This window comes from Gossypium hirsutum, chromosome D01 (assembly GCF_007990345.1).
Source record: "Gossypium hirsutum isolate 1008001.06 chromosome D01, Gossypium_hirsutum_v2.1, whole genome shotgun sequence".
Lineage (NCBI taxonomy): Eukaryota > Viridiplantae > Streptophyta > Magnoliopsida > Malvales > Malvaceae > Gossypium > Gossypium hirsutum.
In genome coordinates this window covers 52,257,457-52,329,545 of record NC_053437.1, presented here as the reverse complement: position 1 = coordinate 52,329,545, position 72,089 = coordinate 52,257,457, and the positions used below count along the sequence as shown (strand labels likewise).

The 72,089-nt window shown below is 35.0% G+C and overlaps 4 protein-coding genes, 1 long non-coding RNA gene and 1 pseudogene across 15 annotated transcripts in view; 2 read left to right on the top strand and 4 right to left on the bottom strand.

Annotated features, from left to right (window-relative positions):
* Positions 1-19,460: 19,460 nt before the first annotated feature.
* Positions 19,461-24,057, top strand: LOC107922033 (protein-tyrosine-phosphatase MKP1). Of its 2 annotated transcripts, XM_041087393.1 has the most exons (3): positions 19,568-20,810; positions 20,922-22,480; positions 23,544-24,057. In XM_041087393.1, the coding sequence occupies exons 1-3, from the start codon at positions 19,961-19,963 to the stop codon at positions 23,613-23,615; spliced, it is 2,481 nt and encodes an 826-aa protein (XP_040943327.1). In that variant the 5' UTR covers positions 19,568-19,960; the 3' UTR covers positions 23,616-24,057. The 2 variants fall into 2 exon arrangements, with proteins under 2 accessions (XP_016707346.1, XP_040943327.1); XM_016851857.2 differs by having other exon boundaries at positions 19,461-22,480.
* Positions 24,058-24,275: 218 nt separating this feature from the next.
* LOC107922034 (coilin) lies at positions 24,276-29,858 on the bottom strand. Of its 2 annotated transcripts, none has more exons than XM_016851858.2 (13): positions 29,357-29,858; positions 29,199-29,263; positions 28,831-29,112; positions 28,505-28,726; positions 28,249-28,318; positions 27,817-27,894; positions 27,184-27,352; positions 27,014-27,054; positions 26,320-26,514; positions 26,160-26,231; positions 25,923-26,072; positions 25,094-25,268; positions 24,276-24,642 (listed from the first exon to the last, which is right to left on the bottom strand). In XM_016851858.2, the coding sequence occupies exons 1-13, from the start codon at positions 29,543-29,545 to the stop codon at positions 24,455-24,457; spliced, it is 1,896 nt and encodes a 631-aa protein (XP_016707347.1). In that variant the 5' UTR covers positions 29,546-29,858; the 3' UTR covers positions 24,276-24,454. The 2 variants fall into 2 exon arrangements, with proteins under 2 accessions (XP_016707347.1, XP_016707349.1); XM_016851860.2 differs by having other exon boundaries at positions 27,014-27,051; positions 29,357-29,782.
* Positions 29,859-33,787: 3,929 nt separating this feature from the next.
* Positions 33,788-37,899, bottom strand: LOC107920968 (protein ARABIDILLO 2). 6 transcript variants are annotated; one of them, XM_041087388.1, is made up of 7 exons: positions 37,108-37,899; positions 36,977-37,030; positions 36,245-36,297; positions 36,108-36,148; positions 34,270-34,772; positions 34,139-34,186; positions 33,788-34,053 (listed from the first exon to the last, which is right to left on the bottom strand). In XM_041087388.1, exons 5-7 carry the CDS (start codon positions 34,750-34,752, stop codon positions 33,898-33,900), a joined length of 687 nt encoding a protein of 228 aa, XP_040943322.1. In that variant the 5' UTR covers positions 34,753-34,772; positions 36,108-36,148; positions 36,245-36,297; positions 36,977-37,030; positions 37,108-37,899; the 3' UTR covers positions 33,788-33,897. The 6 variants fall into 6 exon arrangements, 4 of the variants coding, with proteins under 4 accessions (XP_040943322.1, XP_040943323.1, XP_040943324.1 ...); XM_041087389.1 differs by having other exon boundaries at positions 37,208-37,899; XR_005909511.1 differs by having other exon boundaries at positions 34,359-36,148.
* Positions 37,900-49,226: 11,327 nt separating this feature from the next.
* LOC107921577 (tropomyosin-2-like) lies at positions 49,227-49,760 on the bottom strand. The gene has a single exon (XM_016851412.1). The coding sequence runs from the start codon at positions 49,758-49,760 to the stop codon at positions 49,227-49,229; it is 534 nt and encodes a 177-aa protein (XP_016706901.1).
* Positions 49,761-52,345: 2,585 nt separating this feature from the next.
* LOC121213596 (uncharacterized) lies at positions 52,346-56,029 on the top strand (annotated as a pseudogene).
* Positions 56,030-66,127: 10,098 nt separating this feature from the next.
* Positions 66,128-72,089, bottom strand: part of LOC107920896 (uncharacterized) — an 11,807-nt gene continuing 5,845 nt past the window's right edge. For 2 of the 4 annotated variants that reach the window (XR_005909510.1, XR_005909508.1), the window contains 2 exons: positions 67,425-72,089; positions 66,128-66,472 (listed from right to left, as the gene is read on the bottom strand). The exon at positions 67,425-72,089 is cut by the window's right edge and continues 1,596 nt beyond it. This is a non-coding gene — a long non-coding RNA (uncharacterized lncRNA). The remainder of the gene's footprint in view (positions 66,473-67,424) is intronic. The other 2 variants (XR_005909507.1, XR_005909509.1) reach the window with 2 other exon arrangements.

Here is a 72,089-nt window from a genome sequence, read left to right as displayed (position 1 = left end):
TGAGACTGGTATGCCCTGAATGTTAACTTGGTCATCTTCCTAAAATTGCCACGGCATACAAGGTGGCAAACTGTCCAACCTTTTGCCCCGGTAAACCTTCTGTCCTTTATTTCTTTCTCAACATCCTGCACCTGTTAAACCACCAGACACAACCTTTCCACATGCAATTAAAAGTATCTAACATATACAAATAGTCCAAGCTCCTAATGTAAATGATAAAAATACTAATAAAATGTCCTAAAATGCCACTAAATGTACCTGAGTACAAGCAATTAGCTAAGTCTAAAGGAATGAAATATAAATCTTTTCAAGAGTTATCAGTTATCACTAATCCAATATGGAAAAAGGCTATAAATGAATAAATAAGACGTGGGAACTGGTTAATCCTCCTGAAGGGCAGAAAATGGTTGGCTGCAAAGGTGTTTACTATTAAGTATAAGGCTAGTGTTTCAATTGAAAAGCTCAAAGCTAGATTAGTAGCGCAAGGATTCACTCGGACATATAAAGTGGATTATCAAGAAAAATTTGCTCTAGTTGCTGAATTGAACATGATCAGGATCCTTCTATCATGTGTAGAAAATCTTGATTGGAACTTACAATAGTTTGATGTAAAGAATATCTTCTTACATAGAGGCATGGAAGAAGAAATGTATATGAAAGTTCCTTTAGTATTCGAGGATAAAGGCTCTCAAGGAAAGGTATGTAGACTGAAAAGGGACCTATATGGACTAAAGAAATCTCCTAGAGCCTAGATTGATAGATTTAGTATGGACATGGTGTCGTTTGGCTATCCATAAAGTAATGCTAATTATACCCTCTTTATAAAAAATCGTAATTATAAGATTACTCTCCTTATAGTTTATGTTGATGACATAATTATGATGGGAGATGACAGGGAAGAAATGACCCAACTTAAGAAACAATTGGCTCAGGAGAAAGTTATAATATTTCCCCATAATAGAAGTGTCTAGATCGAAAAAGAGAATCTTTATTTCTCAAACAAAGTATGTCTTAGATATTCTAACAGAGACTGACATGTTAGGTTGCAAACCAACAGAATTACCTATTGAGAGTAATCACAATTTACAAGCAGGGATTGGTGAAATGGTTTATAATGGGAGATATCAAAGACTCGTTAGAGATTGATTTATCTCATTCATACTTGACTTGATATAGCCTATGCAGTTAGTTTGGTAAGCCAGTTTGTGCATGACACTTGCGAACCCCATATGCAAGCAGTATTGTAAATTTTGTGCTATTCGAAGTCTGCAACGGAAAAAGGTATTCTTCTCTCCAAAAATAATCATCTCAAGATAAAAGTATTTACAAATGCATATTGGGCTGGCTCTCTTAATGACAGAAGGTCTACAACGAGTTATTGTACTCTTGTAGGAGGAAACTTTGTCACTATTGTACTCTTGTAGGAGGAAACTTTGTCACTTGAAGGAGCAACAAACAAAGTGTTATAGCTCGATCAAGTGCAGAGGCTGAATATAGGGCCATGGCTCAAGCTGTTTATGAGCTTTTATGGCTGCAAAAAGTATTGGAAGAGCTAAAGTTGTTGAACGAAAATGGATCAACCTTGTACTGTGACAACAAAGTGACCATCAGCATAGCTCAAATTCCAATGTAGCACTATAGAACCAAGCAAATCGAATAGATTATCATTTTATCAAGAAAAAAGAAGCCAGTGGTGCCTTAAGTCTATCTTATCTAGCATCTGAAATATAGTTGGCTAATATTTTTACTAAAGGGCTCAACTATAAGACTTATCATAATCTTCTTTGCAAGTTGGGTATGCGAGACATCTATGCACCAACTTGAGGGGGAGTGTTGAGAATCTTTAATTATTTGATAGCATTGAATAACATATCTTTAGATATTACGGTTGATTGTTATAGATATTAATTAGAGATTTTCTTTCCTTAATTGAATCAATGCTTCATGTATATATAGTTGTACATATTTCTAAGAAATACATACTTTTGAGAGAGCTTTTCTTCAATACATTAGAGTATTTATCTCTAATTTCATCAATTATTGGTAAAGTTAGATTAAATTTCAATGGTTGAGATTGTAGAGAGTCAAGTTAGAAAATCATAGAATATTAGTTTTTGTGTTTAGATTATTTGTTATTCATGTTAGAATTGAAGTGGGTGATGTTCGAACAAAGCTTGGATTATTAAGGACCTATATGTAAGATATGAGATTTATGAGATTTATTAGTATATATGATATTTTGAAGTTCTTAGAGGATAATTATGAAGTTGGATTTCAAGTTCAATCGGGAAATTTTAAATATACATAAATTTTGGATATTAGGATTATAAGGGACTAAAGTGAAAAGTGTGAAAAATATGTTTTAGATATAAGTTGTATGTTTATTGCTAAGAAACTAATATCATTTTATATCGAATTTTTTGTAAATAGCTAATGACGAGGTCGAAACGTCGAGGAGAAAGGTGATAGGGGACGATGGATAGCAAAATCGATTTGTGTTAGCATAATTCAACTTCATTACATAAAATAATTAAATATTTTGACTTGTAAAGACATTGGTGTCAATTTTTGTCATGATCATTTTTTATACTTGTCAAGTAAGCATTTAAATGGTAAAGGTTGGATTAAATGTATAAAGTAACAAATGGCATATATAGCATGGTTATGTCATTGCATCAAGTGGATAATAGCAAGAGTTGAATATTTATGCTTTGTTGAAATTGAATGTGATATAGTTGGTAAATAAATGTGGGATATACCATGATAAATTGAAATGGTAATGTTTAGTGAAAGATGACAAACAAATGAGTAACCCATATTGATAAAGGAAAAATATGTTGGTGAGTGGGGATAAAAATAAACTTATGAGAAATTAACGAAGGCTTCAAGGCGTGTATCAATGCCACTTTCTTTAAGGTTCTATTCACCCCCCACCTATATTGTGGTGTGCAAAAAAGTTACAGAAAAATGAGCCTCAAGTGTAACGCCCCAAAATTTCTAATTTCATTATTGTAAAAATATGACAAAATATCTATTTGCTTTACTGGTTATGTGTTCTGGGTGTGTTTGGGAGGTCCCAAGTTCGAGCCTTCGCTTGGGCAAATTTTGGTAGTTTGAATGAATTAGGCCCTACTCTTGTTTAGTAGGCTTTTATTTTATTGTTGGGTAAATTATATTAGAATGGGCTTTCTGGTCTGGTGGTTAAATGATGTGTTATTATGGTGGAGGCCTTGTGTTCGAACCCCTATGCAGGCAAGGGTATTATTTTTTTTGCTCAGATTTCAAGATAGAGCTATGTAATAGGGGGATTCTGAGTAGTGGATGTGTAGTGGGAATTAGAGGAGAAGATTAAGGGATTTTGGGGGTTATCGGGATTTTATTTTATTTTTTTTCCCTAACCGAATTTTGACTCTCTTTTTCAAAAAATTGTGGCCATCTATTCTTCTCCCTTTCCTCTTACCGAAATTCTCTAAGTTTTTCCATCTTTCTCTTCTTTTTCTTCTTCTTGATTTTTCTTTAATCTATTTATTTTCCTTCGTTTTCGCACATGGTTAGTGCTCTCTTAGTTTCGGTAAGTGTTTCTCTTCGTTTCTGCCATGAATCTCTTAACGACTGAAGTGGTAATATTTTTTCTCTACAATTTGGGCGTAGGGGGAGGCTCAGACTGGTGAATTCAGTGTTCTCGTCTTAACAATAGTTAAACGGAGGGTTACCGTTGGTGGTAAGTTGGGTTTCTATTCATTCTTGGTCGTCAATTCGCTTGTAAATTCATTAAATTGATGTTGAGTGTCTTGATTCTAGGATTTAGAGTGCCTGGGGACTGTTTTAGCATCAAACAAAACCAGGTGTATACCCAAAAAGAAAAAAAATAAGGGATTTGGTGAAAAGTCGAAATTGCTTGCTGTTTGGACAACAGTAGTAGGCTAACTTTGAAAAATCGTGAGGGAAAATATAAGTAAATAGTGAAAACATATATGAATAATTAACTGGCACGGGTTGCATTAAAAATGGATCACATGGGCATGTTTTCACTATTTGAGCCCATTTTGGTCGAGTGGGCCACATGGGCATGTGAGCCCATTTTTCTGAAAAGTTCTGTAAGATTGCACGGGTCGCCCAAGTTGACTGTGGACCTATTATAGGGTTGGTAAGCTTTACTTAGACCCCTATATGTATGATCTATCTATCTAATTTCTATACCAAGCATGACTTATGATATCTGAATGTATGTACTATTAATTGCATAATGGGATGACATATTTTTTATGTTGTATTGCATCGGGTGGATTGATGATATTTGGAGAAAGTGTCTGAAAGGCTATTAAACCTGTTATCTGGCAGCTTAGCTGCAACCTTCTAATTATGTGTCGTATTTCAGTACAGCATAGTGCGTAGGGATAAGTGGGTTGATTTAATCCCCACATGGTGTGTAGGGTTGGATGGAGATGGTGTGTAGAGGCTTGTGGGTAGGATTTTGATTTACTATATCTGCATTATGTATCTGATACAGACAAAGGCCCTAATGTATTTCTGAGACTGTATCTGAATGGGCTAAGGCCCAAACTAATTCTGTGATGGGCACGGGCCCCAGACTGTATCTAACTGATTTCTGTTGATTACTGTATGCATGTTTTCTGTGGGGATTACACACTGAGTTTGTGAAAACTCACCCTTTCTCTGTTTAATCTATACAGGAAATCCCCAAACTTAACAGGTTGGTGCAACGGAGGACTCGGAGGTCGCCACATGTAAATTTTAGACTGTTTTCTATTAATGCCTAGAATTTATTACTTATTTGGGGTTTTTTATGTATCTTCTGGACTATGGACTGGTTGGCTTTAAATTTGGGAATTTATACTTTTTTATGGATTTTTTTAAAACTGCAACTCCATAAAACACGATTTTTTTCTAAAAACTAAGGTTTTTCATAAATAAAAACGATTTTCCCTAAATTAATTGGTTACAAAAGCTTCCGCTAGGAGACAAGTTTTAAAGCAAATCAACTAGTTTTTTTTCGAATTAAATAAAAGCTAACTTAGTGTAACGGTTTTTAAACTCGACAATCTAGTCTTCAAATCCATTTCCATGTGACATCGCCAGATTCGACCATAACGTCTAGCCCTAGTTTAGGGTGTTATATTTAGTGGTATCAGAGTCAGGTTACAAAACTCGGCTGTGGATTATGGGTTTTATAAAAATTGGGCTTTCAAAAAATTGATTGATTTCTAAATGATTTGAAATGTTTTTACTGAGTAAGTGGTACACCGAGTCTCCAGCACCGATCCTATAAGTATTCTGAACTGTGATTTATTTTAAACTGAAACTGTTATGGATAGTATATTCTAAAACTACTATAGGTAGTAAACTGTACTGAAAACACTTTAGTTAGTGTATACTAAAAATTGTAGAGAAACTGGAAACTGTACTGAGACTGTGATTTACGAAAACAAACTCTGAATAACCGATACAATTTTACATAAAACATTTGTTAATAAACACTAGAACTATAACTGATTCATAAAACTTATAATACGAGATATATCTAATTAGATATGAGCGCACGAGGTATCCGTGGACAGGGTACTAGAGGCCAAGGTAAAGGCCGTAGAGGAGCTCGAGCTGAGATCTCTTCATTGGCTAGCCTGCCAAATTTGGATACGAGTGAGATGCCAGTGTCGCACGCTACTGAGACTGGGTCTCCAGATTGCATGGCTGGGATGATGCATTGTCTCAGGCTATGCTAAGGATTTCAGAGAGGGTCGCTAGGCCCAATACTGGATTTAGGGGTCGAGGGTCGGTTACAGAACGGCTCTAGTCCAATGGAGATGAGCTCTTCAAGGGTGTCACTAGGGTCACCCCTAATGTGGCTGAATGTTGGATTGAGGCCACGGAGAGGATTATGGATGATCTAGATTGCACCCCTAAGTAGAAATTAAAAGGTGCAGTCTTGCTGTTACGGGACAAGGCTTATCAGTGGTGGCTGACCGTTAAGGAGGGCACTCAGCCTAAACGTCTAACCTAGGAGTTCTTTAAGATCGACTTCTAGGGGAAATATGTCAGAGCTAGTTATGTGGATGCATGTAGGGGGAGTTTCTGAATCTTCACAGGGGGATCGATCAGTGGTCGAGTGTGAGGCTGAGTTTCTAAAACTAAGCCGCTATACGCGAGGTATGGTGGTAGCTAAATATGAGCGATGTGTCCGTTTTGAGGATGGGCTCAGAGATAATTTGAGAGTTTTGATAGCCCCGCAGAGGGAGTGAGATCTTTCTGCCTTGGTCGAGAAGGCAAAAATCACCGAGGAGGATATAGAGGTAGTCAGGATCAGAGAACGTCGAAACTACTTATCTAATGTGATCTCTGCACTGGTGGTGGAGAAGTTGGTTCGTAAGGGATGTGAGGCATTCTTGGCCTATGTAAGTGTTTCAGATTTTGGGGACTCTATAGTTAAGGATATCAGAACAGTATAAAATGCTTAGGACGTCTTTCCTGAAGAGTTGTCGGGTTTACCTTCGAATCGTGAAGTGGAGTTTGGGATAGAGCTCCTTCCTGGTACAGCTCTAGTGTCTATCGCCCCCTACCGAATGGCATCGAGGGAGCTTACGGAGCTTAAGGCTCAAATTTAGGAGTTATTGGATCGTGGGTTCATCTGCCCTAGTGTGTACCCGTGAGGAGCACCGGTACTGTTTGTTAAGAAAAAGGATGGATCCATGAGGATGTGTATCGACTACTGACAACTAAATAAGTTGAATATTAAGAACAAGTATCCACTTTCGAGTACTGATTATTTGTTTGACCAGTTCCGAGGGGCGTTTGTGTTCTCCAAAATTGACTTGCGTTCTGGGTATCATCAGTTGAGGGTTAAGGAGGCTGATGTGCATAACACGGCATTTAGGACTTGTTATGGTCACTACAGCTTCTTAGTGGTGCCATTTGGACTGACTAATGCACCGGTAGCTTTCATGGATCTGATGAACCAAGTGTTTCAGCCCTACCTAGATCGATTTGTAGTGGTGTTCATCGATGACATATTGGTTTATTCGAGAACTTAGGATGAGCATGACGAGCACCTTAGGATTGTTCTTCAGATTTTGAGGGAAAAGCAGCTCTATGCTAAGTTCAACAAGTGCGAGTTCTGGTTACATGAAGTAACATTTTTGGGTCATGTGGTGTCTGCTAAGGGGATTTGAGTCGATCCTCAAAAAATTGAGGTTGTATTGGACCAAAAGCAGCCTAAGAATGTGTCTGAGATCTGCAGCTTTATGGGGCTGACAAGTTATTACCGATAGTTTGTGAAAGGATTTTCACTGATCGCAGCACCCATCACTAAGCTGTTACGTAAATGTCCGTTTGACTGGACTAAAGCGCAGCAAGAGAGCTTTGAGAAGCTTAAGACTGTACTGACTGAGGCTCCTATTTTGGTACAGCCTAAACTTGGAAAGGAGTTCACAGTTTATAGTAATGCATCACGTGTCAGTTTGGGATGTGTGTTGATGCAGAATGGTAAGGTGGTTGCATATGCGTCTCGTCAGCTTAAGACACATGAGGCGAACTATCCAACGCACGATTTGGAGTTGGTCATCGTAGTCTTTGCATTGAAAATCTGGAGGCATTATCTGTATGGTGAGAAGTGTATTATCTACACTGATCATAAGAGCCTCAAGTATATCCTCACTCAGAATGAGTTAAATCTTCGGCAGCGTAGATGGGTTGAGCTGCTTAAGGATTATGATTGTACCATTGAGTACCATCCTGACAAGGCCAATATGGTGGCCGATGCGTTGAGTCGTAGGGCTATAACCAATCTGAGAGTGATGTTCGCTTGACTTAGCCTACTCGACGATGGAAGTCTGTTGGCAAAACTTCAGGTTAAACCAACATGGATTGAATAGATTCAAGGTCAATAGTTGGGGATAAATCTCTCAAGTTGCGTTTTCATCAGGTTGAGAATGGTGGCACTACTGATTTTGGGATAAACAGTGATGGGGTACTTTTTTTCCGCGATCGGATTTGTGTACTGAATGATGAGGATTTAAGGCAGTCGATTCTAAGAGAGGTACATGGTAGTCCCTATACTATGCATCCCGGTAGGAACAAGATGTACCGAGATCTTCGGGAATTGTACTGGTGGCCAGGGTTGAAGCATGAGGTTACCGACTTTGTTGTTCGTTGTTTGACTTGTCAGTAGGTTAAGGCTAAGCATCAGTTACCTTTAGGTTTGCTGCAGCTAGTTAAGATACTGTTATGGAAATGGGAGCGAGTAACCATAGACTTCATTAGTGGGTTGCCTCTAACACCCACTAAGAAGGATTCTGTCTGGGTCATTATGGATTGATTGACCAAATCTGTTCACTTCATCCGGGTAAGGACAGACTTGGTTAGTGAGACTGCATGGGGTACCTGTCTCGATCATTTTCGATCAGGATCCTCGTTTCACGTCTTGGTTCTGGAAGAAGCTTCATGAGGCTCTGGGTTTAAGATTAGACTTCAGTACTGTTTTTTATCCTTAGAAAAATGGTTAGTCGAAAAGGGTGATTCAAATACTAGAAGACATGTTCAGGAGTTGTGTTAATGATTTCTGAGGCAGTTGGGAGGAGTACTTGCCGTTAGCGGAGTTTGCCTACAATAATAGCTTCCAGTCTAAATGGCACCTTACGAGGCATTGTACGGTCGTAAGTGTCGCACTCATTTATGTTGGACAGAGTTGGGCGAGCGACGTGTTCTGGGTCCTGAGCTGGTCTCTAAGATAGAGGATAAGGTTAGATTGATTCGGGATCGTTCGAAAGCGACTTCTGATAGGCAGAAAACGCATGCGGATTTGAAGATGTGTGAGATCGAGTATTCTGTGAGGGACTTTTTTTTAGGGTCTCGCCATGGAAAAAGGTTTTGAGGTTCGGTCGCAAAGGCAAGCTGAGCCCTCAATTTATTAGACCTTACCGCATTCTGTAATGTGTGGGCCTGTCGCTTATCAGTTGGAGTTACCTTTGGAGTTGGACTGCATTCATGATGTTTTTCACGTCTTGATGTTAAGGCACTACCGCTCTGATCCCACGTATGTTGTTCTGCTAAGGAGATTCAGGTTAGACCATACTTGACCTTCGAGGAGGAGTCGGTTCAGATTCTGGAGCTTGAGTAAAGGCCCTTCAGAAAAAGTCTATTTCCTTAGTGAAGGTTTTATGGCATAATCATAGCACTAAGGAGGCCATGTGGGAGCCTGAGGATACGATACGTCAGCAATATCCTTATCTGTTCTGATTAGGTAAAATTTCGAGGATGAAATTTTCTTTTAGGGGGTAGAGTTGTAACACCCCAAAATTTCTAATTTCACTATTGGGAAAATATGATACAAAATATATGTCTGCTTTAGTGGTTATGTGTTCTGGGTGTGTTTGGGAGGTCCCAAGATCGAGCCTTCGCTTGAGCAAATTTTGGTATTTTGAATGAATTAGACCTTACTCTTGTTTAGTAGGCTTTTATTTGATTGTTGGGTAAATTATATCAGAATGGGCCTGTTGGTCTGGTGGTTAAATGGTGTGTTATTATGGTGGTCTTGTGTTCAAATCCCTGTGCAGGCAAGGGTATTACTTTTTGTGCTCATATTTCGGGATAGAGTTGTGTAATAAGGGGATTCTGAGTAGTGGATGTGCAGTGGGAATTAGGGGAGAAGATTAAAGGATTTTGGGGCTTATTGGGATTTTATTTTATATTTTTTCCTATAATCAAATTTTGACTCTTTTTTCCAAAAAAAATTTGCCATCTATTCTTCTCCCTCTCCTCTTATCAAAATTCTATGAGTTTTTCCATCTTTCTCTTCTTTTTCTTCTTCTTGATTTTTCCCTAATCCATTTATTTCCCTTCGTTTTAGCACGCGGTTAGTGCTCGCTTAGTTTCGGTAAATGTTTCTCTTTGTTTCTATCATGAATCTATTAACAATAGAAGTGGTAATACTTTTTCTCTGCGATTTGGGCATAGGGGGAGGCTTGGACTGGTGAATTCAGTGTTCTCGTCTTAACAATAGTTAAATAGAGGGTTATTATTGGTGTTAAGTTGGGTTTCTATTCATTCTTGGTTGTCAATTCGCTTGTAAATCCGTTAAATTGATGTTTAGTGTCTTGGTTATAGGATTTGGAGTGCTCGGAAACTGCTTTAGCATCAAACAAAACCAGGTATGTACCCAAAGCACAAAAAAAGAGGGATTCGACGAAAAGCAAAAATTACTTGCTATTTGGACAGTAGCAGACAAGGTCAAATTGAATTCAGGTTCCCCTGTTCTGACTTTGGAAAATCATCAAAAATTGGAGAAACATAATTAGGGGTTAAAATTTACATATTTAAATTATCAAAACTTTGTACTAAGAGATAATTAATTTTTAGCAAAGAAAGGACGAAGCTGTCAGACAGCACAACAAGGGTAAGTTTGAAAATTTTACTGTACTCATTGGCTAAACCAAAAATTGTAAAAATTTTATGGTAGAAAGGTATTTGAGTCTAGTTTCAAATAAATTTAGCGGATCTTAATTTGGAATCCTGTACCTCAAGATATAAATAATTTAGCAACAGTGACTCAGGTAGACAGCTTTGAAGGAACATATAAGTAAATAGTGAAAACATATATGAATAAATAACTAGCACGAGTTACATTAAAAATGGATCACGTGGCCAAGGCCAATTTGGGCCGGTGGGCCACATGGGTTTGTAAGCCCATTTCTATAAAAAGTTTTGTAAGGTTGCACGGATCGCCCAAGTCGACTGTGGACCTAGTGTAGGGTCGGTAAGCTTTACTTACACTCTTATATGTGTGATCTGTCTGTCTGATTTCTATATCAAGCATGACTTAAGATATCTGAATGTATGTACTATTAATTGCATAATGGCATGACATAAGTTTTATGTTGCATCGCATCGAGGTGGGTTGATGATATTTGGAGGAAGTGTCTGAAAGGCTATTAAGCCTGTTATCTGGCAGCTCAACTGCAACCTTCTGACTATGTGCCGCATTTTGGTACAGCATGGTGTGAAGGGATGGATGGGTTGGTTTAATCCACACATGGTGTGTAGGGTTGGAAGAAGATGGTCTGTAGAGGCTGGTGGCTAGGATTCTGATTTACTGTATCTACATTCTGTATCTGATATGGGCCAGGGCCCTAATATATTTCTGAAACTGTACTTGAATGCGCTAAGGCCCAAACTGATTCTGTAATGGGCACGGGCCCCAGACTGTATCTAGCTCAATTCTGTTGATTATCTGTAAGCATGTTTTCTGTGGGGATTACACACTGAGTTTGCGAAAACTCACCCTTTCTCTGTTTAATCTGTACAGGTAATCCCCAAACTTGACGGGTCGGTGCAGCGAAGGACTCAATGGTGGCCACACATAAATTTTAGACTGTTTTCCATTAATACCTAGAATTTATTACTTATTTTGGGTTTTTGATGTATCTTCTGGACTATGGACTGGTTGGCTTTAAATTTGGGACTTTATACTATTTTTATCGATTTTTTTAAAAACTGCAACTCTACAAAACACGGTTTTTTTCTAAAAACTAAGGCTTTTCGTAAATAGAAATAATTTTTCCTAAATTAATTGGTTACAAAAGCTTCCGCTAAGAGACAAGTTTTAAAGCAAATCAAATAGTTTTTTTTGAATTAAATAAAAGTTGACTTCTGTAACGGTTTTTAAAATTGACAATCTTATCTTCAAATCCCTTTCCATGTGACATCGCCAGATTCGGCTATAACGTCTAGGTTGGGTTTGGGGTGTTATATCAAGGATATAATGAAGCCTAATGATTGTCTATGTTTTGCATTAACGGAAACAATCCATTAAGCATTGAATGAAGCATAACAAGAATATCCATGTTTATAAAGAATTTCTAGAGTAATTCTTTATAGAACAATCTAGAAATATAAAAAATGGTAGGAGATTAGAAAGTAATTTTTTTCTATATTTTTTGGTTGTCATCTAAATGAAACTTCACTCCTATTTATAAGAGGCCTTATGTCTCTTCATAAAGACATAACAACTCAAATGGGTAGTCATATCTTTATCAATAAACATAATTATTCAATAGATATCTACTTGAATAATTATGACTATTTATTAATAACCAAGTGACATAACTTTTGATTACTTGAAGCTTTTCATTTGTAACTATTGGAACACTATATATATTTTGAAAATATTTCAACAATCTCCCCTCATTTTCAAAATATTCTAGATTTTGATAATCTTGGAAATCAATTGCATAAATGAAGGTGTCTTATGATTGAACCTTCACTTAGTGAAAACATGTTAAATTTAAATGGAATTGCATGGTAAGCTATGATTTGAACCAAATATTCCATTTGATTAACCGAACACATTCTGCACAATGATTTCAACACCAATCAATGTACAGTATACAAAGACATTATTAAGACCATGTGTCTGTAACATCTTTTCATGAGTGTTTTCAGAGCCAAGCTCTTGAGCTCCTAGAAGCGACCTTACTTCCACTCACATAGGTAGATCCAATTGAGAGCGCTTCCATAATTATAACACTCTAACACATATTGATGATGTACTTTTTCTCATTGAACTTAAGACTTGACATTATACTAAGCGTTCAGTTGAGTTTCCATAACGGGTGACTCAAATATAATAGGCTTGTATCTCATCCCAAAATTTCAACTTTCCAACATAGCTATGGTAGTTAACTATACTACAAGGTGAAACTTTATATTTATTTATGTCTTGAAAATTCACAAGACCAACATCCCCACCATGTTCAATTATCGATTCTTTTAGAAAAAAATATTATCAAGGATATCATTTCTACTATAGTCAAATTACATGATCACTTTATCTTTTTTATCATTACAATTTCATATTTGGATACTTTATTTATTCCTTGGTGTCCAAGAAATTAATTTCACAAACACCAAATATATGAAACCATACATCATATCTTTTCCCTTGGTGAAACTAGACAACATATTTGTTATTTGTCGTAATTTCTTTTCAAAGTCAATACTTGACTTTAAAACCTTTGGTTTTTTTTTGTATTTATAGTCAAATACAATAGACTATATACATACAAAGGTTGTAACACCCCGCCCGACATAGTCCCAGTTGGTGTTTTGTGTGGGCTGGTTGTTGGCTAAAGTATAAGCTAAGGAAGGCTGATTTATGCCCTATCGTCAGGTTAAGTTAGTGTTGATTGTTGTGCTATGATTGGTGCATTGTTTGACTACTTCGATAAGTTTGTAAAGATGTGGTAGAATTTTCGTCTCTTGGCCAAGTGTAGGTTACTGATCTATATATCTTGGCATGGTTGATGTGGAGAACTCGCCAATGAGCAGATTCTCCTGGTGAGTTTTGTGTTGGTAGACCCTTCTGTTAGTATTCGCCAAGTGGTCTGTTTTATTTGGTATGTAAAGTCCACTAGTGGCAAATTGTTGCACCCGATAGTTTTCTTTGTAAGTACGATGGGTGAGGTCGCAACTGTAGAACAGTTTACCGTACTTGCTTGTGAGATATGAGTATATTGTTTAGTTTTAGTAGGTTCCTTGTTAAGACCTAGTTGGATTTGAACTAAAGTATTGTAAATGATAGCTAGATGTGTTTAGGTAGTTAAATGAGTTGTTTAGTTGGTTGCTTATGAGTACAAGCAAAGTGTACCACTCTAATTAGTGGTAGCAGTGGTGTTTGGTAGAAAGGGTTGTCTATAGATTGATATGTCGGCCACCAGGGGGTGCAAAATCAGCTCTAACTGTTGGCCACATGTAGGTTTATTGTGAGAATCATGTGGAATATAAATAATTGTGTAATTGATGCAGTAGGGGGTTCTTCTTTCTTTCTTCTAATTTGTTTTATTTCTTATACCCCGATAAGAGGGAATAACCTCATTGAAGAAAAACCAACGAGCGTCTGAATAATAAGTAGAGGTCGTGGAGTGTAGTGAAATACTTGTGGTGTAACCAACTTCTTTGAGATTTTGAGTGAGTATCTAATTTGTTTGAATCTTTTGTGAGTCTCCTTCATGTCCATATATACTGATAGTTTATAGTTTATCATAGTTAAAGGTTATGAGTACAAGTAAAACTATTCTCTGAACCGTGGTAAGTTGGTCCACTAGTAGGGCATGTTAGTTGCTAACCAGACAAGCGAATAAGGTAGGCCACAAATAGGGCATGTTAGTTGCTAACCAAATTGGCATATGTGTTGGGTTACTGGTAGAGCATGTTAGTTGCTAACCAACCTGGCGTTATGGGTGATGCCATATGTATGGCATGTTAGTTGTTAACCAAGGCAAAGAGACCTAATCTCATGGGAAAACATGCATATGTACGAAATAGTGTGGACTAAGAGATCCATTATGATGTTTTAAAATTGGATCCAAGGTTAGCACAAGGAAAGATGTGGAAAAGGGTAAGAAAATATGAATCTAGATTTGTTGCATGTAATGCATGTTACGTATATTCGAAGTAAGTTAGAAGACCACAAAATAGAAAGGTTAATTATGTACTTGTATTGCATGATAAGTATTAATTATTAATCCTATTTATTGTGTTTTTGGTGAAATGTATATGTTAGTTGTAGTGCTTAGCGTATATTCTCCAAAGGAGAGTCATGCTCTGTAGGCATATAGATTCTAATCAACAAGTATGTCTGGGATGATAGAGTAAGTGAACGTAGATTTTGGGAAGTATCTGTTCTATTGATGTTAACGAAACTGTTCTCTGGGAAAGTAGTTGCATATTGTATTCTACAAATGGTAGAGTCCGCCAGGGGATACTATCCGCCAGGTATATGTATCCGACGTTGCCGTATGTAAGAGGGTAGAAGCCCAACTGTCTCTATGGGAAGTCTGTTAACTTATTGTTATTTATATATGTATATATATGTCCAATCATTTCTGCTCATGGAATTTTCTTGGAAAGGGTTGAGCATTTTCTAAGTTCTTTTGAGCTTACTCCCTTTCATTCCATTTTTCAGGCAGCACTTCGGCGTAAAGGGCTTGTAGAAAGGACTCAGCCAGATAAAACAACCTCTGTTGTGAGCCTCGGCTATGTTTGTTATGTAACATGCATATGATTATATCGAGGTGGTGTGATATATCAATCTTGTATTTTCAAACGATGCACATGTTTCTTATTATGAATATATTTTACAAAATGTATGGTGCACTCTAAAAGGCCTATTTGGCGTATCGTTTTAAAGTGCCCTACTTTGTTGATTATGCTTCAATAGCTTCAACTATTTTTATTATGGTAAATTGCCAAATGTTTTCCTATGTTTTGCTAAAATTATAAAAATAATAAATCAAGTTTAAGCCTGCTTGCTGTATAACGCCTCAGTCCACCAGATAGGGGTTGAGGTTTTACAAGGGTGTAACATATAGTCATATTAAAGGACCATCAATTGTCCAATCAAATGACTATAAAATCACACATTTATTTACCCTCCATCATGGACATTATCAATTATTTTTTAACTATGATAAAATTCATGTCCATTACGTATATGGGTCAACTAACATTCATATTACTATCTCATACTCATGAGAGCTTTGATTCATGGCTTCCAAGATAAATTTTAAAATTTACCACATCTCAAAATTTTATAGAACCATGAGATTATAGATCATATCCAAGCCATATAAAAAAATACATAATCATAAATATGCACAATAAGATCTCAACTTCAAATATATGATTATCATGTTATATATTGTCATTAGACGATCTCATACCAGAGTAGTGATCTTATTATATAAGTCAATGCTTTCTACTATTTTACATTTACTAGAAAAATTAACTATGCATATGCATATGACTTATTTCATTTCTAGTCAAAACCACTTCTAATCCAAATTTTATAACATAAAAAAAATATGCAATCGTATATAAAAACCCATTTAGCTTAAGGTTTTAACAAAAACAACCACCAAAATTATTTATATTCTATAATCATCTACAAAGTTTCATTTTTAGCAATGAAACAATGTCTCATCAATATCGTCCAAATGCTAGTTACAAATATCATGATTTAAATAAACAAATAAATTCATATCTCAAATAATTAGGAACACTAAAATGAGTTGATCACTTGCCTGTTTTATTGGATATAAATTCAATTGTTAGTTGGATGATTTTTAGTTTTAAATAATTTTATGTTAGTTTAATTAATCCATTTTAATTTGGTTTTTCGTAATATGATTTTAAATTAGTACTATTTAGCCCTATTAGTGTAGAGAGTTAATTTAGGTTTAATTCAACCTCCCTTAGGTATGATCTTCGGAATGCTTCCCGGAGTGTTTCATTATAACATTCTTAACAATATTATAATTTGACACATATACTTATAGACATCGTTGTTTAATTAGATATTTATTTGCTGCAGTATTTCTAGTCCAGACGTTCGCGTGTTTGGCAGCGATCAAAGTGATAGAATCGAAAAATTGAGGATATAACACCCTATACTCGACCCGACTTATCGAATTTGAATTTAGGATGTTACCAGACTTAAGAAATTAACAAAAATTTTTAAATTGGCAAATATTTTACTGAATATGTTGCTTTCTTATTTATTTTTATTCTAAGTCAGAGATTCTAAGGGTAAATGTTTGTTTGATTACAACTGATTCTTAATGATAGTATAAGACCATATCACTTAAAACTTTATTAAAACAGACTCAATGTGGTGTCTAATTCTATTTTCCATTTGAAAAAATATTTTCAAAAGTGTCCCTCTATATGCCTTATATTGCTCTACAGTCATCCACCTTGACGTATCCCTGGCTTGGCCTCTCCAAGCGAGCTGATTCAACTCAATAACCAACATTACAAATAAACACCCATAAGTTCAATGGAACCTAGTGAATCTCAATTAGTTTACCTTTAAACGATGATGTTGGATTTCTCAACTTGAGAGTTCTGAAATTCCTTTCAGATTTTTTTAGGATACATTTCTGATTCTTGACGGATAACTATATGCATGCCTCTACAATTGAACACCTTACAGACGATCCATCTGACTAGTGGATTACAAGCTTCAACCTTAGTAAAAAATCTATTCTGCATTCTCTTTAAACATAGTAGTTAAATACATGCCTCAAGATAATATTCATATGGATATTAATCTTGACTTATTCTCCTACTAACTTTGGTAGTCACCAACATAGTTCACACAAAATCTTCCAATTAATCCATATAAACATACTTACATAGATTAATGTAATAACTTAGATCATCTCAAGGATTTCAAAAGGGTTTCTATATAGAATAAGAACATTTTTAAATTTGATGGTCTCTTACGCTATCTATCACTACGGACTTGTCAAGTTCTTTATTTTGGCACACTATTATGGTTGGTTCATCAAACGGTTACATTATCGAGAATTCTTTCAGAAGATGCCTCATAGACGTGCCTAGGTTTTGCCACAAGGGCGGAATATCAACTTACCACTTAAACGTTACAGAATTCGCCATATAGGCTTTCCAGGTGATCCGCCGTATAGGCTTTCTAGTTGACACACCATAAGGCTTTCTAGATGATATGCCATGAAGACTTTCCAAATGATATGCCACAAAGGATTTTTCAGATAATATGTCATAAAAGCATTTAAGAGAATTCGCCACAAAGGCTTTCTAGAGAGTTTGCACAAAGGCTTTCTAGAGAGTTTCCCACAAAGGTTTTCCAAAGAATTCACCACAAAGGCTTTCCAGATAGTTCACTACAAAGGCTTTCTAAAGAATTCTCCACAAAATCTTTCTAGAGAATTTGCAACAAAGACTTTCCAAAGAAATTGCCATAAAAGCTCTTCAGGTAATCCGAGTTTACTGTCCCGACAGACCATTGTTGTGGATGCCATAGGGCCTCTCCCATATGGTCTTATACCTTTACGCTCTATTGGCATATTATCATATGATGTCATGGCTATGACTTTCCACAAATTTTATTTTGTGATCTATCAATCTGGTTAGCAATATACCTGCCCTACCAGAGGCTACAAAATCAATCTCCATTTCATAGTAATATGTCTGTCTAGTTAACAATATACTTGTCCCACCAGAGGCTAGAAAATATATCTCCTATTCATAGTTATTTATATCATAGACTCGCCTGTATTGGACTCATACCATATCAAAGGTCTTTTTACTTAGACTTTAACCACACATACATGTAGTACTGATTATTATCACCCACACATTCCAAAGTCAATGTAGCAACTCTCTCTATAACAACAAAGACACTTATCACACCACCTCTTATTCAAACAAATATCAATCCTCATATTTTACCTCTATATAGATATTTTCCCAATGAGGCATACCTATCTGCAAAGGGATCAACCATTTATTTGAATTAAAATGATATACATGAGTCAGTTCTAGAAACTAACCAAAGGTCTACCTTTACTTTGATTAGGACTTTCTGCTTCGTTTATCTTTCCCAATCCAGTAGTAGCAACTACTTAACAGATCATAAGATTTCCATTAGAATCCTCTTCACAGACATTCTACTAACATTTCAAGTACATGCAACCCTCATGCAAGGCCTTCTTGTAACATTTTTTCCATCTATAATCGTAACATGAAAAGCTATAAGACTTACCAAAAGGTAGAATCATGACATCATATGATAATACATCAAGAAAGGAACGCCTATGTGGCACAATATGAAAAAAACGACTTTGTAGCGAATCATGAACGGATAGCCTCTTGGGGAGGTCTTATTTGCAAATGTAAGTTGAACTAAACCAAAAGAGATAACTTTATCGATTCTATGTCGCATGGGGATGTCCAATTTCATCTCTCTAATACTCATCAATTTATTTTGTGTTCATTTCTTTTTGAATCATTCGATATACTTTTCTCTTTTTTTGTATTTTTTGGGTTTTTAATACATATGTTTTTCTTTATAATTTATTTATGCTTTTGAGAAATTTTAAATATATTTTTTTATAATTTTTAATTCAAAATTGAATTTTTTAATTATTTTTCTTTTTTCAAACTTTTAGAATTACAACTAAAGTTTTGATAAATGTTGAGGGATAAATTTATTGAGTTTTTAAGAATCGGAACTAAAATAACAAATTTTGTAAACATTGAGGGATAAACTTTGTTGAATTTTTAGATTTAAGATCAAATTGATAAAATATGTAAATATTAAAGGACTAAATTTGTTTTAAACCAATAAAAAAAGCCACATTAATTTTCAATCACTCATTTAAGGGAAACTAATCCAATAGCGAATAGAATATTTAATTTTAAAAAATTAACTGACTAAATCGAAAAATCCAATAGTTAACGACTAGAATATTTAATTTTGAGAAACTAAGTGACTAAATCGAAAAATCCAGTAGTTAAATGATGAAAATAAAACTTAAGTGACTACTTTTATAATTTATGGTAATTTTGTACTATCTGGTCACGAAAATAAGTTAAATATGAAATCCCTAAATATTAACAAATTGTTGTACCGGCTATTTCGAAGTCTTGCATAACTCGCTCCATCAGACTCTGTTCTTTTCTTTCTCAAAATTCCGCTGCCCAAAGTTGAGTTTTCCATAGACTTCAAGTAAGTCTCTCTTCAAATATCTCAGGCTCTCTCAGCTAAGCTAAGCTTTATTAAAATAAATAAACAATACTTATTTCTCTTTCTTGTTGCTCTTTTTTGTCTATCACGGTTTTTTATTGGTAAATAACTAAGACTAGCAGGTACTAGTTTTACTGGGTCATATTCGTATTTGAATTTTCTTCGTTCTTTGTCTTGGCTTTTTGTACATTTACTTGGAAAATATAAACAAAGAAAGAGAGAGAAGAGTCAAGGGGTTTTGGTTGAAAATAGGGTTCTTTATTTATTATCAAAATGACTATATTTTTCATTTCCTGGAAATATCCTTTAATGGGTATCAATTAAGTTGTTGGAATTTTTTGTTAGAATTCTCCGGCCCTTTTTTCTTTTTTGTTATTAGAGATGTTAGGCGAAGATGAAAAAGACCGGCATGCCAGGGCCGGTGTTGCTGCCCGTAAACCATATCTACGGTCTGTTTCTTGGACTGACCGTTCCCCAATTAAGCCTCACCCCAGACCGCCGCAAAACACAAAGGGGAGGTCTTGCTTGCCTCCCCTTTCTATAACAAGAAGACCTGTGGAAGAGTGGCCAAAAGCTGGTTCTGATGATCTTGGTGTTTGGCCTAATCCCCAGACGCCTAGGGGCTCAGTTAAGCCCCTTGAGAGTCCTGGTTCCAATAGGGAGTTTCAGTTGAGGAGGGATAAGCTAGCTTTCTTTGATAAGGAGTGTTCCAGGATTGCTGAACATATTTATTTAGGGAGTGATGCCGTGGCTAAGAATAGGGAACTTTTGAGAAAAAATGGGATTACTCATGTTTTGAACTGTGTTGGCTTTGTTTGTCCCGAGTATTTCAAGCATGATCTTGTTTATAAAACACTTTGGTTACAAGATAGCCCGTCTGAGGATATCACCAGCATTCTTTATGATGTGTTTGATTACTTTGAAGATGTCCAAGAACAAGGCGGGAAGGTGCTGGTACACTGCTGCCAAGGAGTTTCAAGATCATCTTCTCTGGTTATTGCCTATCTCATGTGGAGGGAAGGACAGAGCTTTGAGGACGCATTTCAGTATGTGAAGGCAGCTCGAGGGGTGACTAATCCAAATACAGGGTTTGCTTTCCAACTTCTGCAGTGCCAGAAGAGGGTTCATGCTGTGCCTGCAAGCCCCAATTCTGTGCTTAGGATGTATAGGATGGCTCCACATTCCTCATACGATGCTCTTCATCTTGTGCCAAAAATGGTAAATTATCCAGGTAAACTCGCACTTGACTCTCGCGGGGCCTTTATTGTGCATGTTCCTTCTGCCATATATGTTTGGGTTGGAAAGAAATGCAACTGTGTAATGTCAAATAGTGCTGGATCAGCTGCCAATCAGGTTATTCGGTATGAACAGGCAAAGGGTCCTATTTTAACTGTGAGAGAAGGGGATGAGCCCTTGGAATTCTGGGATGCCCTTGCTAGTGGACAGATCTCAGCAGATGGATGTGACAGAGCTGAGGTCAGGAAGGTAGTTAAGTTGGCTTCTGAGAATGATAACATAGCTGCAGTAAGCAAAATTTCTGTAGGTGAAAGGAAGGTAGATGATTATGATTTGGATTTTCAACTTTTCCATAAAGCACTTGCTGGTGGAGTTGTTCCACCTTTTTCAGTGTCAAACACTGAATCAGAAACTTGCCTTCCTGCCAGAGAAAATGGATGGGGTAGGCTAAGACAGAAGTTTGCTAATGGAATCATGAAAGAGTTTCTAAATTCATCTAAACTGGGTTGTTGTAACCTGTCTCCAGTTTATGATAGATCAGATATGGTTATGGAAATTCATAAAGATACAAAAGATACCGTTTTGATCTTGTCACCATCATCTTCATCAATCTTTCCATGTGGTAAACCAGAATCCTTTGATTGTTTCCCAGATTGTAGCCCGATTCAAAAAAAAGATCCTTGTGAAGAAGTAGAAAAGTTAGTCACACCTTTTGGTTCTCCATTATTACCAAGCTCTCCTTGCGGTTCATCAAACTCTTTTTCTTGTTTTGCAGCTATTAGCCCAAAACTCAGTTCCAAGTCTCCCTCACTTTCACCTTCAGCATCTGACTATGCCAGTTCTTTTACCTTTTCACCCTCATCCTCTAATTGGTCTGACTTGTCATATTTGTCTTCTCAGCAGCCTTCACCCTCTGGCCTGGAAGCCACCGATCTGTCTCCAATCAAAAATAATGTTTCCTCGATGGAGAATTCTTGTTTACCATATAAAGAAAGTTTCCCATCATCAACAAAGTCATTTTCTTCCGATTGTATTTTGAGAGTGGAAAATCCTTGCATGCCTTGTAAAGGTACTCCCCCCTCACTTGCAGAGCGCAGGGGGAGTCATCCTCCACCACGCATGTGGTTACCATCAGCGGATGCACAGGTCCCTGGTACTCTTGTAAGGTCTAGGTCCTTTTCTCTGCCCAACTTGGAGGATGATGTAATGAATGACATTGATTGTAATCGCTATGAACCTGAAGATGGTGGAAAAGAGTTAATGTTAGATGTTGAAGCTGTTCCTAGCATTGAGTCACATAGTAGGAGTGAAGATAAAAGGGAATATGGAGAATGTCAAGCTCAATCTAGTGGTATCTTTAAGACACCTACCAGGGTAACCACCCCGGCTCTGTATCAGTGGCCTACACTCAATAAAGTGGAGATGCATAGATCTGACATCCTTGAGCCTGCTGCAGTATATGTGTTGTTGGCTTCAGAAAGAAGTTTGGGTGCAAGTGATCATTCTACTGTTTTATATATCTGGCTAGGGCGTGACGCGTGTGAAAAAGGGCAGAGCCAATTTTTAAGCTGTGATGACACACACGGGAATAGCCATCATCACTGGGAATCTATTGGCCATGACTTTCTTAATAAAATGGATTTGCCCCTAAATGCCTCTATACAGGTTAGTTGGCTACCCTGCACTTCTGTTCTGAATGTTACATGACAAATTATATGTTCTTTCAAAATTTGTAATTGTTCGTGTCTTTTTGCCCTTTTTTTTTTTTTTTTTTTTGGTGTTTTGGGTAGTTAGGACTTAGGATTGTACCTTGGCAATAGAACTTAGAATTCAGCATTCTACAATAAATCACTATTACTGATTTGGAATTCATCATGAGCCATCAAAGTGGAATCAGTTTCCTCTTAGGTAATAAAGAAGATAAAGAATAACAAGAAAAAATGGCATGGAAAACTGGACTATACCTGCAGCTAACTAACAGTAGTAAAGATGAGTAAGTTCCATGGGCATCCTCTCAAGGCAAGTTGGATACACAGTTTGATCCCTTTCCCTTCAAGTGCGCAAGCTAGGGCTTGAACCTTAGCAGTGAGCTGAACACCCTTTCTACAATAAAACAAAAATGGGGGGTGTGACCGGTGGCGGAGCCACGTTGAGGCCCAGGGGGGCCATGTCCCCCCCAAAGTTTAAATTTTTTTTATTTAATCCTTTGTAAATTTACACTATGGCCCTCTCAAAAATATAAGTAGGCCCTCCCGAGGTTTAAGATTTTTACAATTTTCCCCTTTGTATATATATTATAGCTCTCCTAAAAATATAAGTAGGCCCCTCCAATATTTTTATAGGATTAAAAATAATATTAAAAAAATTATTCTTGATGAAAACAAAGAAAATCTTCTTGAAGAAGCTAATTTTAGCTTGGCCCCCAAGATTAATATCCTGGCTCCGCAACTGGGTGTGACGTAGTCCCAAGTGCGGATGGCATTTTGTGCTTTTCAATTGTATATCGTTGTTAGCATATTACATGTCTTCACTTTCTCTGAAGATTTCTTTTGGAGCAGTTTTAAGTGTCCTTTGACATTCTTGTTTCATTTTTTCTTTTGCCTAAACATGAACTTAAATGCGTTAGGTTGTAAACCCCGTTCTAGACTGCTCATGATGTGATAGTATGAGCTAATGGATATAAGTTACAGAAGTAAAATCTAACGTGTAAATTTTACTCAACCTGCAGATAGTTCGAGAAGGTGAGGAGCCAGAGCAGTTCCTGAACCTTTTCAACTGTTATATGGTTTTAGAAGGCTGAACCGAGGGGGGGGGGCTTCCATGTTTAAGAGGGGCTTAACCATGATGTGGGGTGTCTTTGAAGAGGTTGGTAATGATCTTTTTCCTAACATCCTCAATGGATTAAGAAAAGGAAAAATGGCAGCTCAGTAAAAGGTGAGTTAGCATCCCAAGCAGTGCAAGTGATTTCTATCTGCTTGTGTGATGTATTGTTGACAACATCTAAGGTATTGTTTAACAAAACATGTAAAGAAAATAAAGCCCTGCCGTACTCTAGCAATAGGAACTTGAAATAAATACTCAGTTGCAATCATTTCTATAGTCTTTCAGTTGCACCACAGATGTTGCGTTGTTTGTATAGGAACATGTTCAATCCAAGCCTTAAGCATCGTCACCTTTATTTGCATCATCTACCAAGGTGATTGTTTAATTATCTGTAAATGATAATTGAATTCAAGTTTCAAGTTTCAAATGCCAACCTCCTAGCCTGTGAGAATTTTTACTCCTCGAGTTAACATCTCTTGCAACTCTTCAAAGTGAAGCAGCTCTGATTGAAGACTTTCCTCGACAATCAGTAATTCATCTGATTAAACCTGAATCTGCTGCTCATAAACGAGCTATCTCCGCCAAAAACCCTCATGGAATTAAATATGAGAAAAAGAAGATTAAAACTCCTCTGTAGTAAAACAAGTGAAAACCAGCGCATTCGCATTCTACACAAAAGACGTTAACTTTGGACGACACTTGAAAATTTTGTGTACATGACAAAGCAAAAGCCAAAACAAAATTGCCTTGCTCTCGTCTTTCAGAGGTTCAAAAACATTGAGAGACTACACTTAAAACTGATGCTGGTGCCAATCCTCAGATCCCATTCTGTGCTCTTAAGAAGGCCATAGTTGGGCCAAGAGCACTGCGTCTGAGAGCCCTAAAAGACCAGGCGCTCCTACCTGAACTATCTGCTCGACTCCAACCATCCTCTTTAGAGAGCTCAGCCTTCTTTGCACTCAAAGCCTGGTTAATTTCTTCCCATACATTGACCGCACCATTAGCTGCCAAAAAACATGAAGTTAGTTCAGTTCAATAACCTGATATTTCAACACACAGAATGTTATGACAAGTTAGTCATTGAGTCATGGGCATCACTCAAGATCATGAAAAGGAGCTTGAAATCTCGGGACTCATTAGAAAGACTCAGATCTCTTTAGGGTTTTTTTATATAAGTTTCACTTAAGTTTTATTACTCCATTTGTCCTTTTAAATAAGGATCAGTCTTATTGCAGAAATTGGAAACGTAAATCAACTGAAATAAAATTGCAATTGAAACCAAAAAAATGAAGTAAACTGAAATAAAATCACAATTGAGAAACCTAAGGAAAGAAATGAACTGAAATAAGATTGCAATCGAGAAAACTAAGTCTTAAGTAGAAAATTGAAACTAATGGCCTATCCTTGCATAGGTTTGGCCCACAAAACATTCACAACACTGAGCATTATCCATACCTTGTGCAGGAAATGCAGCTGAGACACTGTTTGCTTCCTTGCTGCCTTTTGGTTGTCTTGTTAAAACATCTTGATTTTGTGCATAATTTTCATTGTTGTCATCAGCAATTGCTATTGTGGCATTTGAATTGCCAAGCTTGACGAGGCGGACATCAATTAGAGAGGAATAATCTATCTGGGTAGAAATGATAATAAGTCTAGTTAGCTTTCTGCACTAAGGAAGAAAGCACAATAGCAACAAGAATAAAACAGCTGCTGGAACTCAGCCCTGGCAAGTAATTTTTGTAACAGACATGAGGTACAGATAAGCGGATGTTAAGATGCCATAGTTCTATTCATATTACCCAACTATAGTTAAAGACACTCCTAGTCCTGTAACCTTGAACAACTGATGGGGAGAGGTCATCACTCTCGTATATATTTCCATATAAGATGGTTTAAAAAATAGTTTGAACTTCTATGAGACTTTGACTAGTCCAAATGGTCACTCAACATGCATGAAAATTTTCCCAAGCATAACTAAAATGAATGAGAGACCATGTAGCAGAGATGAATGTTGAAGGATTGGACAAGTCTAAGCTGACTACCTACTTCACAGGCTTCAATGTCTAAGTTGTCAAAATGACACAGGTCCCAGAAAAACAAGGAACATTCAACATGCATGTAAATTTTTCAAAAGCGCAAGTATAACATGTGAGAGAATACATTGCAGAAAGACATGGTGAAGGATTTGACAAGTCTAAGCTGAATACTGACCACCTACTTTACAGGCACAGAAAACTAAAGGAATCCCTAATCAGATGAGGAATATATAATTCCAGTTACATGCCTCTAATGACCCATCTTCTCCGTAAAGAGATGTATCTGGTAGTTCAGAAGCCTCCTCATCTGTTTTCTTCCCAGAGGCATTTGGATATCCTGGCACTGGTGTCAGCATAATCCTGTTGGATTCAGCATCATAATGTGATATTTCTCCAACCTATAAGCATAATTAGGTCAAAAACAAAATTCAATGTTGATAAGATTAGGAACTATAAAACAATAACATTTTAGTTAAGAGTAGCACCCGGAAGGAGCAAAGCTCAGGGGTCCAAGTTGAAGATAGCTCAACTAAGCGATATGCAACTAAATCTCCCTCCTGCATTATGTTTAAAGAAAAAGAATAAATGCTTCTATCTCTGAAGATATTAACCAAAATAAATATATGGCAAAATAACACAATATACCTTAGGCAAGCTAGAATAGGGCATACGCTTGTCAAAGTCCATGTCATTAGTTACAGTGGCCTTATCGTTAACATCCACCATTTCTGAACTCACATGGCTAAAATTGTTATCATTCCTTTTCAGAAAAGGAGTTTTCTCCATACCCCATTTTTGACCCTTCTTCTTGCTGGTTATTCCATTCCATTGAAAGGTTTTCTGGCCATAACCAAACAACAAAAATTTGACATCAATGAAAACATAGTAGCCATCTGAATAAGAAACCATGATGGAAAATGTTAATGCATCTACAAACTGACGACCTGGATTAAGCAATATAAAAAATGATGGTCGTGACAACAACGATAAAATTTTAGGGCAAAGGGTATGCTAAATTAGCTCTATTATCTTTTTCAAGTAAACTGTGAACTTGAAAATAAAGGAAATATGTTATGCAGATATATGTAAACAAGAATTGCAGAAAAGTAGGTATGACATAACCAAAATAACACCTTCACCAGCAAACTAACCCCTCCCTCCCCTCCTTCCCCTTCCTTTTAAGATAAGATCACCACCCACCCCCACCCTGGCATCCAATTGCTGCTAGACAGTACAACTCCTCAAACTACTTTCTCCAAAAAAATGATAATAAAAGAAAGAAAAAAAAAAGAGCCATGGTGAAGTTTATAAACTAGATAAAAGTATCAATAAAACATACCACTGAAATTTGACTATGTTGGATAGCTTGCTCAGCATCTTCTGGAAAACAAGAACACATGTCAGACACATTGTAAACCATTTCTCAAGCTTTATGTTGCAATTCCAGATTGTGAATCACTAATATCACCCAGCTAAGCCTCAAGAACCAGAAAGAGATAGAACCAAGACCTTCTTCAAGGGGCTCAAAGCGAATATGTCCTGGCCTTACTACTATTGGAACCACGTTATCCTCGACATCATTATTGCTAATTGCTTGTAGACATTCTTCGGAAAATTTGAGATTTTCTTTTGCAGGTGATTGCTGATCATCTTTTCCCAGCAGCTCTTTTGACTGCGGCTGCAAGTCGGATAAAACTTAATTATCTTCAAAGTCAATAATGTACGAGTTTCTTTTTTCTAAAGGTAAATAGGTATGGACAAACAAACCATACATATGCTTTATTAGTTAACAAAATTTATGGCTTACCAAACAGTGTAAGAAATATTGCACTCATGTCTGCATGCATTCACATACTAGAATACATAAAGCTGCAACCTTTAATGTTCACCTTACTATAATAAACAAGGAGAAATCACACTAACTCTCAATTGCATCCATGTACAATTTGCTTATAAGCATCTAAAAGTGAAAAAAAAAAAGTGTATATACTCAGTCATCTATGGTAAACAAAAGAAACACTGAATTGTCAACTTCAATAATTTATGTGTAAGCATTATTTCTTTATTGCTAGAACTGCTTATCTGAATCTTGGCCTTAAAAGGTCCAAAATAACTTAACAGTTTTTCTAAAGACTAAATTACCTTTTCCTTTACAAGTTTGGCCTGCTCCCTCAACCATCGCCTTTTAGCCTTTTTACGTCGTGCACTTCTGCTAGGGAGCTGCACAATAAGAAATTAAATAGAAGGTTTGCTTGTGCTATAATTTGAATATGGATAAAGCAATAAACCATTAAGATTGGTTGACAAACTGAAATTTATGAAAGTAAAATTCTAAATTCCACGCCAAGAACATTAACCATCAACATCAAACTATGTTAAGTGACATGGATATGTGTGCTAGCTAGTGCATGGCTCAGGTTTATTGCTCCTACTAACAATGACATTGACTCTTCATGGACACAACACAACTTCATAAACCATTTTTCCAAGATATAAGATACCATCTCGGACATCAATGAATCTTATTAGAAACTAATGATTCATTCCATTCAAAACAATAATGTCAATAATAACCTTTTTAACTTCAGTAGTTGTAATAAGTTCATCAGCACTCCCTTTACCAGTGTTTTGAAGCTGGGAGGACCTATAATACAGAAGCAAGCAAATGAAGAAAAATATAAGAGAAGCAATGACAAGGAAAATAAAAAGGGTTCATTTTGCACAAAATGTGAACCAAAACCAAATAGAGGGATTTAAAACTCCAAACAATATTTTCAAACTTTCTCTCTTACAATACGTTGTAATCACCTACATTTAAGATAAATTTTACCTCCCCAGATTGGTTTTGTCATCACCAGTTTCATCAATTTCAGGGGTGCTTGAATTCTCTGGTTCTCCCTGAATGTCAGCTGGCTTGTCCTTACCAACAACCTTGTCATTGGTGGAAACCTTTTTTTTATGAGAGCTTTTGCTTTTCTTTGGACGAACATCAATTCCATCATCTCCAGAAACCGGATATTTTTCAGCACTAGCCAATTTGCTTTTCTTCTTCCTGAAGGTAAATGTAATTAAAGATAATAAGTAATTACCAGTGCAAGTACTTAACAAACCGAGTAAAAAAAGAAGGTTTAATGAAAATTGTATGAAGTAAATTACCTAGAGCTCGGAAGTTTATCCCGTGCCTTTCTTTTCTTTGAAACCATGTTTTCAATTGGTGTGCTTTCAACTTGTGCTTGATCCTCCAATGGCGCAAGTTCTTGCTCATCTTCTTCCAGTTCGCTTTTGTATCCCCCGGTTTCCTTATCAAACTCCTCATTGGCTAGATGCTTGACGCCGGTATTAACGGGCAGTCGCTCCATTGTTTCCAATTCTTCCAAATAATTCATACCATTTCCAGCCTTAATAATCTCGGCCGATTTCCCTCCTTTCATCTTCACACTGTTTTCATAATTAAAATTTAAAAATGCAGAACAAAGCACACACATTTTACAAAAGAAAAAAGCAGACGATTTGCATATACTAACCTAACAATATCTTTATCTTTTAAAATACAAGTTGGCTCGAAAGGAGGCAAAACAAAGCCATCCATCTGCAATGAAAAATCAATGGCATAACATGGCAACAATATATATATTAGGGCATGACGGGTGCGAGAGGGAAAGAGAGAGGTAGAGAGACATACGGAGAGTATGAGGCCATTAGGGCAAGATTTTCGGAGGTCGAAAATGTGGAGAAGATCGGAGGAAAGATCGAAGATGGTTTGATGTTGGGGTTTAAGGATAAACCAGCTTCGCTTTAGGCCTTGTTTCTTCTGAGACTTGCTGAGAATGTTTGGATCCTCGAACACCAAACGGAGCCTTGCCGTCTCCATTTTCGAAGTCTGAGGAAATTTGAAGAAAACCCAAAGGTGACCTTTGCTATTTGGCCTTCGTTTCGTTTCATAAACCCTCTGCCGGGGTTTCGTGGTTTCTCTACTGTGACTGTGAGTTAGCGACCGTCGACCGTCGAGTCATGATGACTCACCAGCTGTCTGGGTCCGCTCAAAAGGCTTTGGGCCGGATGGTTGCTCCTGGATTAATTCCTTTTCATTGGGCTAAAACTCGATATTCGAACTACAGGCCACAAAGCAGCGGGTGCGATATTTCACAAATTGGTTTGATTGATTCTAGGTTGGAAAGTTACCCAATAATCGAATTTATGTGTAATGATTTATAATTATATATTTGGATAATCACTGTAATTGACTAATCCTATTTATAATTAGAATATTTAATTACACTTTTTAATTATTAAGAGAGAGAGTAAGAATTAGAGTAATCATAATTACACTTAAATCTAATTTTAAAATTATTTTTATATGAATTATAAAAATTATATTATAAGCATGAATAAGTATAAGTGGAATGATTATGGTAAAATAATTTCTTACATTATAATTTTTTTAAAAATTTTAAAGTTATGATAAAAAAGTTTATTATAAAAACAATTTACATGTTATAAAAGTGTTATAAAATATTTATTTCTAAAAAAATTATGGCTAAGAAGTATTGGCATAACTTATTTATATGTTTACGCTATATATATTATAAAAATAATATAGCTGTCGAAACCATTTTTATTTTTGGAAAAAACAAAAATTAGTTCTCGATGAAAAATTGGAAGTCGCCACCAATCTTTTATTAAGGTGTGATTGGATCACCTAAAAAAATGGCTTTGGTCTACGAGTTTTAAAAAATGGGTTCGGGAGTAAATTACGTACGAGGAAGGATTAGCACCCTCGTAACGCCCAAAATTGATACCAAATTGATTAATTAATGTCTTGAAGTCGAGAGTTTGAAAATATATAATCCTTAGCAAAAAAAAAACTTAAAAACGTTACGTATTAAGACCCTTATCATTTCAGAGAAGGAAAATGTCACACCCAATGCGTTAGGGCACGACATTCTAATTTCCCCAAAAATAAATTAGGCCAGAATACGTGCAATTAAAATTTAAAAGAATATCCATTTATTCAAGATTTAAGAAATCGCGGCCCAATACGTTAGGGCACAATTCCTTCAAAGTCCCAAACTTGGAATATTTCCTTTATTAATTTTTAGCAAAAATCTTCATTTCGAGAAATCAATGCGTCACATCCAATGCGTTAGGACACAACGTGTTGAATTCCCAATAATGATTTCTTATTTTTTTTTATTAAAGAGAAATGCTCGATTGTTAGATTTAACGAAGAAAATCGGAACCCAATACGTTAGGGCTCAATTTCCTTGAAAATCCTAAATACAAGCATTCGCTCAATTTTAAAAAGTTTGAAATCGAGTAAAAAAAATGATGTGATATTAGGTTGAATGCATGTATAAATGTCACAATAACAAATACAACAATAATTATAACAATGAGGTAATAACATGAAGTTTAAACAAACTAAATTAAGACAAAAGCAAAAATAACGAATGACATGTAAAATATCAAATAAATGAGCAAAATAAGTAAAATAAATGAAATTATGAAGAATTAGAGGCATACAAATGAATTTTCATGTAAAACTTTGATTTATAAAATTTATAATGTATTTATGAAAACATAAAATATATTAATAATGTCAACATTATCAAAATTCAAAATAAATATGTATACATGAAAAAAACATTAGTTTAAAAATATAAATGCGCATAAAAAATAAATATATATATTGAAAAATAATTGCAAAAATAAAAAATAACAATTACATTATTAAAATTAATTAGGAAAATAATAAAAAAACTAAATCAAATAGTAATTGAAAAATTTTGGGGCAAATCCGCAAATAAATGAAACCCAAAGGACTAATTTGAACACGCGAATTACATAGACGGGCTGGAAGGGAAATTTTCTCCTCTCCTCTAAAACGGCGCTGTTCGAAGAGGACTAAATTGAAATTAAAAACAAATTAAAGGTGATTTTTAAAAAAAAAACTTAATTGTAAAAGTATTAAAAGGCGGAGGGGCTAAAAACGTAATTTTCCCCTCCGCATCAAAACGCGCGGATCCTGGATCCGGATCGGGTCGATGCGCGGATCCCACCTCCTTCCAAACGATGCCGTTTTGATGGGCTTATTTAAGCCAAGTTTAAACCAAAAAAATTTCATTTCCCATTCTTTTTCAAAAAAAAAACTCTTAAGAAACTCTCCCCCCCTCTTCAGTCATCCGGCCTAAGTTCGGCGTCGGCCGGTCATCGGCCACCAGCGGCGATGCCGCCGTATGCGGTGGTCGGAGAGCCGAAAATTTTAGATCTGACCCTTCTAAAGCCTTTTAAACTCGAATCTAACCCCGAAATTGCCAAAATATTGATGGAGAGGGCCCAAATCTCGAGAAAACCTTTCGATTTTCGGCCGTCAATCCTCGGTGACGACTTCCTTGGCCATCCGCGGCGGTTAGGACTCGAATACAGGTTATTTCCTTCCTTTTGTATTTATATTATTTATATAAATGATAAAAATAAATAGATATAATGAAAAAATAAAATAGAAATACAAGTATCAACCTTTAATCGACTATGCTCTCTGTATTGCGAAAGTAAAAGCCTCCGTTTTTTATTTGATTTTTTGGCCCCTATTACAGTATGTTCAATGGCTTTTTATAGCCATTCTCAAAATATATAAAGAAACTAATCTGCTTATATTGATTTGATTTGCAAATCTTCGATCTTGTTTTCCATATACTGTTTATTTCCTTTTTTGTGCACAAATGAAGATTCGGGGGCTGAGATTCGGAGGGCGAGGCTAGGTGGCTGCGGCGCAAGACTCATCACAAAAACCCTAGGGTTTCTTATATTGTGTTGGGCCATTGTTTAGGGCCTCTGCTTATTTCGGGTTTTGGGCTACATAGGCCCGTTGTAATTTGGGCCCTTTTAAGCCCGGGCAAAATCTGTTATTACAGCTGCCCCTCTTTGCTTGTTGTCGGTTAACGAGAACAGAGCAAAGACTTTAAAACTCTTGATTTTGCCCAGTCTTGTCGGATCTTGGTACTCTTCTTCTTCTTCTTCAAGTAGCCTCATTCCTTTCTACTACATCCTCAGAGGTATAGGAACTAATGCTTCAATCTACTTTACTACAACTTTTATAGCTTCAACTTGATTTAGTCCACTCCTGGTGCAACTTCAGGGAGATAAGACTAAATACGATCTGCTCTCTGCAACTTCAGAGAGATAAGATCCAAGGTTTTAATCGACTCTACTGTAACTTTAGGAAGATAGGATTATCGGCTTTAATCTGCTCCACTACAACTTCAGGGAGATGAGATTTGCCATCTTTAGTCTGCCTCACTGCAACTTCAGGAGGATAAGACTTGCCCACTTATTTTGCTCCACTGCAACTTCAAGGAGATAAGGCTAGATGCGATCTGCTCTCTGCAACTTCAGAGAGATAAGATCTAATGTTTTAATCCGCTCACTGCAACTTCAGCGAGATAGGATTACCGGCTTTAATCTGCTCCACTGCAACTTCAGGGAGATAAAATTTGCCATCTTTAGTCTGCCTCACTGCAACTTCAGAAGGATAAGACTCGATCTGTTATCTTCACTGATCTGCTCTCTAGGGAACATGACCTCACTACACCAAAATAGGTTTTTAGTGGCGCTTTTTTAGGCCTTTGACAAGCGCCGCAAAAAATGCCGCTATAGAACGCGTCGCTAACTTTTGCGGCATTTTTTGAAATAAACGCCGCTATAAACCATGACCTTTAGCGACGCTTTTCCCACAAACGCCACTAAAGACCAATACTTTTAGCGGCACTTTTCCCACAAACGTCGCTATAGACCAGTACCTTTAGCGGCGCTTTTCCCACAAACGCCGCTATAGACCATGACCTTTAGCGATGCTTTTCACAAAAACGCCGCTAAAAACTTATCTTTTAAAAAAATAATTTTTTTCAAATAATATTTATTTCTATGATAAATATTATATTATGTTTTAAGGATAAATAAAAATTATTATTTAAATTAAATTTTATACGAAAATTTTAAATTTAAAACTAAATATAAATATAAAAATTAATGAATTTAAATTTAGAATTTAAAATAATAAATTAATAGCACAATTAAAATCCAAAAGTTAGAACACTTAAAGTAAAAATAAAAATTTAGAATCAAAACTAAAATAAATAATACATATGCAAGGTAATAAAATATACAATGCATTTTCTTAATCAAGTAAATCTTGGTAATAAAAGATATAATACATTTACTTAATCAAGGAAATCTTGGTAATAAAGTATCCTGAAGCATGGCTTCTTCAAAATCATCCTCATAACGATCCATTTGTCCCATGCCAATCTCAACAAAAATACCCAAGACATTCGTCAATAATGCTCGGTCTATCTGTTCTCCCTCACGTTCTTTATCAATCTAATAAAGTAACCACTCCTCTTAGTTTTTTTATTCAAAATGTGACCTATATACAATTAACCATGACAGAATGATGTAAACTTACAAGGGCAATTACGGCATCTCTGACTTTTTCATGCACTTCCTGATATACCTGAAATGAGTAAAACAGATCATACACAGTTAAAAGTATATGGGAAATAATAGGCAACTAACTCTCAAAATCCAGTTCATTACAGTAGAACCAGTATTGGATAAAGGTGTGCTTAAAGAACTTATGACAAACACAGAAAGTGCAGCATCGGTAATGTCACGACAAAAATCACCACTTATTTCTCGAAGTTCCCTTGCTTGAAGACTAACTATTGCATCCGCTGAGCCTGCTGCAAGAAATTTAAGTCTCTGGAGACTCTTGCATCGCAAGGAGAGTGAGACTGCAGCTACAGTATCAAATTTGTAAGATCGGAGGTCCAGTGACCCCCATAAATAGGGCAAAGAACCTAAGAGCCTAAATGTTCGACAAGTTGACGCCAAACTAGCTCGATCTCGATAATTCAAATAAGAGAAAAGTTGAATAACTGTATCATCAGGCAAGGTTGTCCAATCAACTCCACAAACTGTAGGTGAATTCAAACATCCACTATCGAGTGTCTCCAAACTAATGTTTGTTTGATATTTTTCCTCACTATGTGAACATTTTTGCCTCACTCTTTCACTCATATCCTACAAGTTTTGGACCACTGCAAGCAAAGAAATAATATGACAAAATCACATGTTCACTCAATAAGAACTCCAAATTCTCAAGGGAAAAAAATTCATAAGCTTGAACACAAGTAATCTTTCAATTGAAAAAACAATGAAAGAATTTCAATAAACAGGCTTCATTCTTTTCCCAAATATTACAGACCCAGCAAAGGAAAACCTCAAATTTCAAGTACTCATTTTCCCAGGAACTATAAAATAAACACTGAAACATGATGATCAATCTTGAATTTCAGTAAACAGATAAAATATCTGATCAAACAAGCTTCATTTTTCCCACCTCAAAACTACAGAACCCCATTAAAAAGAAGTCCTCAAATTTAATCAACATTTAGTAAAACAAGCATCATTCCGTCAATTCCCACAGACCCGGAAAGTCGATTCTCCAAAAATTCAACCCCAGCGCAGAAAAGAGAAAGAAAGAAAAATTCAAAGTTTAGCATAAAGAATCAATGAATATACCTTTGAGATAGCAGAAATTGGTGAAAAGGAAAATTCTGTGAAACTGAGGAGGAGCTCAATATATGTTATACATACATATATATAGGGTCATTAGTCATTACCCTTTGGCGTTTAAAATGTAAAAACAGTAGTTAAAGACAGGAAAAACCAGTATTGGATAAAGGTGTCTTATAATGTTCATTACATACAGTGGCCGAAAAACACAAATAACCACACAATGAATGACGACAGACTCTACTAAATTTAACTTGCAAAAATATGAACTTCAATTAAATTCTTTTCTTTTAAGAGATTAGTGTGTCGTTGAGCTAGTTATGAAGCTTGCTAAGGAATGTGATTTTGAGGAGATTAAGGTTAACAGTTCAGTAATTATTGATGCTGAGAAAGCTAAAGTCGCCATGTTGACAACAAAAAAGTTTGCAGAAGCTTCAATCATTCTTAGTTTCGTGCCTATAAATTTCGTATTTAATAAGGTGCCTTAAAAATTTTGCATTGATTATATATAATAATATTATAATTTTCCTCAAAATATATACAAATAATATTATTTGTGCATGTTATTTGATGAACAATGCAAAACAGATTTGTAACAGATGGATTCATAATTTAGCAGGGGGAAAAACAATTGCAGATCCAAGTGCAAGTATCACAAAATTTACATTAAGAAAATAGATATTTTGAATTGAAAAGTCAAGCCGCCAAAATACCAAATCAAATTTCAAATTAATTCAAGATCTAAACAGAAAAAAAAACCATCACTAATTTAACCCAGATCTCGAAAAACTCCAATAATTTAAAAATGAAATCAACAAAACCAAGAAATAATAAAGACATGGAAGAAGCTAGTTCACCTTAAAAACACCTTGGGGTGTTTGAGAAATGCTTTCTCCGTCTAATATAAAATAAAAAGAAAGATCAAAGCAGTTTCAACACATAAAAATAAGACAGATAAAAGGCAGAGAAAGAGGAATGTGGACTAGATTCATACCAAGTCTGAAACAGCAGTCTGTAACTTTAGAGACCAGTTAACCATATAAGACCCTAAAAGAAGATATCATATCAGTTAAACTAGATTAGTTACTGAGACTAATATGGTGCAATTAACAATAAAATCAAATCAGAAAAATCTGCGCTGAGTTGTATAGTTGAATATTTGATAAATTAACAAACAAAAAAAAAGTAGTTCCCACATCCTACCACCAAACACCAGAGAATATATTCAAGTCACCATGAAAAATAACTGAACTTGAAGTCCAAAAGAAAGCTTTTAAGTTTAAAACCTCCTTCCCTTCAGTCTTTTGCTCAGCTATTTTCAGACCAGACATTCTATATGCACATGTACAATAATAAGTACAGAAAAGTCTATTTACATCAGTTCCATGTTACCAAGTTTGGACCAGTCAGTGACTAACTCAGACTAGATGTCAAATTGAACCATTAGTATTTCTAAATCAATACACTCTAAGGGGGAAAAGATATATAAAATTCCTTTTAAATGTTAATACTAGTCTTTCTTTGTTGTTTTTCATTTGATATCATAATTTCTTATAGATTTTTAGTGCACAGAAAGATAATATTGACATTCTTTTCTTTTCCCTATGATAGGCAGCTGAAGCAAAGGAGGAAGATAGAATATTATGATCAAATGAGAAAGTAAACATGCTAAATATCAGTTAGCAAAGTGAAACATGATAGTAAGCAATGGAATTTTGGCATATACCTTGATAAATTAATCCTTTTTCGTGAAGTCTAATAAATGCCTATATAACAGCTCCTGCAATAGGAATGCAAGGTTCAGAACACAAACTTACCCTACTGTTATTTGAACGAATGTAAGTGCGAATTATTAACCTGTCAAAAGCTATATAAAACTAAAATATGTAAACGCGAATTGAGGGAGTGATGAGCTTATTGTTAGGCAAAAATTAAAGGATGAATGAAAAGTATTCACTTGAAACTCGAATGATTGGAGGAGAGCTCTTGAGAACGACTGATAATTGGAAAAGATATTCAGATAAACGACATCTTTGAATAGCAGAAGAAATTAACTGACAATACAAAAAATGAAAGGAAATTAAAGAAAAAAGAAAGAGATTAGAGTGGATTAACATATTATTATTTGGTTTTTTCCAAACCTAAGATTGCTTAAGGTATCAATTAAAAAAAATAAAAAATTTCAGAAGAATTGAAAACATCAATGAAAACCCCAATTTTCTAAACACCAAACCAACATAACCTAGAATTCAGAAGAAAAGAGAAAATAAATTACAGCAGATCTAGAAATTAAAGAAAAACACAAAAATAAACAGCCAACGAGAAAATTTAAAAAAAACACACAATGTCGATTAAGACTGAGAAAAGACTGATATTTTATTCAATGTAAGAAGCAGCTAAAATAGAAGAACAAGGGACGGGATTTTGGGGTTTTCCAGCAACGAAGAGACTGAGAAAGAAAAGGGACGTCGTCTGGTAGCGAGATGGAAAGTTGGGTTCCTTTGATAGGATCAGGTGAAGAAGAAAGAGAGAAAGGGATAGGGGAAAGGGTAATAGGAGAAAGGAGAAAGGAAAGGGAACGAGTATCAAAACAAAGTTCAAAACATTGTCGGCCATGGGAAGATTAAGGATTTCACGGGGGAAAATTTGGGTAAAATGGCGCCATATTATTTAATTTTGAACAAAACGACGTTGTTTTGTTCTACTAAAAATTTTTTATTTTGTTGTTAAAAATTATTAGTGTTAAGTGATTTTATAAAATATTTTTTATTATTATTTTTTATAAATTAAATTTTTATAAAAAAACTAAGTAATCTCAAAATATAATATTTAAATATATCAAATGGTTTAAACCATTTAATCTAAATTTAGATTAAATATTTTTAAATATAAAAATATTAATTAATTGTATAAAATTTTATCATTTAACAAATCTAAAGTAAACCTTAAATCCTAAACCATTTAATACATATAAAATTGATCTATTATCTCTTAAATAATTTAAATTATAATAATAATTTTAATATATTAAAATTAATATTATCTCTTTTACAATTATATAAGAAATTATTTAATATATAAATTAAAAAACATCAATTAATCTAAACCCTAAACCCCTAACCCTTATCTCTTAAACCTTAAATCATAAGACATAACCCCTAAACCCTTAACCCCTAACCCCTCTTTTACAATTATATAAGAACTTAATTAATATATAAATTAAAAAATACTAATTAAATCTAAACCTTAAACCCTAACTCGACCTCGAATCTCTAAACCTTAAATCACTAACTCTTAACCTCTAACCTCAAACCCCAAGCCCTAAACCCCTAACTACTAACCCCTAAACCTTATTTAATATATAAATTAAAAAATATTAATTAATCTAAACCCTAACCTAACACCAAATCCATAAACCCTAAATCCCTAGCTCTTAATCTCTAACCCCTAACCCCTAAATCACAACCGTTAAACTAGAATCTCTAATACATGATCCCTAATTCCATAATCTATAAACCTTAAAATTGTAACTCCTAAACCAGCCTTAAATCCTACATTAACCATATACCTTAAACCATATATATTAAACCCTAAACTATAATGATAATTAATTAAATATTTTAAAATTAATACTATCGTATCATTTACAATTATATATGAAATTATTTAATATATAAATTAAAAATCAATCAGTCATGTACCCAAAAAATTTTAAAATTATTTTAAATAATAGCATTTTAATTTTTCTATTTTAATAAATATTTTTCTATATATTTTATTTCAAATTATTTCTATGTGTCATTATTTTAAATTTATCCATTTTTAACAAATATTCAATTAAAAATAATTTGAATTTGAATTAATATAAATAAACAAATTAAATAGTAAATAGAGAGATAAGATGTTGTTGCGGCGCTTTATCAAAAACGCCGCTAAAAGCCTGAGCATTAGCGGCGCTTCTTCAAAAACGCCGCTAAAGCTTTGAGCATTAGCGACGCTTCTTCAAAAACGCCGCTAAAGCTCTGAGCATTAGCGGCGCTTCTTCAAAAACGCCGCTAAAGCCCCAAAAGGTCAGAAAACGATGACGTTGGGCTTAGGATTTTTGCGGCGTTTTTTCTAAAAAACGACGCTAATGCTCATTTTTGGCGGCGATTTCCTGAAAGCGCCGCTAATGCTCGATCTTTAGCGGCGTTTTATGTAAAGCGCCGCTAATGCTCGATTTTTAGTGGCATTTTTTGTACAAACGCCACTAAAAGTGCCGTTAAAAGCCTGTTTTGGTGTAGTGCCTGTATAGTGAACCAAATCCGAAAAAGCAGTCTTAATTTAGACTTTTTCCTTCTTAGGCTCTTTATCTTTTGAACTCGGGGTGTTTTAAACAATAGTCCTGTTTCAGGTTACCAAATTATTTAGAAATTCCTAGAGTAATATACCAAACTTCTTTTATAAAAGTTTATTAGTCCATCAATTATTATTCTAATGCGATATGCTTGCGCAAAGATCAAAAATACTGAGTAAGAGATGAATTAATTCAAGAGTTTATTGATAGTAAGTGTCCTGAAAAGAAAAAGTATTCAAGAACAGCAAAGAATGAAGTATTTACAAGAACCAACAAATTTGGTACAAATAATATGAAGACTAGGTGCTTTGGATATCGCCGCTTGAACTTCTCCGTGCAAGCCAAGAACCATTCTGAATTTAACATGTGTTTAGGGGATCTACAGTACTCTGTCAATGCCCCAAGACGTCGTATCTTTTATTTGTTAACTTAAGTGAAGCAAGATCACTATATGCCCCAATCTGACAATGTTTGAGCCGCCCTTTCCAGGTTTTCAACTCAAACCCCCTTTGGTCTCAAGGCGCCCTTTTCGGGTTTTCACCTTGGCCTCTCTTTTTATTTTTTAGGAAATCAGAGCGCCCTTTGCGGGTTTTCACTTTGTTTCCTCTCTTCTTTTAAGTGAAATATTTATTGACTGAATCTGAATTTACAGGATTCGGAAGATTTTTTCCATCCATTTCACTCAAAATCAAAGCGCCTCCAGAAAAAGCCTTTTTCACAACATAAGGTCCTTTCCAGTTTGGCATCCATTTCCCTCTGAAATCCTTTTATAAAGGTAGGATATTTTTCAAAACCAAATCCCCTTCATGAAATTCTCTGAGACGAACCTTCTTATTATAAGCTCGCATCATTCGCTTTTGATACATTTGACTATGACGAATGATTTTTAATCTTTTCTTTTCAATCAAGTTCTGTTGATCATACCGAGATTGGATCCATTCGGCCTCATCCAATTTTAACTCCGCTAATACCCGGAGAGAAGGAATTCAACCTCAATGGGTAAAACTGCCTCCATTCCATAAACCAACGAAAAAGGTGTTGCCCCAGTAGAAGTCCTAACAGATGTTCGGTAAGCCAAAAGAGCGAATGGTAACTTCTCATGGCAATCCTTGTAAGTTTCAGCCATTTTTGCCACAATCTTCTTAATATTTTTGTTGGCCGCCTCTACTGCACCATTCATTTTTGGACGATATGGTAACGAATTATGGTGTCTGATATTGAACTGTTCACAGACTTCTGCTATTGTGCTGTTGTTCAAATTCAATGCATTATCAGATATAATCCTTTCAGGCATTCCATATCGACATATGATCTCCTTCTTCAAAAACTTACTGACTGCTGACTTCGTGACATTAGCATATGATGCTGCTTCCACCAACTTAGTGAAGTAGTCAATAACCACAAAAATGAAACGATGTCCATTAGAAGCCTTTGGTGATATTGGTCCAATGACGTCCATACCCCACATGGAGAAAGGCCACGGAGAAGTCATCACATGAAGAGGAGAAGGAGGCGTGTGCATTTTATCCCCATAAAATTGGCATTTATGGCATTTTTTGGCATAATTGATGCAATCTCTTTCCATAGTGGACCAGTAATATTCGAATCTCATAATCTATCTAGCCATGGTAAATCCATTAGCGTGCGTTCCACAAACACCCTCATGGACTTCTTCTAAAATTTCCTTAGCCTCTACAGCGTCCACGCACCTCAACAATACTCGATCCTTTCCCCTTTTGTATAGGATCTCCCCATCTAAGACATAGTCAATAGCTAGTCTCCTCAATGTCCTCTTATCATTCTCCATTGCCTGATCAGGATATTCGCGATTCTCAATGTCCAGGGACGATTATCATTCTCCACTTCTTCAATGCTGTAACAGTGGGCTGGGATCTCGTAAATACTAATTTGAATGGGCTTCATGTCCTCTAACTGATTTACTTTAATCATGGAAGCTAAAGTAGCAAGAGCATCAGCCATCTGATTTTCTTCCCGTGGGAGATAATAAAAGGTAATGTTGTCAAACTCTTCAATTAATTCTAGAATGAATCTTCAATAACGGATCAACTTGGGATCTCTCGTTTCCCATTCCCCTTTTAATTGATAAATTACCAATGTTGAGTCTCCATATACTTCTAGTATCTTAATCTTCCGCTCTATAGCTGCTCAAATCCCCATGATGCAAGCTTCATACTCGGCCATATTATTAGTGCAATCGAAGTCCAACTTACTGGTGAAGGGATGATAATCTCCTTTCGAAGACACCAGGACTGCCCCAATCCCATTGCCTAGTGCATTCGATGCTCCGTCAAAGTGTAATCTCCAAGAATGATTTTCTTGGGGATCCTCTTTAGCATTTGCCACATACATCAAATCTTCATTCGGGAAATCAAAGTCCAGAGGCTCATAATCTTCCAGAGCTCTGCTAGCCAAGAAATCTACTATCGCACTCCCCTTAATGGCCTCCTGACTTACATATACGATATCAAACTCAGAGAGCAAGATTTACCATCTAGCCATTCTTCCATTCAATGCTGTTAACTCCATCATATACTTCAAAGGGTCTAATTTTGAAATTAGCCAAGTCGTATGATAGAGTAAGTATTACCTCAACCTCTTGGTCATCCAAATCAGGGCGCAACACAATTTTTCGATAGGCAAATATCTCATCTCACAATTAGTGAACTTCTTGCTGAGATAGTAAATCACCTTTTCATTCTTTCCAGTCGCATCATGTTGACCCAGCACGCATCTCATGGAGTTGTTGAACACTGTTAAATACAAAATCAAGGGTCTATCTGGGCTGGGTGGTGATAGAACTGGAGTATTGGATAAGTATTGCTTTATCTTTTCAAAGGCTTTCTAGCATTCTTCATTCCAGACATCAGGATTATGTTTCTTCAAAAGGCGAAATATGGGATCACATTTCTCGGTCAACTGTAAAATGAACCGAGCAATGTAATTCAATCTTCCTAAGAAACCTCGAACTTCTTTCTAGGTACGTGGTGGCGATAAATCTCGTATTGCCTTGACTTTGTCTGGATCAATCTCAATTCCCTTTTCGCTGACTACGAAGCCTAACAACTTTCCTGACCTGGCTCCAAAAGTGCATTTTGTCGGATTAAACTTGAGCTGGAACCTCCTTAATCTTAAGAACAATTTTCTCAGGACCTGTACATGTTCATTCTCTGTTCTGGATTTAGCAATCATATCATCAACATATACTTCAATTTCTTTGTGCATCATATCATGAAACAAGGCTATCATGGCTCTCTGATATGTTGCTCTCGTATTCTTTAATCCGAATGGCATCACCTTATAGCAAAATGTTCCCCACAAAGTAATGAACGTAGTCTTTCCCATATCTTCTGGATGCATCTTTATCTGATTATATCCTGAGAACCCATCCATAAAAGAAAACAGCGAAAATCCTGCCATATTGTCCACCAGGGTATCAATATGTGGCAATGAGAAATTATCCTTTGGAATTGCTTTGTTCAAATCCCTGTAATCCACACACATTCATACCTTTCCATATTTTTTAGGGACTGGAACGATGTTGGCTACCCATTCAGAATATTTAACCTCCTGCAAAAACCCAGCATCAAACTGTTTCCTAACCTCCTCTTTTATTTTGAGCACAATATCAGGCCTCATTCTTCTGAGCTTCTGTTGAATTGGTTTGCGATCCTCTTTTATGGGCAGGCGATGCACTACAATGTCAGCACTCAATCCGGGCATATCTTGGTATGACCATGCGAAGACATCTTTGAATTCTTGGAGTAATTCAATGAGGTCTCGTCTTGTCTTTGTAGAAATCTCAGTTCCAATTTTCACCTCTTTTCCTTCTTCCAAGCTCACAATTTCTACTGATTCTTTGTGAGGTAGGATTTACTTTTCCTCTTGTTTTACCATCCTCAACAATCCAAAGATAAACCACTATCTTCATCACCTTCAAAGTCGTGCGATCCCTCTAAACACACGTTTCGTTCAAAAGGGCACTTTGAGCTCGTAGTGGCGTCATTCACGTCGTTGATACACAATGACCTAATATGGTTACAAAAGAATGTATGAATTTATGTACAATTATTTGTGCAATGAAAGAATATATTTACTTGTATGGAAAGAATGAAATAATATTTACTCGAAACAATTGCAAAGATGTATTTTATTAAAATAATGATGTTTAAACATAAGTCTATTTCACAAAAGAGTTCTTGTTATTTCTAGGTTAAAACAACAAGTTTGTTCTGAATATTACTCTGAGACATTTCTAAAGACTTTAGGTATTTCTTCCGCAGTCCAATTATCTGGAACATTCTCGGGCTCATAAGGACGAATGTCCAGCCAGCTCCTCTCTTCATTCACATGCTCATGAATGACATTGATGTGCATATTTCCCAACGTTTCCTCGATGCTTTCCTTAACCGATTTCTTTCTCTCATGATGAATAACTCCTCCAGATACGAAAGTTTTGGATATGTAGAGAATTATCATTGGCTCCCACTTAGCTTTCACCCCATTTAAACGCGCCCTTCTCCTTTCCTGCCTTTTTTCTATCTCCTTCATTCTCTATCCTCTATCTGGCTTGTATCCTAAGCCAAAGTGATCCTACTTTTCTTTTAGCATTGGAACCTCAGTCCTCCCTTGAAGATATCTCCCTAGCCCTCTTCCGGTTAAAGCTCATTTTCCCACCAACAATTGTAAACCCATCTCTGTAGTTTTGGATAATTTTGGCACCAAAATTTTACTCCCTTCAGGAACAAATGCCTCATTTACAAACTCCAAAGATCGGAATGAGCATTCTATTGAATCGTCATTGGTCTCCACGTATGGCGTCTCATTGGATACAATTGCTATTATATCTTCTTCGGCTTTTATTGTCACTAGCTGACCATCTGACACTAACTTCAACATTTGATGTAATGATAACGGTACTACCCCCCGAATGTATCTATAGTCTTCCTAATAAACAATTATAGGAAGGTTTGATGTCCATCATAATAAAATCTACCTCATAAACTATTGGGCCAATCAGTAGGGGTATCTCAATTCTTCCCATGACCTTCATTTCTATACCGTCAAACGCCCTCACTACATTTTGACATGTTTTCATGTGTGAACTGTCTATGGGTTGCCTTTTAAGTGTGAATAATGACAATACGTTCAAAGCTGATCCATTGTCAATCAGTACTCCTGGCAAAATATGCCCCTTGCATTGTGCAGTGATATGCAAAGCTTTGGTAGATCCCATGCCCCCAGGAGGTATTTCATCATTATTGAAAAATATGAAATTATCAGCACTGATATTATTGACCAACCGATCTAGTTTGCTGACAGAAAATATCCTTGGACACATAAGTCTCATTTAGCATCTTCATTAGTGCATTTCGATGTACTTCTGAATTCAAGAGTAAGACTAGTACAGATATGCGAGCTGATTGTTTATGCAACTGCTCGACGATATTATACTCACTATGCTTCAGAAATATGAGGAATTCCACAGCTTCTTCCTCCTTCACTGGCTCAACTATTTTCCCTTTCTGCTCCCCTATTATGGCCCCTTTCATAGGTTCTGGTTTGGCACTCACACACTGGTCCTTTGCAGTCTCTTTTCCAGGGACAGTTGTATTGCACTCGTAGCTCCATGGAACCTTCCTACTATCCTGGTAAGAAAAGGTTGCAGGTTTCTTTATTATGATTCTTGGCATCACTAGCGTTCTCACTTCATCCTTCTTTGGTCGCGAGATAATGACCACAGGCTGCGCTACTCTTGGAACCTTCGACGATTCAGATGTGCAAATACTCCCTTCCTCCCTAACTTCCTTATAAAATTCCATTTCTTTATTATCCATCAGGCCTTGAACCAGGGCTCTGAATTTAGTGCATTCCTGGATTTCATGTCCCTCCTCGTGATGGAACTCACAGTAATTTTCCATCCTTTCGAAGCTTCTCTCTGAATTTGGAACAATCAATCCCCTTTTTACCATATTTCTCCAAACCCACCTCAAAGGAATTTTCACTTTTGCTATATCTTCCTTGATTTTTCTACCCATGCTCCCACCTATCATGTTCACTCCGTTATGATTAGGTAACAGATTTTCTGTACTGGGCGAATCATCTAATTTAACCACCCCGTGCTTATAAGTCCTTCCACTAGCTTATTGAACATCGTACAATGTTCTATAGAATGCCCCTCAATTCCCGCGTGATAGTCGCACTGTGCATTTGCATCGTACCACTTGGGGTATGGAGGCTCAGAGGTTTCAAGTGGAAAGGGGAAACCACGTGTGCATTGAATAGATTCTGATATAGCTCAATATACGTCATTAGAATTGGCGTAAATTGAATCTTCTCTGTATTTTATCTTGTATCAGATCTCTACTTTGATGATCCTTGCTGGTTAACAACCACTTTTGATGTGATCCGGCTCGGTTGATTGAGTCGATTCACTTGATTGCCCGATCGTCGACGAGAAGTTTGTTCGATTTTGTAGATAGATGGAGTTAGATGATTTTTTATAGCGGAAGTTGAGAAAATGGGTTCAAAAGATGGTTTGGGTAGATGTTTGATAGGCTCGGTGAAATAAAGAAATCTTGTTTATAATTTAATAGTTAAAATGGAATGGAAAAATAGAACTCAAGCGAAGAACGATTCAATACTATATGAAGTATTGCCCCGGGACTTATATTGCTCAAGGAGGATTAAATGGATTGTCGAAGATGGACCTTGACCCGTTAGCTATAGAGAGGTAGGAACCAAAGGTATAAAAAGGTGGATGAACGCCACACCAGGATGGTGATAAGTTCAAGAAGTCGGGTTGACGCCACTAGCGAGCTAGATAAGTCAGAACGAGACTCGTACGAAATAGGATAGGAGGAAACCTCACAATCAAGTTTTCAATAATCAAATTCTGTAACCTTTTACAATAAACAAGTAAGCTATTTATAAGCCTAAAATGCCTATTGATATTCGGCATCTATGTTGTTCACACTAACTTAAATTCTGTTCACACAAGTATTTAACATGTTCACACAAATAGCATTAAAATCCAGTTCATGCTTGAAGATGGTACATGAATTGGCCGAACCATCATGATGCTTCACTTGATGCATTCATGCATCCTTAGCCTTGAAGAATCTCCATAATTCCATGAATGTGCAGCTCTTTAATGATCCTACATCTCCCTTGGCTGAATGAGGCATTAATGTGCCTAAAATACTTGAATGGTCATCTTGAAAATGCATGAATCATGCATGAAACGTCCCATGTATTTTCCCCCATAAATATGATCCATGAATCTTCAAATACATGAACTTTCAGCAACTCCCTCTTGCATGAACGTCCCAAATGCATGTGCTCCTTTAAATGCCATCCATTGAACCTCAATTGTGCATGCACACTCCCATACATTGTACCAATCCGTTCATGAACCTGCAGCAAATTAAATCAGCAAGTTAAATGCATTTCAAACACATTAAATTAGCAGCATATGAACTCAATAATTTGCACATTAAATTTGGCCATACATATTAACAATTTTAGACATATTTAAAACATCATAATTAATTAAGTATTTAATTTAGATATAATTAAAACACTTAATTAATTATTTGTCCAGATTTTAACAAATTAACTAACTTAAGATAAACAACTAATTTAACTAATGACAAATTAAATGGTTTATTTCAGCAAAATAAATGCAAGCTAAAGAAAGCTAAAAATAAGCTCATTGGGTTAAGATTGAGCTGAATTGAGCTTGAGTGAGTTGACTTGAGCTCGAGTGAGCTGGAAACGAGCTAAACGGAGCTTAACAAAATGAAATTGAACTAATTGCTCGCATGGATTTGCAAACAATGCTTAGGGAGCTGATCCAAAAGTGTGCCCGGGGCATGGTCGTATCAACTTTTCTCGGTTGATTCACTGTAACTGTCTTCAAATATGAACTTGTGTTGTTGACCTCGTTCTTTTTCTTCTTCAAGGCCGCCCTTTTGCTACTTTCTCCAGCATCTATTTTCCCGCTTCTGATAGCATTTTCTATCATCTCGCCATTCATAACTATGTCGGAAAAAATTTTAGTAGTACTTCCTAACATATGTGTAATAAATGGTGCCTTCAATGTGTTGACGAAAAGCATCGTCATCTCTCTTTCTAGAAGAGACGACTGAACTTGTACGGCAACGTCCCTCCATCTCTGCGCGTATTGCCTAAAGATTTGGCCTGGTTTCTTTTCCATATTCTGCAGAGTGATCCTATCAGGTACCATGTCAGTCACATGGCTGTACTGCTTTATGAACGCCTGTACCAAATCTCTACATGAATTAATCTGAGTACGGTTCAATCGATTGTACGACTTGGATGCTGCCCCTGTGAGGCTATCCTGGAAGCAATGAATCAAGAGTTGGTCATTATTGACATAACTGGTCATTCGTCTGCAGAACATGGTAATATGAGCTTCGGGGCTACTGGTTCCATTATATTTCTCAAACTCTAGCATTTTGAATTTGTAAGGGAGCACTAAATCTGGAACCAGACTCACTTCTTTAGCATCCATCCCATAGTAGCCTTCTGCACATTCCATCGCTCTAAATTTCTCTTCCAGCCATTTGTACTTTTCCTCTAGCTATTTTGGCAATTCATCATTCATTTTCTCCTTTCCAGTCGTCTCATCGAAATCAGGAATAGCAGGATTAACAAAGTTGGCTCCGGGGTTAGAGCCTGATCCTGCCTGGAGATTCATTAGCGTTGCAGTGTCACCGGAGGATTAATGGTAATAGAGGACCTATGCGGGTATATCTCAACTTGTTAGGGGTAAATTTTAGAGGATAGACAGGTCCCTCATTGTCTCCTTCTTCAATATTGAGTACAGAGCCTTTTCCTTTATCAGTTCCTTTGTTGAACCATTGAGTTAACTGAGCCATCATACTCTCTTGAGATTCCATCATTTTGTCTATCATCTTTTGCTGCTCATTCATTTGCTTTTGAAGCTGCTCCTGCATTTCCTTTTGGGATTGTTCTAATCTTTCCATCCTTTGATCCATATCCTTAGTTTTTGATCGAGTACCGTAGTGGTGTTTGGTAGGTTGGTTGGTTTCCAGATTAATTGAGGAGTGATTTAAATTAATTAGAATCCCTAGATGTATTTCTTAATGCATATGAAACAATTCAATGCATGAAATGAATGCAAAAAGGCGTCAATTTTGATTCAATTCCATATAAGAAAACTTTACTAGAAATTAAATTCCTTTACATAAAGTGAATTACAAATAAGACTTTGCCCTAGTACCCAGAACTCTAATCTTTCTAAGTAACAAAGCTAATTCTTGCCCCCGATTCGATTCTAATTCATACTTCACACTCAGCATGTCAGCCTGTACTGCTAAAGTCTGTATATGATCAGCTACTTCTCGAATCTGGACCACAGCTTCTTCGATAAGGTGATCTCTGCTTCTAACTTGACTCTGAAAGTGGTGAAGCTGTTCATTATTACGACTCTCGTTTGCATTCAAGTGCTTGATCTGGATCTCACAATTTTGCAGCTCCATTTCTAGCTCTTCGATTCTTTTCTTCATTTCTTCAATCTTGCTCAAGCTAGCTTTCAACTCTTTTGCCAAATTTCGATTCGATATTGACGAAGACATCATTCCAACACAACCACCCTATCCTTTAGCTCGCCTTTTTCCCTTTGGCTTTCTGACAAACTCTTTTCTAAAACTTCATTTCGTCTCTGCATCTCTTGACATTTCTGTTCCCATCTATCGACTTTGTCCTTTTCTTCTCGAATTTCTGCTCGCCATTGTTCTGAAGTCTTTCCCAGCCCAGCAGTTCTTATTGACAAACGCATTTTTTTATAATTCGTCTCCAAACTACCCAGCTCTTCCTCAGCCTTGTTTTTCTCTTTCTTTAACTTTTCATTTTCAAGCTTCTGAACGTCTATATCCAATATTAAGTTCGTCTTTTCTGCCTCCATTTGTTTTATCTTTTTCTCCAAATCCACATTTCTCCTCTCAAAATATTGCCTTATGATTTCCAACTCAGAAGGAATGACTCGCAAATGCTCTTCTATTGACTGGCTGTCTTCCAGATTTAACTTAGGTGTATTATCATTAATCCTTCTAGCCCACCATTCATGATACTCAGGAGTTGTCATTGGACCCACAGCTAGTATTTTCATTCGGCGAGTTTGTTTTCACGCACTAGCCATCTCTTGAATCTTCTTTCTATAACCATCATCCTTGTACGAAAATTCACAGTCAGCTATCCCTTGGGTCGCAGGTATAAATTGCCTTAACCTATATTGCCTTAGCACTAATAATAGGGCATATCCAGCAGCTTCGCAAACCCCTAGCAAAGGAACCCAATCAAAACTACCACACCTATATAGGATCTCATTTGGAAGTAACCAATGAGCTCTCCACTCAACGTCCTCCTCTCGAAGATTTTGAAGAATTGCCATCAACTTCTCCTTCGAAATGTCGTCTCTCCTTGGCGTAGCGACTATCTCCTTTAGTGGTGAATAATTTTCAGAGAAAACCCAATACGAAACTTTATCCACCTTCCAAAAGTGACTATGAAACCATGCGAGTAGAAGCTGTACGCATCCAATAAATCTACCTTAGCCCGTCTTCCAGCATGCACTCAATGACCTAAAAGTTTCTGCCAAAATTGTTGGAATCGGTGTAACCTTCTTATCGAGCTGGTCAAATAAATCAGTGACTGCTTCATCCACATACCCCAAGGCTTTAGGGAAGACAACCAAACCGTATATACTTAAAGCAAAAACATCTAACCTTTTCCTTACATCTGGGTGTGTGAGAATTGCATCTTTCAAGCTTCTCCAAGGGACGCACTTACTATCCCCTTTTTGCTTAATTCGTGCGACAACCCACTGCTCACTCATTCCTGTTACACTCATCAACTTTTTTAAAAAGGTTGGTACATTTACCACTCTCGAGTAGACTCTGTCTACTTGAAACTTTGAACATCGGAGTAAAGCCATATATTCCTCTATCGTAGGCACCAAATCGACTTTCCCAAACGTAAAGCAGCTGTAAGTAGGATTCCAGAACTGGGCGAGGGCTTGAAACAAATGCTTGTCTACCTTTACATCAAGCAAATAAGGCAGATCCCCATAATTAATATAAAATAACTGTCTAACCTCATCGATCCACTGATCCCAGATTTCCTTCAATTCTTGCAAATTGTTTTGAGTTACACTGATATGCGTAAAGTCCCATAACTTCGACACATGCCCGTCAGCCAAACTATCACCCTTTTCTTACTGCGTTGTTTCAGACCAAATTCGGACAGCCGCATTGTCCTCCACTTTATCAAGAAACCCTCTTTCCATCATAAGCCTTCTATCTAGCAACTGAATATAGACTAACGCCTTTTATGATGAAATGAAATGCCATGTCATGCAATAAAACACAAAAAGTCAGTATCACATAAAAATATAAGATATAATCAAGAAATAGTAAAATTTCTAATTGGATATCTACTAGGGTTTAGTATAGTTCTACCTAGGGTGAATTCCTAAGGTTCATTATATGAAGTTTGGCTTCTAGGGTAAAGGTACCCGAACCAGCAGATTCCTCAATCCTCACCCATTATAGGCTCATATGGATCGAGTTCGGTTCAGGGGAATACATTTCCCTATGACTGCATGGAGATGAAAATCTCACGAAGACATAGGTACGGATGTATCCCGAAAGCGGTCCAGTACCCTGCACGGAGGTAAAAACCTCACGAAGGACTAGTTTCTCGCTCCCACTTAAAGGGTAAAATTATCCAGTATATGTAATGTACAATGCAAAATAATTTAAAGTACTTCAATCAATTAAGCATGAATGCAAAAGGATTTCTAAAACGAATTTTATTTTTTTGACTATAAGATAAAAATTAATCAATTTTGTGGCTCGACTCTCTTATTTATTTTTTTTAAAAAAAGTCCCCAGTGGAGTCGCCAAGCTATCGAAACCATTTTTATTTTTGGAAAAAAAAATTAGTTATCGATGAAAAATTGGGAGTCGCCACCAATCTTTTATTAAGGTGTGATTGGATCACCTAAAAAAATGGCTTTGGTCTACGAGTTTTAAAAAATGGGTTCGGGAGTAAATTACGTACAAGGAAGGATTAGCACCCTCGTAACGCCCAAAATTGGTACCAAATTCATTAATTAATGTCTTGAAGTCGAGAGTTTGAAAATATATAATCCTTAGCAAAAAAAAAACTTAAAAACGTTACGTATTAAGACCCTTATCATTTCAGAGAAGGAAAATGTCACACCCAATGCGTTAGGGCACGGCATTCTAATTTCCCCAAAAATGAATTAGGCCAGAATACGTGCAATAAAAATTTAAAACAATATCCAGTTATTCAAGATTTAAGAAATCGCGGCCCAATACATTAGGGCACAATTCCTTCAAAGTCCCAAACTTGGAATATTTCCTTTATTATTTTTTAGCAAAAATTTGTATTTCGAGAAATTAAGGTGTCACATCCAATGCGTTAGGACACAACGTGTTGAATTCCCAATAATGATTTCTTATTTTTTTTGATTAAAGAGAAATGCTCAGTTGTTAGATTTAACGAAGAAAATTGGAACCCAATACGTTAGGGTTCAATTTCCTTGAAAATCCTAAATACAAGCATTCGCTCAATTTTGAAAAGTTTGAAATCGAGTAAAAAAAATAATGTGATATTAGGTTGAATGCATGTATAAATGTCACAATAACAAATACAACAATAATTATAACAATGAGGTAATAACATGAAGTTTAAACAAACTAAATTAAGACAAAAGCAAAAATAACGAATGACATGTAAAATATCAAATAAATGAGCAAAATAAGTAAAATAAATGAAATTATGAAGAATTAGAGGCATACAAATGAATTTTCATGTAAAACTTTGATTTATAAAATTTATAATGTATTTATGAAAACATAAAATATATTAATAATGTCAACATTATCAAAATTTTAAAAAAATATGTATACATGAAAAAAACATTAGTTTAAAAATATAAATGTGCATAAAAAATAAATAAATATATTTTGAAAAGTAATTGCAAAAATAAAAAATAACAATTACATTATTAAAATTAATTAGGAAAATAATAAAAAAACTAAATTGAACAGTAATTGAAAAATTTTGGGGCAAATATGCAAATAAATGAAACCCAAAGGACTAATTTGAACACGTGAATTACATAGAGGGGCTGGAAGGGAAATTTTCCCCTCTCCTCTAAAACGGCGTCGTTCGAAGAGGACTAAATTGAAATTAAAAACAAATTAAAGGCGAATTTTTTTAAAAAAAACTTAATTGTAAAAGTATTAAAAGGCGGAGGGGCTAAAAACGCAATTTTCCATTCCGCATCAAAACGCGCGGATCCTGGGTCCGGATCGGGTCGACCTGCGAATCCCATCTCCTTCCAAACGGCACCGTTTTGATGGGCTTATTTAAGCCAAATTTAAACAAAAAAAATTTCATTTCCCATTCTTTTTCAAAAAAAAAACAAAAAGACTTTTAAGAAACTCTCCCCCCTCTTCAGTCATCCGGCCTAAGTCCGGCGTCGGCCGGTCATCGGCCACCGCGCCGGCCACCGGTCACCGACGGCGGCACCGCCGTATGCGGTGGTTGGAGAGCCAAAAATTTTAGATCTGACCTTTCTAAAGCCTTTAAACTCTAATCTAACCCCAAAATTGCCAAAATATTGATGGAGAGGGCCCAAATCTCGAGAAAACCTTTCGATTTTTGGTCGTCAATCCTCGGTGACGACTTCCTCGGCCATCCGCGGCGGTTAGGACTCGAATATAGGTTATTTCCTTCCTTTTGTATTTATATTATTTATATAAATGATACAAATAAACAGATATAATGAAAAAATAAAATAGAAATACAAGTATCAACCTTTAATCGACTATGCTCTCTGTATTGCGAAAGTAAAAGGCTCCGTTTTTTATTTGATTTTTTGGCCCCTATTACAGTATGTTTAATGGCTTTTTATAGCCATTTTCAAAATGTATAAAGAAACTAATCTGCTTATATTGATTTGATTTGCAAATCTTCGATCTTGTTTTCCATATACTGTTTATTTCCTTTTTTGTGCACAGATGAAGATTCGGGGGCTGAGATTCGGAGGGCGAGGCTAGGTGGCTGCGGCGCGAGACTCATCACAGAAACCCTAGGGTTTCTGATATTGTGTTGGGCCATTGTTTAGGGCCTCTGCTTATTTCAGGTTTTGGGCTAGGCCCGTTGTAATTTGGACCCTTTTAAGCCCAGGGCAAAATCTGTTATTACAATACTTATTCATAAAAAAACATTATTTTTTTATCATCGCCTGTTTATAAAAAAAATTTATAAAGTTATGACAAAAAAAAATTATTTGTAGGAAAAGATATGAAACTTATTAAACAATTTATAAAGCCATTATTATAAAAGTTAGATATTATAAATTTTATATTATTTTTTTACTTAATTTATTTATTATAAAAAGAAAGATAGAACGTAGTATAATTTTTTTTCCAATTTAAGTTTATATAAGCTTTTATAATTAAAGTTACAAATTACTTGGATTTTGAAGTCAAATATTATAAGATCGATATTGATTATACAATTACAAAAGATTTTTTGCACCATATTGTGGGGTTATAATACAATTTGAGAGAATGGTGTAAGACACAAGTATTATAGACAACTCCTAAACTCTTTAATTTGAGACATTTAAGGTTTCGAAATATGGTCGAGAAGACATTTGTTGTTCTAAAAAAATATTTCTTATATTAACAACATCATCTTAGTATAGTATAAAAAAATAAGGTTGAATCGTGCTAGCATGGTGCATATTTAACTTCAATGATAGATGAAATCAAAATGATTCATACTTCAAGAGTATATTAAAGAAGGATATCTTAATTATCTTAATTATGCTGATTCAAATTCAGATGATAATGAAATCAATTAAGAACCAATAGATGATGATAAGGAGAATATGTTAAATATTAAAGAGGAAAAAACTCAAAAAATATTCACTAGAACAATTAGATAAAATTACCTATGATGTTTATTATTATTATTATTATTAGCAACCGTATTATCAATTATTTTTTTAGACTAACATATTACATATGATGATATGATTTTAATTTTTGTTACATTTTTAGAAATAAATTTTATCATAATAATAATTTTTTATAGTAATTAATTTTTAAAAAGAATATAAATTATGTAACTGTATAATTAGAATTTATTCTACCAAACATGACATCAAGAATTATAATATAATTACACTCTGTCCGCTAGGCATGCCTAAGGAATTACAATCTTTGTAATTATAAGAGAGTCTAATTACACTTTCATTCAATTACTTTGTCCAAACAGACAGTAATGGTTAACTACACCTAAGATCACTCTAATATACATTTTGTCCTATTTTGGTCACTCTAAATTTTTATTCAATTTAGTCACTCTAGTTGAAATACTTGCTCAAACTAGTCACTCATGTTACAATAATTTATTTTCTATTAATGGATTGTTGGTGTGGCACATTAGCCCATTAAGTGATGACACGTGACAATTTTTTTTTTTACTTTTGACTAAAACTTAGGGACCTTTCTATAATTAGACAAAAAATTATTCTTATCTCTTTTCTCTCTTTTTCACATTTGTTCGTCGCATCTAAAACCCTCTCATTTCTTCCATGTCGTAGCAACAACCTTTCTTTCTTCACATCTCTAACTTCATTTGTCTCTTATGTGCAAAAACACTTTTTATTGAAAAAATTAAATTAAAAGCATAAAATTAAAAATATAAAGGGAATATGATTGACCCACCACAAGCTTAACCTTTCAGTTTTGTTACCTAATTTTTGTCTTTGCGTTCTCTCTTTTATCAACAACTACAATTGTCTTTATGGTAGCATCAATCTACACGTCAAAGCTAATCTCTTTCACTTCCATGATCTTAGCCATACCCAAGGTTTTTAAGCGCCTTTTTTATAACTTTAACATGGGTTTCGTTCTTGATATTTGTTTACAATGGCTTGTTGATTGGTTTCTTGGTCTTGTTTGTCATTATTGTTGATACCCAAAATGTCATTTTATCCTTATTATCATTTATGGTGATCTTGGTGTTGTTTTGGGGCCTTTATGTTTACATCACAACACTTTTCCATTTGGTTAGTACGGTGTCATTGCTTAAGGCGATTTACGATTTTGTAGCTATGAAGCTATGAGTTAGTGAAAGGGAGAGTGAGGATATAGGGATTGATATGGGGTTCTTGGAGGGTTATGATGGGGGATTCTTGGTTGGAGTGTTGGTGATAGTGAATCTGGGGGGTTGTTAGTGCATAGTGTATTTTACTATGTGTGTAAGTCTTATCATCATCAGGGAATCGACAAGACTACTCTGCATGGTCATTGTCACACCCGAAATTGTTAAAAGATAAGTACAATAGTAAATTCTGGGTATCTAATTATAAAAATTTTTATTAATGAGGGTCTTAGTGTAATTACGTGAATCTTGCTAATTGATTTTGTAATTGGTTAGATTTCAACTATTAGTCTCGTTACATTAGAATTAGATACTTTCTTTAGTGGGAAACATTATGATGAGGAACATTAATTTTGATGCTGATGAATTGCTTTTGGTGATTGAGTGCGAGAAAGTTATATAGGTGATGGACATCATTCTCCTATGAGCACTCTCTCATTTTTGTATTCATTTTCTTTCTTTTATCTTCTTCTCTGGTTTGTTTTTGTAAGAGATAAAATTTAAGGAGTGGTCTGTATGAGGAAAGAAACTACATATTAGTTTATGAAATTGAGAATTTAGTAAATAGGTAATCTTTCTAACTTTTCTGAATCTTTCGATTGAGAAAAAGGGAAGAAAAATTGAGGATTTCAATTTAATTCATTGTATATGTACTGTGATGATTAAGGTCATAGTTAACCTTTAAAGTTTTTCTACATGCAAATGAATCATGGTTTTCTTACATATGTATGCCTTCATTTTGATCCTGGTGTTATTGTTATGCTTAGCTAACTAAGAAAGATGAGGCTCAAGCGAAAAGAGAAAAATTAAGTAGATATAGTCGGTATTAGCTTTCAGATATTGTGTTGGTGAGTTTCTAAACTCAAATTCTCAGTGTTTGTTTTATGTATATCAATATTGTGTTGTCGTGGTATGTTTGACTTCATGTTCTGCTAATGATGAGGAGTTGAATTATTGTGGGATGTTTAGTATGATCTGTGTTGTGTTATTAACCATATGTTTGGTTGATTGCTTATTATATGTCTATCATAAAAATGAATGATATACAAAATGTGGAGGCATGTAATAACGGGTGGAAGTTGAAGAAATGTCATGTTGTGCACCCTGTGCCATATGTTGTTGGTTTTGAGGAGGTTTGGGTGGGTTGTATGGAGAATGTATACGCATGATATTTGGTTTTGCAGAGGTTCGATTGGATTGGGCAGAGATATATGTGCATATGTATATGATAAACCTACGTGGGTTCTTTCAAGTATGAGACTTTATGAAGTCTAAGGCTTAAAGCCTCATGTATGTAAGCAAGCCCCATGGCCATAGGCACGCGTAAGATAAGGCGATCTGCTGGACTTATCTCATGATTTAAGTTACAACAGTCCATCGGACTTAGTCTCTAAGCTTCATGACAAAGTTATATGTAGAATTTCTCTATGTAAAAGTCTGCGGAATAGTTCACGTATATGAAGCCACATCTATATGTAAATTCATCTATGGACCCGTATGTATGAGTCTATCGTATATGAGTTTGCATCCATGAATCTTTTATATGAATCTGTATGTATGATAGTCCACTAGATTTATCTTTATGATTCAAGCCATGATAGTCTGCTGATCTTATATTCACGTTTCAAGTTTAAGAGTTCAAAGAGACTATCTTTCACAATAGTCAATATGGACTACTATCCAAGCAAGAGATCGCATGGGCTTGTCCTTATGTTCAAACTACGAGAGTTCGTATAAATTATTTTTCTCAAGCTAAAACCCACAAGGATCTTCTTTCATGTAGGAGTCTGCTAAGGACTATCTTTAAATCGAGAGTTCGTAGTGACTATCCGCCAAACAAGAGTTTGGTAGCGATTATCATTTAAAAATGAGTTCACAAGAAAGAACTCGCATATGTAAATCTGTGATTATGATTCCGCATATAAATGTTCACAATTATGGTCTACAAGTATGTATTTACCAAGCTCGAGTCCGCGTATATAAGACTTTATGTAATGGCCTAAATTTTCAGTGGTGCCGGAATGGTGATTCGAGATCACTAAATCTGACAAATGAGTAGAAAATATTATTAATTTTGTGAGTATAAGTTAAATGTGAAGTTAGGAAAATTTTTGAAATAGTGAATAGTGTACTAGGAATACATATAAAAATAATTAGAATCGAAAATGAGGTATCGAAACCTCAAACTCATAATTCGAGCCATAAATATTTTTAGAAATATTTATAGAGTGTCATTGAGTTGGTATTAAAGTTTCGTTAGAAAATTCTAACGTTTGGGTGGTCAATTAATTAAAAAGGACTAAACTGAAAATAATGTAAAATTTGTTAAAAGTGATTAAATAGCTTAAGTGGTAAATAAGGAGGGACTTAAGGCATAAATATGCCAATATGGAATAGTTGAGACGGCATAAGAGAAGAAAAATCTGAAAAAGTGATGTAATAAGGGCAAAATTGGTAATTTTGTAAAAATTAACAAATAAAAATCTTAATTAAAAGAGTTTCTAGGAAATTCTTCATATTTCTTAGCAAAAAAAGGCCATTGAAGGGTCCTTCCAAGCTGGTTTTTCATATATTTGAATCATGTAAGTTTAATTCTTGATTATTCCTTCTAATTTTTGTGATTTTGATACTTTTACAATTAGGTCCAACTAATTATTTCATTAGTTTTTGATTTCATGGCTGATTTTGAGAGTTACCATTGATGAGTTCTGAATTTTTATGATGAATTAACATGGAATTAATGCTTTAATTTTATTATATGATGATTTTATTAAGTAATTTTGATAGAAATTGATTTTAGGGACGTAATTGTGAAAAAGTTTGGAATTAGGGTTTGGTGTTGCGGTTTTGAAGATCAAATAGTTGTACAAGGTGTTAATTGAGAAAAATTAGATCAATTGAGAGGTTAATTGAGTAGGGACCAAATTGTAAAAATTGTAAAGTTTGGGGTAAAAGTGTAATTTCAAAAATTAAAGGGGTATAAATTGTGAAATGAATTAGAATTGAATTAGATGCTGATGAATGAATAAATTTGTATTTTAGATCAAGAACCCGAAGATAAACGAGGAAAGGAGAAAATTACCGATTAGTCACTAAACTTCCGCAACTTTTCCAAAGTAGTCAGGTAAGTTCATATGGCTGAAAGTTAATGATTAAATGTTAATTTCATGAATTATATAGCATATGATGATATATATATTTGTTGATGGATTGAAAATAAAATAACAATGCGAAAACCGAATAAATGATCAAATTGAGCGGAACGTCGGATTTGAGTACTTCTGATTAGTGACAAGTGACAAGTGATAAGTGGTAGCTTTAGCTACACTTATTTGATTAGTGACAAGTGATAAGTGATAAGTGGTAGCTTAGCTACATTTATCTGATCAGTGAAAAGTGATAAGTGATAAGTGGTAACTTAGCTACACTTATCTGATCAGTGAGAAGAGATAAATGATAAGTGATTCCGTGTAAGACCATAGCTGGGCTATGGCATCGGTATGTGTTATGTGATTATGTGTAAGACCATAGTTGGACTATGGCATCGAGGAAATGAAGTACTCAATTCCGTAAGACGTTCACTAATTTGATAAAGTCGGGAAGTGTTACATAGACTCATATTCAAGTGGTAGATTTATCGTAGTTGTTGAAATTGAGCTCAATTAAATGATTTCATCAATTGGATATTGTGTATGGCAGGAAGTGTAGTGAATAATAAGATGTGAATTATTATGATTAGTTCGTTAAGATTTATCTTAAATGCCTACGAACTTACTAAGCTTTCTATAAGCTTACTTGTGTGTGTTTATTGTTTCTTGTAGATTGACATATAAATACGTTCGGAGGATCGGATCTACATCAAGAATCACACTATCCAGATTTACTCCGGTAGATTTTGTTAAACAAAATTTTGATTTATATGGCATGTATAGGGAATTGAAGTAAAAAATAATAGTATGAATGATTAAGAATGCAAAGTAAATCTGAATGTGATGGCTGTGTTAGACAATGAAATATACATGTTTTTAGCTTGGAATGGTTTATTGGTTGAACTTTAGTATTTAAATGAATTAGTTGAAATACTGAAATTGGTTGTAATTTGAAATTTGCAAGGAAGGTTAAATAATTATAAATGGGTTATATTGAATTTTTTTTTAAAAAATATTAATAAAATTTTAATGGAACAGTTTTTGGACAACAGCATTGTCGTAACTTTGAAAAATCACCAAAAATGGTGGAAATTGAATTAGAAGTTGAGTGAGATATGAAATTAAATCTGAATTAGTCTACTTTTACATTAAAGAAATAGAGTAAGAAGAAGAGTTATATATTTTTAGATATTTGAATTTTAGTGAGATAGGGTTAGAATGCTTTTTGAAGTCCCCTATTTTGACTTTAGAAATTCATTAAAAATTGTAAAAAATGATTTTTGAGTTATAATTTACATTTTTAGATTCCTTAAAGAGTCTATTTTAACTAGAAATAAGTGGAAGCACCATATGAAGTTTGTACAATGAGATAATTGAATTTTAGTGATGAGAGGTCAGGATAGTCGATTAGTGAAATAGGGGAGAATTTAACTAATAAACTGTACTAATTGGCTGAACTAAAAATTCTGAAAAATTTATGGTAAAAAAAAATATGAGTCTAGTTTTAGGAAAAATTTACAGATCTAAATTTTAAGTTTTGTAGCTAGAGTTATAATTAATTTAGTGACTGCTGCGCAGGTGGACAGCCTTATTATGAACAGTGAAATAACTTTTAAAAGTAAATTTTTATGCCCCGAACTTTTAAGCTAAGTCAAGTAACGCCTCATGCTCGACTCCAGCAACGGTCTCGGGTAACGGGTGTTACACTTTAATTGTAATCCGCAGGTAAAAAATCTCCAAGTGTGAATCTTTATGTATGAGTTTTCTGGAATCAATCTGTCGTTCATTAATCCGCAATAATCAGAATTGCTAAGGTAATTCGCATATGTTCTATTGGCGAATGAGGTAATAATCCTTCTTGTATGAAATTAGTACAAATGGGTAAGTGAAATCAATTCGCATTGTAGCATATAGCATGAGCAATAGAAATGGACGATTGTGACCATATAGAAAGTGTGCAAATTCTCAAGTTAAGTTAACGCAAGGGAGGACAAGAGTACGCTAGGAAGATGTGCCAACTATACTAGTGCAAGTGATGTCAAACAAGAGATCAGACCCATAAAGTTCTATCTTATAAATTCATAAATAGTATGATATGATACTAACTCACTAAGTTCATTTGAACTTAGTTTTTCCTATGTTTTCCATGTATAATAGTTTATATAAGGAGTTGAAGAGGATCAAGCCAGAATTCTTCAAGCTTAGGTGAACTTGTGTTCTTATTGTAACATGCATAAAGTGGGGTCAACTAGAGGCAGAGCCTCAGGGTCAAATTTTTTTTTGTAACTAAGTATGAACTGTAGTGTTTAATTTTCATCGAAGAAAATTGATTCAAAATATTAAAGCTATTATTGTTAATTTTTCATAAGTCTGCTTGTTAAGAATTTTAAACTAGAAGTTTATAGTTGTATTTTTGTTTAGTAGACCAACTAATTAAACATGTTAAGATGTTATTGACAATATGCGAACTAAGTTAAGTATGATTAAATAAGGCATATTTGGTTGTTTTAGTCAGGTTAGTCATACAATTTAGTTGTAAATTGTTTATAATTTGTTTCAGAGATTGTGTGACATTTTGTAACCAAACCCGTCGATCGGGTTGGATACAAGGTGCTTGTCTTGAAATAATTCGAATGATGTGCAATTGTACACAGTTGTTGACAAGTAATAACGTAGTAAGTAAAAGTTATCGTCTTCACATGAACTGTAAATGTGAATTAGGAGTTGCAAAATTATCACTTGGCAAGTTAGGGTTTAGAAAACAAGTAAAAGTGTGATGAATTTTCTAATTAATCTAAGTACAAATAAAATAAACACATAATAATTAATGATGCAAGTTCTTAAGAGTTAATCACAATAGCATGCATGTGTTAGAATAATTATCCTTCCAAACTTAGAATATTTAAGCAATGTTAAAAGACGTTACGGAGATTCCATGACAAGTTGATAATTTATTAACCCTATTTAATTAAGTTATAATTTTATACTTATTTAATTATAAAGTTTATCTAGCATACTTCTATATTTAATCAACTCATAGTTTCATAAGCAAACATTATACAAAGGTTATGCATGGTAACAATAATTTATTTCAATATTATTACTAATTTAATCACTAAATAATTAAAAATACACCATTCAAATATTGTGTCACTTAATTTTAATCTTGTTCAGATTGAATAATTAATTCAATTGCTTCCCTTCATTCAAAATTCATGAGAAACATGTTCATAATTTTATTTGAATGAATAAACATATAAAATGCATAGAACATCTATAATAGAGTTAAATAATATAAGCTAAAGAATTTAAATCATTCTAACACCAACAAAATTAAGCAATCATGATTATATTCAAAGAAGAAAACTCAGTTACAATCATGTTTCTTGAATTGAACAAAAATAAAAGAATGAAAGGAAAGAGAAGCTGATTCTAGGTGTTCTCTGTGGCACTACTCACTTTACTCCTCCTTCATTCTTTTTTTTTTTTTGCCGTGACTAACAAGCTTAGAAGCTCTCAATATTACCTAAAATGGCTGCTCTCAAGACCTTACAAATACTCGCTCAAGTGGAAATTGATGAATGGAAAATGAGAGAAAAATAAGTGAAAAGAGATGGATGCGTGTAGAGGAATGAGAAATAAAGAATGAGTTGACAATGAGAAGTGAATTTAGCTCCCCTATTTATACTTGAGAGTCCCTTTAAGTCTTTGCTATTTTTAGCATTTGATATCTCCTTGAATTTCTCTTAGAGGTGGTTGGCCCTTGAGTTAAGGAAGGCGGATAAATAGTTTGCTATTTTGGAAAGCTTCATGCTTGATTCAAGGGAGAGAGGGTGGAAAGAGCAGACGATTAGCATGTTTTTTGGAAAGGGAGTTTGGTTATTGACTTTAGAAGCTGATTTGGGGGTTTACCAAGTCTCTTTGGATAATTTTATCACCCCCATGGCTGATTTAGGCTCTTCATTCCCTTAGTGGATGGTTTGGGCCTCATTCTTAGTAGCAAGCTTGTCCACTTTAGTGACCCACTTGAGAACTAGGTCAAAGTGAATTTAAGAGTCCAATAACTCAATTTGGGGCATCCCATGCTGATGATTTTATCAACCCATGTTTGCATGGCTTATGCTGTGGAAATACATAACATTGAGTATCAATAGGTGAGCTTCAAGACTGTCTTTTTTTCTAATGCACCAAACTACTGCAAATTGGAAAAAATATGTAAAATCAACATATAATTAAGTAAGAATAGAAAATTGACTTTAATTTCATCCACTTTATAAATTCGTAATAAAACTACATAATTTGCAATCAAAAACTCAAAATTTGCATGAATTACTCGTCAGAAAGTGTTGTAAATTCTATATATTTTAGAGTCAACGCACCCCTGAACTTAATTCATTTCTCAATTTGAGTGATGACATATGGTAACTTACAATAGATTTCAAGGAGTCATTTTTGCAAGATTCCTTCAAACGAAATCATTCTTTCCCATAGTAAAGTGTTTAGTGAAATTATGCTCAAAAATAAAAAATTTTGTAAACATGTAAATTGAGTACATGTATCACTCAATTACTCTCAATTATTAACATGCCCACAAAAATATGTACCGAATGCCTTCCCTTAACAAATGTGTACTTAGTGCTTTCTAATCAGTTTTTATTTCCCTTGATTAAGTTAAGCAACAATCCTAAAGCTTAATTATGCCTTCATATGTTGAGCTCAGAAATTCCTCTCCACTAATGTAGTCGCACAAAAATCTAAATCAATAGGTCTTTAATATGGTTGTAATGTAGCTTGGGTCAAGGTAGGAAAAAGATAGATAATTTTTAGGCTAAAACCTTGGACTTACCTTACCTCGAACCTCCAAAATGCAATTATCCCCAAAAATACCTACGTTTTTTTCAATTTGAGTAAATATGCTCTTTGTACATCCAACTATTTTTTTAAGCAAAGATGCTTTCTTGAGCATACTGCTACATGTACCTTAACATTTTGTACTTGTGTTGAGCATCCAGTACTTCTCTCTAACTCCCCCAAACTTAAACATAAGAATATTCAAGATGAACTGAGTTCAAGGTTTGAGACAAATAAAGATAAATATTAAATAAAATATGGCTCATTAATGTAAGGTTCGGAGGAAATCAAGCCATACAGCTTAAAGTAGGTTTTCAAGGGAAAATTCTTTCTAAGGTTGGCTTGAAAGGCCCAAACAATCCAAACAAAAATCTGTCTAAAGCATTTTTAAATTACCATGCCTCCTAGGGTTTCAACTCAAGGAAATTACTAAGTCAAATCTAAAGACTTAACTTTCATACATGCTTAGTTTTTCTAAGGAATTAAAAATTTTCATGGCAGCCCTTATACAGAACTACTAAGTTTAACATTTTTGTCATAATTAAGCTAACATAAGAATAATTGAAATAATAGAATTTTATATATACTAAATCTAACATAATTAAGCAAAAATTAATTTTTTGAGCAATATTTTACTTAAACACAACTTGATGGAAAAATTAATTTTTGTAAAAAATCTCGAAAAAAGTTTAATTTTTGGTCACCCCCACTAAAAAGAAACAATGTCCTCATAGTTTAAAACATAAAATAGAAGGGACAATATCGAAGAAGTGAATGTGAACTGTACACCAGCTATGGTCCTAGGAAAAGAAGGTGAGTCAATTTTGGCTATTTAAAAACCAAGCCTTTCCTAGCCAAAGCCAACTCTAGACATGCAAATGCACATGCCTATTTCCACACTTCTTATTTTTCATGAATTTAAAAATAATGTGCAAGTTTGCTCAATTTTATTCATAATTGCAACTTAATATTTATTGTATAGAAAGGGAAAAAACAATTAAGAGTAATTAAACCTAAAATATCCTAAAATATTAAAGAAAAAGAAAACCCCATTATTTATTTGGTAGCATCCTTGCTATCCAATATTATTTCCACTTCTTTATAACCATCTTTGCATCTAGTTCCTCTTTTCGAAGTGGTGAAATCGTTGTGCCTAATATCTAGAGTTAGAGTCCATGGATCGAAGATAAAATCTAGAAATTCAGGCACAAAGTCAAACAAGTTACGTGAGATTTTTCTAAATACACCCCTTATTGAGTCGTCTCATATTCTCGCATATCTCCAATAAGCTCGCTACTGTCGACGCATGTGATGAAGCATGTCCGTGATTGTAGATTGGCTCGATTTTGCAGCAGTGTTGGATGATGTAAAGCTGGGTATCGGATTGGTCCAACCTGGATTAACATGTTTGATTAGAGTAGCGAAGTCAGGATAGGTAGTTGGTTTTGGCTCAAAAATCAATTCTGTGACACCCCAAACTCGACCGAGATGGACCGGATTGAATTCGAAGTGTTACATTAGCCACCGAAGCGACTCTCTAGCTAACGACCACTCGACACACACCCCAACCTTATAACACCTCATTTATGACTAATTAACTATCATTTATTAATGTGGAAGCAATTTGTGAACCATTTTTAAACTTTTTCTAAGTATTTTAACGTGAGGGTATTTTGGTCATTTTACCACCTAAGGTTAAAAAATCCCGATTTTATTTCTAAATAGTTACTGACCTTCTTTTAGTTAAATTGTGCAAGCCTTAAAAATTTCAGCTTAATTCGAGTTCATTTACTATGTCTAATTCAAGTTTTATTATCAGGGACTAAATCGCAACTGTTACAAACTTTTAGTACATCTTCAAAACTAAAAATTAAGAGTGTTTCTACCAAATATTAACAGTTACAAGTCTAACCCTAAAATACTACCAAGTTTCCAAATCATTAAAGGCTTCAATTAATCTAATCAACTTTTAGGACAAAATTATAAATTAAGCAAATTAGAATACTAGATTACAAAAACCAAAAATCAAACCCCCAAAAACCCACACGCTCGTGTGAAAAGACACACACCCGTGTACAAACCACTGCACCTATTTTGTCAAAAATTCATTTTAATTTCCCAATTGTACATATTTTACTTACCCATGAAACTTTAAATAGCTACAATTAATTACCATAAACATCCACACATCTCCAATTTAATTTATTTACAACAAATAAATTACACGCTTAACAAACACCCAATTAATTCACTCAAACTACATACCTTAGTCGCAAGCAATCCACTCCATTGCAAGCTTCAATTAAACATTGTTAGTATAAAATACATGTTCCATATACCGTGTTATCAACCACCGTACGAACACTCATCAACATACCTTAACTCAAACATCAATTAAACATAAAATTGTGCATTAAAGATATTATAAAATCACCAAAATTAAAGCCCAAAATTTAAAGTCCAATTTCCATTACAAATAAAATAACACTAGTCCCAAAAACATCACAATACCCCTATATAGTCTCTAAATTAAATTTCTTAAGCCACTACCGAGCCTTATTCTTGGATCGCCCTTGCACTCGCTTCTCGACTCCTTACGCTCGAAAATTCTCTGCACGAAATGAGAGGGTGTGAGCCTAAAAAACTCAGTGAATGATAGTAAAAATATCAAGTAATTTGCACCAAATCGTGCATAAATCAAAGCAATTAAGCATTAAATTTTCAGTCACAACATGTTAACATTTCACCATAACATCACATGCTATTTCAAGAATTAAGAATCAATTTTTCCATGGCATGTAAAATCATCTTTTAACACATAAACATTCAATTATATTGGTACAATCAATCAATTATATTGGCATAATACATTCATGGCAATAAGTAAACATGTGATCATACATTGGATAAACGGATCTTCGAACTCCAACAAATCAAATACAGTTCTCTTAATTGAGCAGGCCAAAGCCACACGCTCCCTTATAGTTCCTCAAATAACCCAATGAGTGGAGACTCAAGCTCAACACTCCCTTATCTACTCCAAACAAATTAGTCCACCAAGAGCCATATGCTCACAATATCATAAATAATGGTCAGTACTTAAAAATCCTATGGCATGCCAACTATATCCAATGGATCCACCATGTAATGTCACCAATATAATCATACATGTAAGGCATAAAATCTATTGTTTAATCATTTAATTTAGGATGTTAAAATGCAAGTAAAAGCATGTTTCTAAGCAATTTTAACAACAATAAAATTAAGCATAGCAAATATCATTTTTCCCAATATTCATGTACCAATCAGAACACATTTATCAAATGTTCGATAAATTAGCAATTCATGCTCCAAATATCAATTTATTCCATAGAATTTAATCATGTTAAAAGCATAATACAAAACTTACTGAACTAATTGCCATCCTGCTCTTTTATAAAATAAAACCTATTTTTACAAATTCAACCATCCAATATGCAATTAAGTCATTAATAACACCAATTAAACCTTTAAGTTAACACATATTAAGGTCAATTTACCAAATTGCCCTTAATATCACTCACCTCCACACTTAGTTCTTTAACCAAAAATGTGTTCAAACAAGCTAGTTTGAGCTTCAATTCTGATTTGCATGTTCCTCCTCTTGCTGTGGACTTCAACAGAGACAAAGTATGCATTACAAACTAACAATAGGAACAAGAACTACAAATTTTGATAAAGTATAAGAATCTAAATCATTGCTCTAAACTACCTTATCGATGTTGCACAACTAAGCCGAAATATGTACTTCTTCAACTAAACTCCCTTTTCAGCACCTCAAACGCTTCTAATATTCATTCCTAGTCCAATAACATGTATTCTAAGTGTTAATTTCATCATTTAATCCGTTTCATAATTTTCCTAAAAAATCATCCATATTCTTGATCAAATTCGAATTTCTCAAAATTGATCCATAAAATATGTTTGATCTTTTAGTTTAAGATTAAAAACCTCTTATTAGACCTATTTTGAGCTTAGACATCCATTAATATTTGGATTCTAACTCAAAATTACATATCTACCATTGTTGATCCTCAAGTTCAAGAAAGAAGAAATTAAAGTTGAAAATCCATTATAATCACTTTAATTAACAAATAATGATTGAAATAAACTTAAAAAAAGTTTAGAGATGAGGATTGCTTTCAATTGAACTTAAATTATTGATTTGGAAGTTTGAATCAAAATGCTTGAAGAAATTCAGATGACTTTTTGTCCAACTTTGAAAATTAGTTAGAGAGATTTTAGAGAGAATTTTGAGAGAGAAAATGTTTAGATCTATTCTCTAATATTTGGTTTAAGAAAACAAGCAAAAAGAAAGAGAGGGAGAGAGAGAGAGAGAGAGAGAGAGAGAGAGAGAGAAGAAGCTCTCAATTCGGGTGAAAAATTAGTGAAAAGTGAGGTAGTTATAGAGTTTTTAAAATTGAAAACCCCTACTTGATTTTCAAAATTTGGGGAATTTGCCATCAGGCCACTCCCCATTTTCCCTTGTTTTACAGTTTGCTCATTTCCCTCCAAAATTCCAAAAATATGGTTTATTTGCTATAAAACCTCTTACACATTTCCCTTATTTTTAAATTAGTCCCATTTAATTAATATTTTAAATGACCCAATTAAACCCTCATTTTAAATTATTTTTAAATTACAATTTAACCCAAAATATTTATGTTTACCCAAAATTATTTAAAACCATAAAATTAATTTTTCTAAAACTATTTTTATTTTTTGAAATATTATTTATCGATTTTTTAGATGAAATTAAGCTAACTAATTAAGAATATAAATCACTAATTAACCGGATTAATTCTCAATTTTCACTCGAAACTTGGTAAACTTCCCCGAAACTACTAGACCTATTTTCGGGGCCTTACAACTCTCCCCATCTTAAAAGAAATTTCGTCTTTGAAATCTACCTAAATCAAATAGGTACGGATACTGACACTTCATGATATCTTCCAACTCCCAAGTAGCTTTCTCAGTCTTGTGGTTGTGCCACAAAACTTTTACCAATGGAACCGTCTTATTGCGTAGCACATTGACCTTACAATCTAGGATTGCAACCGGTTCCTCCTCATACGAAAGGTCAGATCGAACCACAATCTCCTCAACAGGAACAATATAGGAAGGATTCGATCTATACTTCCGTAGCATGGAAACATGAAAGATATCGTGAATGCGCTCAAGCTCAGGCGACAATAGAAGATGATAAGCAACCGATCCAATTCGCTCAATAATCTCGTAAAGGCCAATGAACCTCGAATTGAGCTTACCCTTCTGCCCGAACCTCAAAACCTTCTTCCAAGGTGAAACCTTCAAAAACACCTTATCACCAACCTAATACTTGATATCTCGACGTCTCAAGTCTGCATAAGATTTTTGCTTATCTGAAGCAGCCTTCAATTGCTCACAGAAAATTTTCGCCTTGTCCTCGATCTCATGAACCAAATTGGGACCCAAATTCCTCTACTCCTCCATGTCAGGTCAACATAGTGGAGTTTTACACTTCTTACCATAAAGTGCCTCAAATGGAGCCATCTGAATACTCTTCTGATAACTATTGTTGTACGTGAACTTAGGCAACGACAAATGACGGTCCCTATTGCCACGAAAATCGATCGCACAAATCTGAAGCATATCCTCGAGAATCTGGATCACTCTTTCAAACTGACCATTTGACTGTGGATGGTATGCTGTACTGAAGTGAAGCTTCGAACCCAAAGCCTCATGCAACGTATTATAAAATCTCAACATAGACCGTGGATCTAGATCATATGATAGAAACTGGAACGCCAAATGTTGCAAATTGAAGGTCGTATGCACAGGTAAGAAATGCACACATTTCATAAACTAATCCATTATCACCCAAACTATATCCTTTCAATATGGAGTCAACGACAAACTCGAAAAAATATCCATTGTGATTCGCTCTCATTTCTACTTTGGAATCCTGATTGGTTGAAGTAATCCAGACAGATGTTGATGCTCAGATTTAACCTTTTGGCAGGCTAAGCATCTAGTAACAAAATCAGCTACGTCCTTTTTCAACCCTGGCCATCAATACAAAACCCAAATATCCTGATACATCTTGTTCCCGCCAAGATGCATAGCACATGGACTACTATGACCTTCGATAAGAATCAAGTGTCTCAGATTCTCATCCATTGGAACACACATTTGACCTCAGAAATAAAGAACACCATTAGAATTGAGATCAAAGTCTCCAAGAACACCCAACTCAACCTGATGGATACGACACGCCAAACTTTCATCAAATGGTTGTCTCTCTTGAATCTGCTGTGCAAGGGTCGACTTCACTTGAAGCTCAGTCAACAAACCACCGTCCTAGAAAATTGACAACTTCGTGAACATTGCCCTTAAGTCAACTAAAGACTTACGACTCAAGACATCAACGACAACATTCGCCTTTCATGGATGATACTCAATCACACAGTCATAGTCCTTCAGCAACTCAATCCAATGCCTCTGTCTCAATTTCAACTCCTTCTAGGTAAGGAGATACTTAAGAATCTTATGGTCGGTGTAAATCACACACCTCTCACCATACATGTAATGACGCCAAATTTTGAGTTCAAAGACTACAATAGTTGTAAGCTTGAAATTATATAGGGTTTTCTATATGTTTTTACCACCTTTTTACTTAATTTTTATGTTTATCTCGAGTAATTATTATTGAAATAAGTAAATTTTACTTAATTAGTAATTTTAGACATGAATTTAGAAAGTATGTGAAATTATGCTTAAGTACATGATTTTCATGCATATTTTATATTAATTCATGTTAATTTATTAATGCATGTATTTTTCACTATGTAGGTAGGCTATTGGAGACATGATTTAGATAAATAAAAGATGGCCATGCACAAATTATCCATGTGGATGGCAAGACCAAGAAATTTTGGGCATAAAGATGACTATTTGACCTAGTAAAGAAAGGTCATAAAAGATTGACATATTTGCTAAGTTATTGGTCTAAGAAAAACAATCCAACAAGGGGAATTAAAAGCCCAATTTCGGCACTTGATGTTGACTACCCAAAATATGTTTTGGGATATTTAATTGAAGGTCCCTACAATTGGAAAATAATCAGAATTTAGCCTAAAAACTTCCTTGTTGAAATCGTCCACTCTATAGCTATTTTAGCTTGAAATTCGAATTCAAATTGAAAAGACTTGGTCATCCTTTTTCCTTGAAGCATGGCCGGCCACATGAGAAAGGGAAGGAAGGAAATTTAAACCTATTTTAGTAAACTCAAACCCTTACCTTCACCTATAAATACCTTGGCATTCCTCACTTTTCCATCATCCCTCATCACTCAACATTCCTCTCTCACTCACATTAGTTTTCTCTCAATTCCTTCTCCCTTTTTCCCTTGCATAGCCGTCTATCCCCTCTCCCATATTTAGCCTCAAAAGCTTTGTTAATAACACTCTTTAGTTGGCTGCCTTCTAAACCATTAGCAAAAGAAGCTTCAATCAAAACGAAGGAGCGCTTCAGTCAAAATAGATCCGAAGGCTGTTGAATTGAGTAAAGTTGAGCACATTAGTCAGAATAGATTTGAAAGGCTACTGAACTGAGCAAACTCTTTCCTCTTGTCATTTATTTTAAACATGTTTGCTTTGTGTTTTATGTTTTTTACATCAACTATGAAGTTTTAATTCCTATATGCTAGGATGATTATATTAATTTAATGAGATTTATTTAATTCATGTTAACATGTTTTGTGCCTCAGTCAATTATGTTTTCAATAATATCATGATGCAATTCATTCATACATGATTGAGTGAACTCAGATTAGCTGAGTGATCTTAACCAGACAACGGTTAGTAGATGCATAATTGAAAACTGCAATGTTAATTTAGGTCATTAAAACCGACTAAGTTAAGGTTCATAATATCTTTAGTTAGCTCTATTATCTTGCATGGTTTTTAGATTTATGTAATTAAACTGTTGCAAACGTAAATGACCTTGTGACCTTACATAAATGTTAAGAAACCTTTAGTCTAATATGATTAGTAACATGCATATTTAACTAAGTAAAATATCCGAGAGGACTTAATTTGGTTTCCAAACCCATAAGAGATCGAGTTGCTATAAAAGTAATTCTGAACATGTTAGCATGATGAAAGTAAGTTGATTTGATTAATATAATTATCCTAGCCCATTTAATGTTG

Bases quoted from the DNA above. Each gene is read 5' to 3' on its own strand.
- LOC107922033 (XM_016851857.2), top strand. From the start codon at position 19,961: ATGTTAGGCGAAGATGAAAAAGACCGGCATGCCAGGGCCGGTGTTGCT. The intron at 22,481-23,543 runs GTTAGTTGGCTA...CTCAACCTGCAG, and splicing joins CCCTAAATGCCTCTATACAG to ATAGTTCGAGAAGGTGAGGA.
- LOC107922034 (XM_016851858.2), bottom strand. From the start codon at position 29,545: ATGGAGACGGCAAGGCTCCGTTTGGTGTTCGAGGATCCAAACATTCTC. The intron at 27,353-27,816 runs GTAATTTAGTCT...TCCGACTTGCAG, and splicing joins CCAAACTTGTAAAGGAAAAG to CCGCAGTCAAAAGAGCTGCT. The intron at 26,515-27,013 runs GTATGTTTTATT...GGTTATGGCCAG, and splicing joins AACATAGTCAAATTTCAGTG to AAAACCTTTCAATGGAATGG.
- LOC107920968 (XM_041087388.1), bottom strand. From the start codon at position 34,752: ATGAGTGAAAGAGTGAGGCAAAAATGTTCACATAGTGAGGAAAAATAT. The intron at 34,187-34,269 runs GTAATGAACTGG...TACTCATTTCAG, and splicing joins TATCCAATACTGGTTCTACT to GTATATCAGGAAGTGCATGA. The intron at 34,054-34,138 runs GTAAGTTTACAT...TTACTTTATTAG, and splicing joins GAGATGCCGTAATTGCCCTT to ATTGATAAAGAACGTGAGGG.
- LOC107921577 (XM_016851412.1), bottom strand. From the start codon at position 49,760: ATGAAAATACTAGCTGTGGGTCCAATGACAACTCCTGAGTATCATGAA.